At 37.4% G+C, this 71,433-nt stretch overlaps 1 pseudogene; it reads right to left on the minus strand.

Annotated features, from left to right (window-relative positions):
• Positions 1-28,282: 28,282 nt before the first annotated feature.
• On the minus strand, positions 28,283-50,186 carry LOC141487804 (D-aspartate oxidase-like; annotated as a pseudogene).
• Between the last annotated feature and the right edge of the window lie 21,247 nt (positions 50,187-71,433).

Here is a 71,433-nt window from a genome sequence, read left to right on the forward strand (position 1 = left end):
CACAAATTAAAACTACCCTGATATTTCATTTCATCTCTTAAATTCAGTCAATCAATTAAACAACTATTATGTGTCAGGCACTGTGTTAAGTTCTAGAGATACAAATAAGAGAAAAGAAAGACAGTGTTCAGCCTCAAGGAGCTTACAATCTAATGGAAGAAGATAAAACATAAAAGAAAGCTGAAAAGTAATGGTTAGGAAAAAGGTACTCAAAATGTTGGGGAAATGGGCTTGGTGGAAAAGTAGTCAGAGAAACAGCCAAGTAGTGTAGTCGACTGACAAGTGAGGAGAGTTCTGAACTGAACATTTTCCTTAAATAGGAGTTCTCCAATGAGAGGCAGAGGGTACTGATGAGGCAGAACACCAAGGCTGATGAGAATTTATAGGACTATTAGGTTTTTCCAACAATGAGTTTCCTGGGGCAGGATAGAATAATACCAAAGGAGAATAGGCAGGTGAATAATGAGGGGGGAAAATGATAGAAAATAGAACTCATCTGTATCAGAAGGGATATGGAAAGATAGTCACACTAGTCCACTGTTGGTCACACTGGACTTAATCCAACTATTCTGAAAAAGTTTGGAATATGTGAGAAAAATCAATAAATTATTTCGTTTGACAAAAAGAAAGATCCTTTATACAAAAATATTCATAGCACCATATTTTAGTGACAAAAAAACTGAAAGCAACATAAATGACCATTAATTAGAGAATAGCTGAACCAATTATGGCATATGATTATAATGGAGTATTGTTTCCTCATGAGTAGTGTGGAATATGAGGAATTCAAATGAGCATGGGAAGACTTGGATGAACTGATAATATTCAAAAATGTAAGCACACAGCATGAGCACCTATGTGACACAGTAGAAAATGTGCCCAGACTCATCCTCTTGAATTTAAATCCAGTCTCACATGCTTGGTAGCTATGTGACCCTAGGAAAGTCACTTAACTCTGTTTATCTCAGTTCCTCAATCTGTAAAATGAGCTGAAGGCAAACCACTCCAGGCCTTTGCCAAGATAACCCCAGATGAGGTCATAAAGGGTTGGAAATGACTAAAAAATGATTGAACAACAATGAATATCAATAGACATTTAATCAATAGATTAATGCACCAAGCCCTTCTAAATACTAGGCTATAAAAAAGAGGCAAAACAAAGTCCCTGTCCTGAAGGAGCTTACAATATAATAAAGGACACAATATATGTGAATGGGGGGGTCAATATACAGAATGGATAGGAGACACTGGAACTAAGAGAGATTGGGAAAGGCTTCCTGCAGAAAATGGGATTTTTTTTTGTTGGAAATTGAAGTAGCTGAAGGAAGCCAGTAGGCAGAGACAAAGAGGGAATGTGTTCTAGACCTTGGAGACAGCACAAGAAAATGTGGAGAGGAGAAAGCTGTATTGCCTTTTTTGTGCAATAGAAGGGTTACCTGTCAGATCAAAACAAGTACATAACTGACAATAAAATATAAAAAAGACTGGATCAGTAGAAAGGGGCTAGATTATGATGGGCTTTCACTGACAAGCAGAGAATTTTGTAGTTGGTCTGAGAGGCAAAAAGGAGACACTAGAATTGATTGAGTGGGAAAGAGATAGGGGTGACATGATGGGACCTGACCTTTAGGAAAATCACTTCATTAGCTAAACAGAGAGTGTATTGGAGTAGGAAGAGACTAGAGGCTGCAACAATAAAAAAAAACATCCAAACCCGGAATAATTACAATGATCAATCTTGTTCCCAAAGAATAGAGGATGAATGTTCTTCCCTTCTCTCAGTAAGATTGCATACGTTGTCAAACATCAGTGGTTTTGCCTAGCTTTTTTCCTAATATATAAACCATTACTGTAGTAGGATGGGATTAGGGCTTTTGGAGAAATTTTTTTTAAAGAGATCATTAAACTTTTTTTAGAGAAAGAAAAAATCCAGTGAAACCAATAATAAAATGACTAGCAGTATAAAATGAATCAATATTTAACAAATGTTGTGGTTCGGTCATTTTTCATTTGCATCTGACTCTTCACGACCTTGTTTGGGGTTTTCTTGGCAAAGATACTGAAGTGGTTTGTCATTTCCTTCTTTAGCCTGAGCTAAAAAGAAAACTGAGGCAAACAGCATGAAGTGACTTACCCAGGATCACATAGTAAGAAAGACCTGATTTAAACTCAAGAAGATGAGACTTCATGTCTCCAGGCTGGGTACTCTATCGATTGTACACCTAGCTTCCATATAGAAATTCTAGTTATTATGATTAACCAGGGATAGTAATGGCAACCATATGGCCTCTACTTGTTGCATTCAACAGTGCCAGCAGGCTTGATGAATTTCCCAAAATCAGTCCTTGTGAATATTAAAGTAGATAAATATTAATTTGACTCTACATCTTATATCATGTACTATGACTAATCCCAGAAGTATTAAAAAGTTCTATGATTTTAAAAATAGATCTATTTTTAAAATTTGGAAGAAAAGTAAATAATATTTATCTCAGATGTGGAAATATATAAATTCCTGACAGAAATAGATGGTGAAGAAATATTTAAAATTAAAATTTTTGCATAAGAAAATGCAATAAAATTAACTATCTAAAGGAAAGCAACAGAATATAATGCAATGTATATGAATAATATACTTGATAAAAGTTTAATACCAAAAATATAGACCTGATATTCTATTAGGGCAAACCCAAGTTTTCAAATGAGGTGAAAAGAAGTTTACAAGTAAGGAAATATAGACAACATTACACTGTGACAAAAAAAATAGACTTTACTAACAAAGAACAGCATAGGTATTAAACTAGCAAAAAATTAAAGTATGTCAGAGGTGCTGTGGGGAAATAAACTCTCATACATTACTGATGTCACTGAAAATTAATTCACCATTCTGGTGACAATGAGTAACAAGAGATTTTAAAATGTTCATGTCCTTTAGTCTTTAATTCCTCTTTGGGAAATACCCCTGAAGGAAAAAAATCAAAAGAAAAAAAGTAATTTAGTACATAATGTTTATAATAGCACTAGTTGTAATATTGAAAAATTAGAAAGAACCCAAATGCTTCATAACAGAGCAATAGCTATGCAAATTCTGGTATAATAAAGCAATGAAATACACCAAAGCCAATAACATGCATATGGACATAATTTTAATAAAATGATTTTATATGAGAAATTTAACCAAAAAAGCAGTACTTAATATATATAAAGCTAATGTTAACATGCATTAGCCAGATAGCTAATTGTAGCTACTTATTGTATATTTTAAAAGTTAGACATGCATATTTTAAAAGTTAGATCCTCTAGTGATATTAATAGGGGAGCTAGGTGGCACAGTAGCTAAATTACCAGAATTAGAGTAAGAAAAATTCATCTTCTTGAGTTCAAATCTGGACTCAGATACTAGTTATGTGACCCTGAACAAGTCACTTAATTCTGTTTTCATATTTTTCTCTTCTGTAAAATGAGCTGGAGAGGAAATGGCAAATCACTTTAGTATCTTAGCCAAGGATCATGAGGGGATCACAAAGGTTTACATACAACCAAACAACAGTGATATTAATAGTTTAACTAGATTAAAAATTTATTTTTGTTCTAAATTTGTTCCTAAAATAAAAAAAAGTCAACAAGTATCCAGCTCTACAAGGTCAGCCTTCTGAGTAAACAGAATTGATTTTTTACAGTGCCCCAAAATTCCAACATGGTCTATTAATTCCTTTGGGTCTTGCAGATCAACTTATTTTTGACTTTTAAAAGTTCCTAATTAAAATGAAAACACCTCTGTTGGGGGGGAGGTGCATCTTAATTACTTGAATCAGCTGATTTTTTGGAGCAAGGGATTGCTTCATTAGGAAATAATAGGTCATAATTATGCAGCTCTTCTAACAACTATGTGAAGTAAATATTGCAAATATTAGATCATAAGATTGTGAATTGTAAGCTAGAATGGACTTTAGATACCATCTGGTCAATCCCTTTCATTTTACAGGTGAAGAATCTCCAGCGCATATAACAAAATGACTTAACCAGGGTCACACAGATAATTGGAATTTGAACTCAAGTCCTTTGACTTCAAATCTTGTTATCTCCAGTCTTTAATAGAGGATAATAATTTTGTTAACTTTGGTATAAAGCAGAATAAGCTAAGATGCAGAGATGAAGGTCATACAAGTAGCATGAGCACCAGGCTCTCAAAGGTAGGTCTTCTAAGACCAGTTTACCATTCTGCTTCCTTTTAAGCTCTGGCAGCTAGCTACAAGGCAGGGCAGAGATAGCACAACATTATCTGGTAGGGGACTAGCACTGGAACAGGAGTAAACCAAAGGCAAAGTTTCTCCTATTTTACAATTTTGCCAAGTCAGGCCTGTGTCTCTATCAAAATAGGTTACTTTGCTGTGATATTGCAGAGAAAAGGAATGATAATCTCTAGTTTTCAGTTCTATATGCAGAGGTTGAAGATAATGGAAAACAACTACTCATACAATTTATATTATTCCAGAGATGTTGCCTTCCAATTTCCCATTTTATTGTCTTTTTTATTGACTGAAAATTTGTGTTGTTCAGTCATTTCTGACTCTTCATGATCCCATTTGGGGTTTTCTGGCAAAAAAAAAAACATACTGGAGAGGTTTGCCATTTTCTTCTCCAGCTCGTTTTACAGATGAGTAAACTAAGGCAAACAGGGTTAAGTGACTTGTGCAGCATCAAACAATTAATATGTTTCTGAGTCTAGACTGAAACTCAGGAAGATGAGTATTTCTTTCTCTGAGTCCAACATTTTTTCTATGGCACCACCTACCTGCCCTTGCTTGAGAATAAGAAGGCTCAGGGTGACTAGATGGCACAGTGGATAGAGCACCAGCCCTGGAGTCAGGAGTACTTGAGTTCAAATCTGGCCTCAGACACTTAATAATTACCCAACTGTGTGGCCTTGGGCAAGCCACTTAACTCCATTTGCCTTGCAAGAGAGAGAGAGAGAGAGAGAGAGAGAGAGAGAGAGAGAGAGAGAGAGAGAGAGAGAGAGAGAATAAACAGGATCAAGACTGTGAGTCCATGTTTTTTCCTTGTCCATTTCCAGTCACTGAAAAATCACTCCTTCTTAGGGGGAAAAAAAGCCCATTCCACCATTAGACAATTGCAAGTATGAGAAAGTCCTTGCTTAAACTGAGTCCCAAGTGGTTTTCTGTAACTTTCTTTCATTAGTCCTTTCATTAGTCCAATATCATAAGTTTTCCATATGGCAACCACTGAAATATTTGAAGACAAGCTACCATTATCCCCTTAGCCAGAAATATATACAGTTCCTGCAACTCATAAGCAAATACCTGGTTTCAGTCTCTTTCACCATCCTATTTATGTTTATAAGGATGATATCCACTTGTCAATGTTTTTCTTAATGTATAACATTTAGAACTGGAAGCCAATATTCCAGATATATTTTCACCAGGACAGATTATCACTTTTCTTCCTCTGAATACTGTTATTTGTGCAGCCTAAGCTTTGTTTCTTTCTTTCTTTTTTTTTTGAAGTTCATATAGAGCTTCCTTTTTTTTTAACTTGATACAGGGAACACTTTGTGAGGAGATTGCTTGGGTCAATACTGATCAGCAATTTTTGTATTACATAAATATTAGAAAATTTTATTATTATGAATACACAAACTTAAAAAATAAAATGACAGATGAAGAGAGACACTAATTGCATATAAACTGATAAATAGAAGTTTGTACAGAATAATTTTACTTATAGTTTATGTGTGTGTGTATCTGATATACCTATTTCTATCTGATGATAGCTATCTTAGGGGTGGGGGGAAAGAAGAAAAAGCAGAAAAAACAAATTAACATAATAACTTCGTTGGATATTAGGAGGAAATAATATACATGGTAGATTTGCAGTTTCATGTGCAATCATCTTTCTTGTGTTATCCTGTGTTAAGGAAATGCTTGTTTTGCTCTAAGAGTTGAAAAGAAAAGAAAAGAAAATTGCCTGGAACACCAAAAAAACAAAGGACATGCCCAGGGTCACACAAGCCATTATAAGTCAAAGGAAGGATTGTAACCCAGCTCATACTGCCTCCAAGATCAGCTTTCTATCTTTGTCCACGGTCCAATTTCCTCTTCAGGACTGAGCTTCTACAAGTTTCTTTCATATAAACTGTTTGCTATTAGCCAAAATTCCCCTAAACCTTATTTTCGAGTTAGAAATTGGATTTTTTTTCAAAGACACATTTAACATCTCATTACTAAATAGTCATACTTCAGATAATCATTCCATCAGAGTAAAGCAAACCTGGTTCCTTTCTGACTCCAATATGTACTAATTCACAGAATACCAAGGACATGAAATTTAACCTTTCCTTGACTTTTCAGGGAATTCAATTATCACCAGATTATAATTGGTGATTTTTGGCTATTGGTACATGCATATGTATGGTACATAAAAATGAATTGCTGTGTGCTGAAGGAGAGCATGTTTTCCCATCATTGTGTCTCTTTTCATGTGAGTGGGAAAAGAAAAATGCAAGTGCTAAAAGGTAACACCACTTTCTTCCCCTGGGAAATTTGTGTGCTTTAAGCTATTTTATTCTGTCAATGTTTTATTTTTTGAAATGTAGAATGAGGTAAGGGGGGAAAGAAGAAAAACTGAGAGAATTTCTGTTAAATGGAAGGGAAATTAAGCCTTAAGAAAATTGGAGGGGAAAATGGTAAAAAACATCTGCTCTCAAACTTTTATTGCTGTTCACTCAAGAAATGCATTAAAAACAAGGGAAAGCTATTTATCTCCTCAGAGAAAATGATTTAAGTCACTATAAGAGTTTCCTAGTCTCAGTGGCACTTGAAGAAAAAAAAGTGTTTGACTTTGACAGCTGGAATGTAAATTTCAGTCTTGGCCATGCCAACTGAATCCTAGAGGGGCTTAAGCAAATCCTTTAAAGTCATTGTCCTTCTATTTGCTCATTTGTAAAATGTAGATGCAAGTCTTCTTCACAAGAGAATGAGGTTCTTAATGTGGGTTTCACCATGAAGACTATCAGTGGAATGGAAAATGGGGTGTCATCTTCATGCCAACTTTCAGAAACTTACCTTCTATCTGTGTCAGAGGGGTCATGAGTAGCAAGCAAGTGGTTTAAATTGGACAAAGTCAAGTCAAAACCATTTATTAAGTATCTACTATGTGCTTATAAAGGCTTGAATATGTAGCCTGTATAGTCAGACTTGAGCAAGCTGTAGCAAAGTCTAGAGGGTCATATATAGTCATCAAGGAAGGGATCAGACTGTCTAGAGTCAATGCTGTATAGTTAAGCCTAAGTCTGCATAAGTAGCAAGGTCTGGCTAAATCATGTGTTAAGGTAGAACTGATAGCCACCACCACCACCACCACCCCCACCACACGCAAAAAATAAACAAGCAAGCATGGTATCCAAGAAATGGCCAAGATAACAGAATAAGACAAAAAGTCAAGAACCAAGAAGATACCAAGAGTTACAAGAATTCAAGTAAGAGCTTATCCCTGTGTCTCTTCCCTGCCCCTGGGACACAGCTGTTTCTTATCAAGAGTATAAATTCTATGAAGACAGGGACCCTCTTCTTTCTAAGTTCCATAGCATCCCCTCTAATACTCAGTTCTTAGAACAGTACTCTAACAGTAGGTGCCTGATAATTGTTCATTAAGTGAATTGAATTTTCTGAATAAATGCTTCATAGAAAAGATGAATAAAATTTTTCTACAGTAATACCATTATTAATATCTTCAAAAACAATTACTTTTGATCATCTTCAATGTATCTCTTGACCCTCTATTGCTGACCAGAATAAGATCAGTCTTTCTGGATCAATGACTATACCAGAAATAACTGTATATTATGAATTGAAGAGCTGCAAACTGTGCTTGTAGAACTTTCTTTAATTTTGTTTTATTTTCATATCCAAATTCTCTTCCTCCCTCCAACCCCTTCTCTGCCCACTGAGAAGGCCAAAAATGTAATGCCCATTCATATATGTACATACATACATATCTGTAAGCATGCAAGATATATTTCTTCACTGTTGTTTAATTGTTTTCAGCCATGTTCGACTCTTTGTGACCCCATTTGGGGTTTTCTTGGTAAAAAATACTGGAGTGCTTTGCCATTTCCTTCTCCAACTTATTATATAATTCTACATTAGTCAGGAACATTTAGTGAGGGGGTGGCAGGTGAGGCAGAACTGAGCCTCACCACTGATTGCAAAGAATACACTAAGTGGGCATCAGAATATTTGTGCTCAACCTTTAGCAATCAGAGATGAGGCTCAGCTTTCCTTCACCTGCCACTCCCTCACCATCTATCCCTGCCACTAACTATATTCCAAAGGAAAGAAAAAGGTAAGAAAAACAAAAAAGAAAAAATTCTTCAGTCTGCCCTCTGAATCCATTAGTTCTTTATTTGGAAATAGATAGTGTTTTTCATCTAAGTCCTTTTGGATTAGGGTGGATCGGATCAATGATCAGAATTACTAAATCCCTCACAATAGATTATTTTCACAATATCCCTGTTATTGTGTAAATGTCCTCCTGCTCACTTCACTTTGCATCAATTCATAAAAGTCTTCTCAACTTTTTCTGAAATCAACATAATCATAATTTCTTAAAGCACAATATTGTGTTCCATCACATCCATATACTTGTTTGGCCATTTTCCTTTTGATGGAAATTCTTTCAGTTTTCTATTATTTCTCACCACAAAAAAGACTCCTCAAAACTTTAAAGGCTAGGTCACATTAGGTATAATCTTTGCCACAAAAGTCAAACCCTAATAAAACAGAAAAGGGAAGTGACAAATGTGGGAGGGGATAAGGGAAAAATGAAACACTAATATCCTGGCGAGGCTGTGAACTGATTCAACCATCTATAAAGCAATTTGCTACTATACCCAAAGGGTTATAAAACCATGCATTCCCTTTAAGGGGATGCCCATCATTGCGGGAATTACTGAACAAATTGTCATGATTATGGAAAGTTATTATGATGGAATACTATTATGCTATAAGAAATGGTGAGCAGGATACTATCAGGAAAGCCTGTACTTGGAAGTCTTGCAAAATGAAATGTATTGTATATAAAATAACAGCAACATTTTAAGATGATTGGCTTTGAATGACTTACCTATTTCCAGAGATATAATGATCTAAGACAACTCTTAAGTAATTAGGATAAAAATACTATCTATACCCAGAGAAAGAATTGATGGTATCTGAATACATACTGAAGCAAACTTTTTTACTTTATTTTTCTTCAGGGTTTTTGGAGGTCTATATGTTTTCCCTGTTTTCCATATGTTTTGGGTCTATGTTTTCCATGATTGCACATGTATAACCTTTATTGAATTGTTTGTCTTCTCAATGAAGAGGGGAGAAAAGAGAGGAAGGAAAAGAATCTGGAACTCAAAGTTTTAAAAATGAATGTTAAAAAAATTGGTTTTACATGTAACTGAGAGAAAAATACTAAATAAACTTTTTTTTAAGAGTCAGAACTTTAGGGGCGGCTAGGTGACACAGTGGATAGAGCATTGGCACTGGAGTCAGGAGTACCTGAGTTCAAATTTGGCCTCAGACACTTAACAATTACTTAGCTGTGTGGCCTTGGATAAGTCACTTAACCCAATTGCCTTGCAAAAACCTAAAATACAAAAAGTCAGAACTTTAGAAGTAGAATTTTTCAGAGGGAGAAAAATGGTTGTTCTCCATTCTCAGAGTTTGTCTAAATCATAGGATTCAGAACTGGAAGGGACCTTAGAGAAGTCTATTCTAAGCTATTTATATCATGGATAAACAGTCTAAGACTCAGAAAAGAAATATTTCACAATGGGACTTATATGGAAATTAAAGTGGAAATATCTCTGCAGAAGATGGGCATCCATCCCATTGGAGCAACTGTCATCTGGAAAGCCTGCATCAATGATTATCAAAAGTCTTATTCATCTATTTTTGGCTAGTGATAGCCCATAGATAAGCAAGAACACAAACATCCCTAAGAAATGTGGCTTCCGGAATGATTTTTCTCTTCTTGGCTAGAATATTATTCTAGAACAAGGACTGACCTTGGAGTCTAAAGACCTGGAATAAACTCCTGATTCTGTCATTTACTACTCACAGAATCATGATCAAGCCACTAAATGTCCCTAAGTGTCAGTTTCCTCATTTATAAATTAAGCAGTAAGGTGGCAGTGGATTCTGAACTAAGAAGATCTGAGTTAAAATACAGTCTAAGATTTTTTTATTTTTTTTAGTTTTTGGAAGGCAATGGGGTTAAGTGGCCAAGGCCTCACAGCTAGGTAATTATTAAGTGTCTGAGGCCGGATTTGAACTCAGGTACTCCTGACTCCATGGCTGATGCTCTATTCACTATGCCACCTAGCTACCCCAAATTATTTGACTTCTATAAATGCAGACATGGCCATATCATTCCCCTACTCCATAGATTCCAGTGATTGATTCCCTGTTACTCTGGGACAAAATACCAACTTTGGTTTGACTTTAAAAGTCCTTCACAACTTGGCTCCAACCCCGGAATACATTTTTCTTATATTAATCTCCTTTTCACATTCCACACTTCAGCCAAACTGGTCTCTCCTTTATTCTTAATAAATAAATGTCTATCTTCCCTGTACCTTTGCACCAATCATTTCCAAGGCCTGAGATACACTCCCTCTTCATCTCACCTTACTTAAGCAAAATTTAGGCTTTTTTGCAGGCAGGATTTGTTTCATTTTTGTTTTTCTATCCCTATTACCTCATACTGAGTCTATAGTAGGAGTTTAATAAATGTTGATTTATGAATGAAATTTTATTTATATGCAGTAAATTTTTCAATAAATAGTTCTTGATGATTAAAAAAGGGCATATAACTTAAGCCCTTCTTCCCAATACCATTCCTGATTTCCCTAACTGCTAGTGCCCTCCCTCACTAATCACTTTCTCTCTAACAACTTTATATTTATTTTCTATTTATCCTCAGAAGGACAGTCTAGAGACTGGAAGATCTGGGTTCAAGTCCTGCTTGGACAAGACAATGCCCCTCTTAGTTCTCCAGGCACCTATCTAAGACTATAAGTTGTAGAAAAAGGAATAGGGACAATTAAGTACTCCAGTAATCAGAGCACAGGGCCTAAAGGTATGAGAATCTGAGTTCAAATTCAACTTCAGACATTTGATGTTTACTAACTTGGGCAAGTTACTTAGACCTGTTCGAAAGAAAGAAGGAAAGAAAGAAAGAAAGACAGACAGACAGACAGACAGGAAGGAAGGAAGGAAGGAAGGAAGGAAGGAAGGAAGGAAGGAAGGAAGGAAGGAAGGAAGGGAGGGAGGGAGGAACGAAGGAAGGAAGGAAGGAAGGAAGAAGGAAGGAAGGAAAGAAGAAAGAGACTGCTTCTCTAATAGTTCCCTATGTGAATATAATCACAAATCCATCCCTTACCTCTTTTCATGCTGAATATATTTACTCTGTATATCTCCATATTTTGCCTCCTTTGATATAGTTTAAGGACCTTGGAAAATGGAATTTCTAGCAGGGTATATAAATACTTCATAAATGAATGTCAATTGATTGTACAGAAACAGTAAAAAAGGAGAGACTATTGTCTAGATTAGGTAATAGCAATGATAATATTATTTACCAAAAGCACTAACTTTCAATTTAGTCCAAGGGTACTTCAGTGGAGAAGAAGGCAAGACATGAAGATCTCCTAACACCTAAATAAAAATAATAATGAAAAGACAGACTATACATATAGCAATGTCAATGAAAATAAAATAAAAGTATACAACCTAGTTTCTAGGAAGGTCTGATCATTTGTAATTTATAAAAGGGTAGCTGTCCAGATCAGGAGAATCTCTGACCTTTCCTTAACAATCAGAGCTGGAAAAAAAACAATCAGAGCTGGGATCTCATAACCATTATCTCTAGAAAGTTGAGAACTTTGTCTTCAATTGTCTTAGAGATGAATTTATAGGAGGTAGGGAGAAGAGTCCTAGAAGAAAAAAGGAGGAGGAATTGGAAAGGAAGGATGACAAAAAAGAAACAAGAAATTTGATTGGAAAGAAGTGAACCTGGGTCAAGAAAAATCAAAACAAGAGGTGAAGATCAGCTAAGTCAACAAGACAAGTCTCTAAAATGTGCTAGGTGGTATGGTAAGTGCTAGGGATATAAAGAAAGGCAAAAACAGTCCCTGCTTTCAAGGAACTTACAGTCTAGTGGGGAAGACAATAGGCAAACAACTAAGAGCAATCGAGATATACACATGATAAATTGAAGCTAATTTCAGAGAAAAGACTCTAGAATTAAGGAAAGGTTTCCTGAATAAAGTATGATTTTATCTGAGACTTGAAGGAATCCAGGGAAAACAGGAAATAGAAAAGAGGAGAGCTAGCTTTCCAGGCTTGGGAGACAGTGATAATGTGGGGTCAGGAGATGGAGCATCTTAAGCAAGGAATAGCAAGGAAGCCATTGTCACTAGTTAGAAGAGGTGCATGGAGAGAAGTCTGGAAACATTAGGAGACTCGAAAGGTAAAGAGATGGAAGGGAAGGGAAAGGGAAAAACCATTTAAGCACCTTGGGCATGCCAGATACTGCTAGATCTTTACAAATATTCTCTTATTTGATCTTCAAAACAACCTTGTGTTTTTATTTCCCCATTTTACAATAAAGGAAACCAAGATGGACAGAGGTTAAGTGATTTGCCAGGATCACACAGCTAGTAAATGTCTGAGATCTATTTGAAATCATCTCCCTGATTTCAGGCATAGGATGAGGGCAAGTATTGAAGGGCTTTGAAAGGCAGAGGAACATTAAATTTGATCCTAGAAGTGATAGGAAGCAACAGACGTTTATTGAATATGGAAGAAATATGTCAGACCTAGGACAACTAGGTGACACAGTAGATGGAGTGTTGGTTCTAGAATCAGGAAGATCCATCTTTATAAGTTTAACTCCAGTCACTTAAGAACTGCATGACCCTGGGAAAGTTGCATAACCCTGTTTGCCTCAGTTTCATCACCTGAAAATGAGCTGGAGAAGGAAATGGCAAACTACTCCAGTATCTTTACCATGAAAACCATAAATGGGGTCACAAAGAGTCAGACATGATTGGACAACAAAAATGGTCAGACCTGTGCTTTAGGACGATCAGTTTTTACACTGAATGGGGGAATGGATAAGAGAGTAAGGAAAGAATTGAGGCAGAAAGACTAGGCAATAATGCAGGTGTGAGGTGATAAGACTCTTATCAGGGTGGTGGCAGTGTCAGAGGTAAAAAGGGGATACATATACAAGTTCTTATGAAGGCAGAATCCACAAAACATGATAAAATATTAGATATGGAGAGTGAAGGACAGTGAGGAGTTGAAAATTTCTCTTTGGGGACAGGGAAGATGGTGGTATCTTTTGACACTGTCAGGGAAACTTGGAAGAGGAAAGTGTTTGCTTAAAGTCCCTTCTGGTCCCTACCCCTTTTCTTTCCAGACAGGGCTGCCCTTTCACTAAGGTGAGCAGGACTGAGGAAAAATTCATTTGCAAGAAGGTTGAGAAGAGGAGAAGAGAAAGAATCAGATAAATTTATATCAAGATAAATGTGCTATCAAGAGTCAAACTGGGTGCATTTCAGTAAAATGGGTATGTTCGGGCCTTTTTTTCATAATAAAGGAAAAAGAAATCCATTCTTTGCTGAAGAACTTTTTGGAAATGTGATGGCCATTGGTCCCAGAAGTATGCTAGAATAAGTTTGAACTGGAAATTCCAGGATGAGAGGTTGTTTATTTTTCAGTGTAAACATTTCCACATCAGAAATTTGCAAACATTACAAATCAGGACTTGATTTATTTGTTTTGTTGATTATCCAGCTTTAAGAAAGTAACAAAGTAAATGTTCATCATACATATTAAACTGGAAATTATGTCCAGCATACTTTTCTTTTTTTTCAGTGAGCCTATTGTTAAATATTTACCAGCACAACACTGATTGAGCTCCTATTTATATTTTACTTTGGCTTTTCACAGGATTACAGTGTGGCCTCAAGATTATCCAGTTAATGACCAAATAAATTGCAGCTTGTTATGAGTATTTTTAAAAGTCTTAGTGAAAAACCATAGATTGTAATAGAAAGATATATTCTAAGAAGACAAGTAGATAAAAGTATCATGACAATTCCACAGCAGGCAGTGGGAAGTCCTTGTCAACCTGACAAGGTCCTGAAAATGATGCCAAGATGAAAGCTGTTTGTTCTATCTGCCCATCTGGTGGGGGACTGGGGCCTTGGCTGAAGGTCTGAGTAGCTTACCATTCTGAAATCTGTGATGAAGGAGAGACCTCGAATAGAAGGAGGGTCATATGATACTAGAAAATGTCCTTGATGAATAGACAAGCAATTTTGGTGGGAGGTTCTCCAGGTCAAGGCAGAGATTGAAACCTCTGGGACAGTAATGGGACCAGGACCAAATTAACATTACATCCTCCACCATAGATAGAGTCCTTAGTCTGAGTTTATATTCCATATGCAAACCTGAATGGACATGCTTACTAATATATCATAATCATAGCCATCAAAAGTCACAGGTGACCTTATATAACAGGCCTCCTCAGAGCATATAAGCCATCTGAAACCAGAACCATTCCAACTCAATGGGAAGACAATTGGATATGAGTATTAGTGTTCCAGCCTGTTATTCATGGATTAATTCTTACAGCTCTGAATTTTAGTAGCAGCCAAGAACACAATTTATGGTAGAATCAGTCAAGGTGATTGGCCCACCTGGCATACAAATTATATTTTTTCAACAATACACCTGCCCACCAATGACAACATCTAAGAATGTAAATGAAAATGAAGTCAACCTAATGAAAAACAATGTCCAGATAATCTGTCATCTACCGGGCTGCTGGCAATCCACAGGCACTCTGGTTTCTCATGTCCAAATATATGATGCTGAACCACCCTCCCTCAAAATGATATTTCCATGACTCAGTGCAGCTGGGACTAAGCAGCTCCACATTCCAAGCTGCAATAGTCTTCTCTACATTGATCAGTTTTTAAGTAAAGTATGTCCAAATGTGTTAGACCTAGAAGTCAGTCATCAAAGATGCATTGAATGTGTTGGTTTCCTTTGGAATTATTTTTGTGGATGTGAAAATTTCAAAATAGGGGCTGAGATGAAGTAATTCTTCAAATCATTAGCTATACCTTCTCCCGTCAACATTACTGGGAAGCTGGAGGGGGATTCAACAGATCAGTGAGAGGTTCTGTCAAAGCTGAGAACATAGAAATGAAGCTCTGTAAAGTTGGGGGAATGCCCCTGCAGTTCTTATGAACTCATACCCTAGTAGCAGCTTGCCTTCATTCCCATGTGGTTTCATATTTCCTATTGTCAGATTATATGATCTAAGATGCAAATCTTCCTCAAATTTGGCATTAACCCAATTTAGTAAATAGCAGATATCGGCATATTGGATGAACATTCAGATAGTTTAGCAAGATCCAAGCAGTAGATAAGAATAGCATAGGGACCCTATAGCAAGATAAGGTCAAAATGGGTTCAGGATTTAGCCATAAAAAGTGATACCATAAGCCAGATAGGAGAACTAGAAATAGTTTATCTGTCAGATCTATGGAAAGGGGAAGAGTTGATGACCAAACAAGAGATACAGAATATTATGAGATGTTAAATGGATAATTTTGATTATATTAAATTAAAAGGGGTTTTGGCTCAAATAAATCAATGCAACCAAGATTACAAGGAATGTAGTAAATTAGGAAATAATTTTTACAGCTAGGGTTTCTGATAAAGGATTCATTTATGATAACCAAGTAAACTATATAAGAATACAAGTCATTCCTGTATTGATCAATGGTTTAAGAATATAAATAGGCAGCTTTTAGATGAAGAAATTAAAGCTATCTGTAGTCATGAAAACATGCTTTAAATCATTTTTGATTAGAGAAATGCAAATTAAAACAGCTCTGAGGTATCACCTCACACTTATAAGATTGGCCAATTTAAAGAAAAAAGAAAATAATCAATTTTGGAAGGAATGTGGCAAAGCTGGTCATTGTTGGTGGAGTTATGGGCTGATCAACCATTATGGAAAGGAATTTGAAATTATTCCTAAAGGGCAATAAAATTATGCATACCTTTTGATCCAGCGCCACCACTACTAGATCTGTATCCCAAAGAAATCCCAAGAAAGGGAAAAAAGCCCAAATGTACAAGAATATTTATAGCAGCTCTTTCTGTAGTTGCAGAGAATTAGAAATTGAGGGAATGCCCATCAACTGGCAAATGGTAGAATAAATTGTGAAATATGAAAGTGATGAAGTACTATTGTTCTGTAAGAAATCATGGGCAGGTGGATTTTAGAAAAGCCTTAAAAGACTTGCATGAGTTGATGCTGAGCGAAGTGAGTAGAACCAGAAGAACACTGTACATATTAACAGCAACATTGTGTGGTGATCAACTAGGATGAATTGCTCTTCTCAGCAGTATAATGATCCTACACAATTCTAAAAGACTGTAATAGAAAATATCATACACATTCAGGGGAGCAACTATGGAGTCTGAATATAGACCAAAACATACTATTTTTGATTTTTAAAATTTGTTTTATGCTTTATGTTTTCCCCCCTCTCATGGTTTTTTTTGCCCTTTTGTTCAGATTCTTCTTTCACAACATGACTAATATGGAAATACATTTAACATGGTTATATATGTATAATCCATATTAGATTACTTGCTGACAAAGCAAGGGGAGAAGGAGGGAGAAAAAATGTGGAACTCAAAATCTCACAAAAATATTGAAAAGTTGGAATAATAAATAATTTCTAAGAAAGTATACCATTAAGAATCTGTTCTCATTCTAATAAATCCATAGACTGAGGCTATGATACCCTGAAAAAAAAAACTGTGGAAATGATGTAAAACCCTAATGGCATCAGCATTTATGAAACGCTTGCTGTATTCAGGTATTGTACTTGGTGCTAGAGATACAAAAATAAAGAATACAACAATCCTTGTTCTTAAGGTGGTTCTATTCTAACAGAACAATTAACCCAATATTCATATGGGCTGTGGCAACTGGGAGACCTTCTCCCATTCCTCTCCTCTTCCTATATAAACAGGGACTGTAGCTTCCACAACCTCCCACAACCTCAGGTCCAATGTGATGAATAACAGCAAACCCACGAATGAACCCAAGTAGTCTGTGCTCCAGAGGCGCTGGCTCCTTGTTGGAACCTGCACCTCTACAGATTATGCATTTTCACAGATTGTTCCTCTGACTGGAATTCCCACTCCTCAGTTCTGCTTCCTGGCTTCCTTCAGGCCAAACTAAAAAAAAAAATCCCACTTTCTAACAAGAAAAATTCCAGCTCAACATAATGAAGCCTTTTCCAATCCCCCTTAATGCTAGTGTCTTAGTTCTGAGATTATTATCAAATTTAGCCAGATATGTCTTGTTTATACAAAATTTGCTTGTATGATTTCTACCCTCATTAGATTTCATGATCCTTAAAGACAAGTACTTTTGTATTATTTCTTTTTGTTTATTGTTGTTGTTTTGCCTTTCTTTGTATCCCCAGTATTTAGTGTAGTTTCTGGTACACAGTAGGTACTTAATATATGCTTATTGACTTTGGTCCATTAGATGGGTATCAAAGGGGAGTACTGACCTCAGGTGTGGTCTATCATAGTGCCTTGGCTGAGCTGAAAGCAATGAATCTGCTGCTCATCTCTACTCTAAATGGAGGGAAGGGAAAAAATGTCAAATATCTTATATTTCTGAAGAAACCTCTCTATTGCCCAATGGGGCACTATTTTCAGTGAGAACACGGGTGACTCAGGGACAGCCTGCCTTCTTAGATGAAACATTGCAATAATCATGGAGAATCCCCAGAAATGTAGGTTTTAGGCAAGAATCCTGATTTTTTTTCTTTTGAGTATTTTGAGATTTATTTCCCCTGCTTAAATGCCATTTTTACAGAGAATACAGATTCCCAGGGGCTGCTGAGGTTTCTTGTTTTTTTTTCCCTCAGCACAACCCAAATGCATAAAAACATTGTAAAAGTGAATTCATTTGTATTTGGGGCATATATACTTCCAAACCTCAAAATGGTTTTAATTTTCTATTCACTTACACAGAAATAAACACCTGCCATACACCTTTCATTTTCTATGAACAATTTCTAAATTTCAAAATCCATTCAAGAACATTTTGATACAATCACTCCCTCTAGTGGAATTTCATAGAAAATAGGAACATATATATTACAGTGCATATATGTAATGAATGTAATAAATAATTCAGTCCAATTCTCTCATTTTTACAAGTGAGGAAACTAAGGCGCAGAGAAGTCAAATTTTGGAAATTGGACAGCCGTCTTCAAGTATTGAGAAATGCCATGTGAAGAATTACAGCTCAACTTAATGAAAAACTAGCTAGAGCTGCCCCCAAATAGATTTAGTTGTGACTGTCATCAGTCATTGCAGTCACGTATAGCCCAAGTGACCCCTTATCAGGGTTATTATGGATGTACAGGTAAGGATCTATGAACACAGGTCCCCAGAATTCTGAATATTCCAATGTTGTTGTTCCTGTTTTCACTGCATGATAGTAATGTAGACTGTTGGAGCTTTAAGAAGCTAAAAGAATGGCCATATGGAACTACTAACTATTAAACGATCTTTTCTTACCTTTTTTCTGCCAGCAGACATTTTCAGACACTATTCTCCAAGAGCTGAAAAAAATTCCTTCCACAACCATTACCACAGTCAAGGAAACGACTAAATTGTAGTGTGGTAAGCAACAGCTGCTGCCAATAACCTTGCCAAGGAAACACACACACACACACACACACACACACACACACACACACACACACACACACACACACACACACACACACACTTTCTTCTATTCCATTCCTCTCCTTCTTTCTTTCCCTCTCCCTTTCCCTTCATCTTTTTTCATACTCTTTTCTCCCTCTTTCAATCTCCCTCTCCCTCTCTCAGTCTTCCTCTTCCACCCCATCTCCTTCTCACCTCTCACTATCTCCATCTTTACTCCCTTTACCTCTCTCCTTCTCCTCTTCCTTTCCTCTTCCTTTCTCCTCCAATTTCTAGTCTGTATGGAGACAGCAAGTGAAAATATAGAGAATCTAAACTCCTGGACTGTATTTTTTTATCTGGCCCATTATACAGTGATTGCAGAGTTTATTAACCTTGAGAGAGTAGAAAGAGGACATGAGGCAGAAGAAACTTTTACATAGGAAATCAACAGTGCTCTTAGGGAGATGACGTTGTTGCTAGATGGCTTTGTCTAGGAATCTCTGTGTTCCTGAATGTTGTTCATAGTCCTTAGTATGTCTTCTGTTGGACCCTTGCTACAAATTCTAGGAGTTATTAGGCAGAGACTACATCAAAGACTTGAGATGATTTATGTCATAAGATCAACTCCAGTTACATTCTTGACAATGGCTTCTGACCCCCATACCTGTGTCATATTTTTATTCATTCTTGCTTCTGATACTCATTACTTGTGTGATTTGGGGTAAGTCACATTATCTCCCTCACCTGTGAAATAAGAAGGTTCTTCCAGATCTAAATCCTATATTTTTATGTACGTCTCAACCTAATGAAATATTTCCCTTCACATATGATGAAAAATAATATCCACCTCCAGAAAAAGAATTGTTGGAATCTGAATGCAATTTAGAATTGTTATGGTTTAGGTCTTCATTTTCTTTTGCAACATGGATCATATAAAAATGTCATATATGACTGAACATGTACCATGCGTGAACAAAATACTTCCTTTCTCAAAAAGGAGGTAGAGAGTGTGGAAATTTGAAACTCAAATTTTTTTTCTTTCTTTCTTTTTATTTTTAGGGGTTTTTTGCAAGGCAATGGGGTTAAGTGACTTGCCCAAGGCCACACAGCTAGGTAATTATTAAGTGTCTGAGGTCAGATTTGAACTCAGATCCTCCTGACTCCAAGGCTCTATCCACTGTGCCACCTAGCTGCCCCTCAAAATTTTTTTTAAAAGAATGTCTAAAAAATAAGTTTTCATGTAATTGAGAAAAAGAAAAATTAAATGTAAAAGAGAAAAATGAGGGGCAGCTAGGTGGCACAGTGGATAGAGCCTTGGCCCTGATGTCGGGAGGACCTGACTTCAAATCTGAATTCAGGCACTTAAGAATCGCCTAGCTGTTTGACCTTGGGCAAGTCACTTAACTCCATTGCCTTGCAAAAGGAAAGAAAAACAAAAAAGAAGTATTTCCCTTTTTCCAAGACCCAGTTGACATGCCTCTTTCCTTATGAAACCATGACTAATTCCCCTAACACCTCCCAAATATCTCATGTTATCTTACTTGATATCCCCTAAGCATTGATTTCATCCTAATTTGTATTACTATATAAATATGTATATAGTTTAAGTTCTAATCATTTTCATTATTATGTTTTTTTATTCATTTTGTATTTCATTTTTTGTATTCCAACATGTAGATCAATGCCTTATACAAAGTAGGCATTTAGAAATATTTATTAAAGAAATGAAGCTACTTAGTCTAGCTCACTCATTCTATAGGTGAGATACCCAGAAAAATAAAATCAGTTGGCCAAGATCTTGCAAGGGGCTATTAGTAAAATCCCCAAATTTCTAATTTAGTGTTTTCTTATATCACTACATAGTATTATAGCTTAACGGGTAAAGATTTAAAGATAATTTCCAAAAGGCATACCTTAAGCATGGGGCATAGAACAAAGTTACTAAAACAAAATTAGTAAAACAATACAATGACAATAATCTACTTAGCTCCCACCCCTATTTCCCATTAACTTTTGCAGTTATAAATCTCTTTATGCTACATGACAGAAATGGCCTCATATTTCCTAATTGACTGCCATTGGCTCTGGGACAACTTCCCCTCTGGGATAAATGTTGAGACAGATTCACAGAGGGATTAACATAGTGCCTGGCATATCATTAGTGGTTAATAAATGCTTGTTGACTTGGATTAGAGAGGTTTTTGGAATTATTATATAGCTCTTTCTTTCTGACCCAGTTCCAGGTATTATTTGGATTCATTCACTTGCTTGATCATGTTCAAAATTTATGTTCATTCTTTGACTCTTTTCTCCCTATCACCTCTCAAAATTATTTACCAAACCTTGCTAACTCTCTCTCTGTAATACCTCTTGCATATACCCCCCCTCTTCTTTATTCCCACTGATGTCATCCTAATATGGAACTCATTTCTATCCATCTTGAATAGCCTCCTAAAAGATTTTCTTAGCTCTAATATCTCTTCCTCTAGTCCATTCTCCATACTACCATATTAAAATATTCTCATATGTAGATCTGGTTATGTCCATTTTTGGATCAAAAGATCTCCAGGACTTCCCCATTGCCTATCACATAGCATTTAAAGACCTTAGTTTGGCAGTCATTTTATAATCAAAATATGGCAGTTTGCAGCTGGAAATACTCCCAACCCTTTCCTGAATGATGTGTTTCTTAGAAGTAGTTAGAAACACCCCAAGCATGATATGTGCTTAGTAACATCCCATCCCTTCTTTATCTGGAGATAACAGTCTAATCAATCCCCATAGACTTTGTGGTCAAGAGATTTTCCCCTAGTCAATGCAAGTGCAATTGCTATCAAGTCTGACCAACAGTAACCTGGGTGATGTTATAAGTCTTATCAATATGTCATTAATATATAAATTCCTAACTTTTCTTCTTGCAGTTATCAACACATCCAAGAACTAGAACTGGACATCCATACAACTCCTTCTCTGGGCAAAACTTCCATCCCTAACTCTTCCCAACCCATCCCTTGGGGAGGAATTTTCACTTCTCTTCCTCTCTCAAGTCCATAAAAGACCACCACTCCTAAGCTCAACCTACCATCTAGTCCCTAATACTACTTGGTTCCAATTTTTTTTTATTAATAAAAGCTTCACTCACTGAGAAACAGACTTGGAATCTCTGGTAGTTCTACCCACTGCAAAGGATATTTTTCTTTTCTGTCCTTAGATATACACTATGCTCCAGTCAAACTGGGGTTTTCTAAGATATACTCTGTGCTTTCCTACTTTTGAGCATTTGTTCATGCTGTTTTTGCCTGTGCCTTTCTCATTGTTGAATTCTAGTCCTTCCTTTAAATTTCAATTTTAAATTTCAACATTATCTCCTCCATTAGATACATTAATCCCTTTTATTGGCAACAACCTTGAATAGCTCTTTTTGTTGTACTTCTCTTAAGTACTTGTCATATATCATTGGATAATTAGTTACTGGTACCTATGACTGGTCTTCTTACTAATTTGTTAGCTAATTCCTAAGGACAAAAGACTCTGTCTTGGCCAAACTCAGCATCTCTCCCATTGTAGTGATTTACACTCAGTAAGTAATTGGTAAATATCAACTTAACTGTATTGAAAGTTTTAGGAGACTTGGGAAGGACCATCAAACTTTGATAACTCAGGGAGCATAGTTAGGGTGACTTGCATTTGAGAGAAAACAGACATGGGCTTCACGACTCCTTGGAAGTCGGAAGAAGGACAAAGACAGAGGCAGACTTGAATAGATGTGAGCACCTGGTTAATTGAGTCTATGGTTTTAAACGAGCACCCCACATTACACTGAGGATCCTTGAGACTTGCTTCAGCCTAACATTGAGCAATCAGTCAACAAGTTCTTATTAAGTGCCTCCTCTAATACTGAACTAAGTGGGATACAAAGAAAAGCAAAAACACTCTCTACCCATAATGAGTTTACAATCTAATGGGAGAACAATATGAAAAAAAATACATTCAATATATACACTGTGAATAAATGGTAATCTCAAAAGGGAGTCATTATCAATGGAGGAAGGAAGAGAGAACCATTGACCAAGCAAATTACTCCTTTTTTTCTCTTTTGCACTGCCTCCCTGGTGTTTGTCCTTCAGTTTCCAAAAAGGTCATGATTATCAGGGAGATGATGCCATGATGTATACATAAATTGGATTTGAATGAGGGGGTGCTGTGCTGAGTCACCACCTCACTTTCTCCTCTGGTGCCATCTTGATCCAGTAGCCAGAGAGGAATCAAGAGGACTGGAGATAACCCTGGATGCAAGGACTTGCCCAAGGTCACTCAACTAATAAATGTCTGAGGCAGATTTGAACTTAGGTTCTCTTGACTTCAGGCTCTACCCTAAGTGACATTCTACACAGCTGGGGCAATTAGTTGGCACAGTGGATAGAGCACTGGCTTGGGAGTCAGAAGGACAGGAGTTTAAAATTCAGCCTCATACACTTCACACATCCTAGTTGTGTGACCTTGGGCAAGTCATTTAACCCTGATTGCCTTCCATCCAGGGCCATCTCCAGTTGTCCTGATTCATATCTAATCACTGGACCCAGATGAATCTGGAGAAGAAAGTATGCCTGGTGACTTAGCATAGCACCCACTCACTAAAATCCAAATCATGTGATTGTCTCATGGATTCATTTCCCTGATGTAGTGCCCTTCTTCATAAAAGGACAAATGTCTCTTTCTCAAGACATGGTTCATTGAGAAATTTGCACTTTAGCAAAACAAGTCAACAATCATTTATTAAACGCCTACTGTAGTGATTAAAATAATTCCTAGATACATAGTTTCAAGGTAATTTAATCATCTTAACAATAAAGTCAGAATTAATAATTAATAAAAGGATGGTCATTTGGCCATCTCTCTTAGATGGAAGAAAATCATGGCTCTTGGGTTGCTCACAGTTTAAATATCCTTTCAATGAGTAGGTGTTTCTGAGGAGTGGGCAATCATCTCTGATTAATCAACCCAATAGGAAATGGGCTACATTAAAATGAGGGGCTAGGAGGGACATTGTCACCTTTAGAAAGACTACCTCTAGTCAGACTACCCTAAGGCTTAGGCATTCTTTTCAAATAATTTATTTCCTACCCAAACCTGAGTAGAACACAATAGCTACCCTCTTAGCATGGGGACTTAGATCAGAGTCATTATCAGCAATGTCCTTCAAAAGATAGAAATTTTTTATAAAATCAGATTTTAGAAGAAGGTGTAATTCAGTATCTCCCCAAATTATTGGTTTTTAATAATCATTTCTCTCCCTCCTTGGGTCCAGGGCCTATACTAAATGCTGAGAATACAAAGAAAGGCAAATGCATCTAGTAAACAACTATATATAAAGAGACCATATTGGAAAAAACCAGAAGTATAAGAATAGCGTGAGGATTGCCAGAGAAAAGCTTCTTGCAAAAGGTGCGAGTCAGTAGCACCACTGACAAAAAGAGAGATATCAAAGGACGTTTAGGTTTAGGGAGAAGATAAAGCTGACATGTTGAGCACAACAGACCATTGGGACATCTGGGCACAGATATCGTACAGACAGTTGGAGGTGAGACCTTTGGATTTGCTTATTAGGAAACTCTGATAACCTTGGAGAGAGCAATTTTAGCAGCTGGAAAAGGCAGTCAGATTATAAAGTGTGAGGAGGTAGTGATTAGTAAGGAAATGAGGGCATTGGTAACTTTTTCCACAAGTTTGCAGTAAGGAGAGGTTGAAAAAGTGAAAAATCTTGAAAATAGTTTTGAAAATAAAAATTAAGGGTTAGGGAGATTTGAACATCCAGGTTAAGGAGAAGTAGGCAATAGAAGAGATAGGTGAAGACTCAGTAGCCTTCTGATGATGCTGCCTGCCCTTGTCAATAGTCTGACCCATAGAATCTTCCCTTGCAGGAGCAATAAAGCCTCCTTTGCCAGGGTCCTTGCAAATCTCTCTTCAATATCTCCTTGTTATTTACTGCCCCAAATAGAGCATGAATGTACCATTTCACCCAGGTTAACAATCACCTATAACAATTTAACTGCTCAAGAAACCTACAGCAGAAATATTGCTCCTTGACCCATTAAGAAGAAACATTCAAATAAAGTCTGACATTATGCTTAATAAGGAACATTTCCCATAGCAGGTGGACTGTAAGGAGTCCTAAGCCAGCAGTTCATTACTGCAACATGAGGTCAGACTTGCAGCTGGTCCCAACTTAACCTTGTGCTTTGAATCCAAGGACTAGATCCTTGCCATCTTGTGATCACATTCTTGAACCTTCCAGCTTTGTTCCTTTGAATCCAATTCCCTGCCTAGTGTGTCAGAGTCTATAGGACTGAACTCTTGTCAGTGTTTCCTAGACCTTCTGGAGGCCAGATCCTTGCCCCTGTACCCTATTTCTGGCTTGATTCATTTTATTACTATTAGATGATGCTGAATGCCTACCTAATTAATCCCTGCATTGCAAACTTTAAGATGCTTTCTAAATCCTGGGATGTTACCAGGAATAGTAATGAGAGACACTTGGTATCATTTCCTTTCAACTCTATTTCATTGTAAACAGATTTCCACTAACATAATATAAGTGACTATACTACAAAGTTAAATGTTTAGATAGATCGTAGATTTTTCTTAAGTTAAGAATTTAGTCATTTCACCGGAAATAAAAATGAGAGAATAGTGTAAAGACAGAGTAATTGAATCAATCAGCTCACTCCACCATTACATCCTCTGCCCTGTTAAATAATATATTTAGTTTTAGCCCACCCCACCCCACTCCTTCAATGTTAATGAGTTGTCAATTTGTTTTCAATTAACACGTATGTATTCAACACCTACTATGTGCTATGTCACCTGGAGACACAATATAATGAAGGCAACAACTACAGAAAAGAAAAAGTTGTCATCATCATTAAAAAAGTTACACTTTCCATCTAGAAGTCATTCCATCTTTATTGCAAAATTTTATTATAATTTTTATTATTTTATGACAAAATTAACATTTTGACTATATAATTATAGTAGAATTTAGAAAAAGGCTTAAATTAATTCATCAGTACTTGTCCATCAGATAAACACAATCCAGGCAAATTTCAATTACTTTTTTAACAGAGAACACTGAGACACAAAACAGTTATTAAATTAATAGCAATCCCTAATACCTGGGCAGTAACTACCACTATCATCAGTCCTAGGCTAGGAAAAGTAAAGCTACTCCTATTATTAAGATAAACAATACTTTTATTCAGTTCATTTCAACAATGATTTGAGTGTCTCCTCTGTGATTTCATCTAAGAAAAATCATGGTAAATGGCTTGCCTATTGAAAATAATTGAGGATATAAATATGCTGTGAACACACAAAGTTTTCTCCATTACTTTCTACACTGGAATTGAGATATAAACAATGGAGATACAAACACAGACAAAAAAAACAGTCCTTGAACCCCATGAAAATACCTATATCCTTGGCTATAGAGACTGAAATAAATTTTGCTTTTGACAAAATAATTAAAAATTGAAGTTATGTTCTAAAATTTCATAGATGTTTACTTCACATATCTACTAATGTTTGTTGCTCTGAGGTATATTAATACCAATTTTCAAAATGTAGGAAAGGTAACTTAAAGTCTTCTTTACTAGCAAATGTTTTAGACATATCAAGACTTTAAAAAGGCTTAGGTTTAGCATCAAAAGTCTTAGTTTAAGTTAGAGGATCATGGGCAAGGCATTTTAGAGAGAACAGGTTCCAGAGTGTCATAGGCATAAGCACTGGAAGGGATCTGGCCAGGAAAAGGGAATGTGTTTAGTCTAATCACTTCATTAAATGAGACTTAGGGATTTGTCCACATTTACTCAGGAAGTAAGGAGGAGAAATAAAAAGAGAGAGAGGAAAGGGAAACAGGTTTCTTACCACAATAACATGAAATTTCTTTGAACTTCATTCTCCTCATCTGTAAAACAATGCTTTGTACTCATACTGTTACTATGAAAAAAACATTTTATAAATTGTAAAGAACTACTTAACAGTAATTTTTAAAAAATAACAGCTAGCAATTATATAGCCTTTTAAAGATTGCAAAACACTTCATATTTATCTCATTTGATCTTCACAACTCTGAGGTAGGAGTTATTATTATCCCTATTTCACAAAAGAAACCGAGGCTCAAAAGTTTCAGTGACCTGTCCAGAGTCACACAATTAGTAAGTGTCCAAGGCAGGATTTGATAAATTTAGGGACACTGATACAGAACTTTGTTATAGTATAAGATTTATTACTTTATTGCAAAATTAACCTCTGCCATGTCTACTTGTGTGAACTTGGGTAACTCATTTCACTTCTCTGAGCCTCATTTCCCCTCTCTGTAAAATGAAGAGTTGGGATAGGTGGTCTCTAATATTCTTTCTGACTTTAGATCTATAATATTTCAATGGATCTTTGAAGTCCTCAATGAGTATGCACCCTCAGCAGAAACCAGTCATAAACTCTTTTTCATCATGTGCAGGTCTTATTTTCTCCCTATAAAACTTGCAGAGGATCTACCCAAAATGGTAAATGCCTTACTTTGGTTGTTGAACTTTCCATGGGCATGTGACACTTGGTTCATCCATCTGTTTTCCTTTTTTCTTGCTACAGAACCAAGTCACTTCCTTTTCTAACCATATATTTCCATGAGGGTATCTTTTATACCTCCTCCATGCAAATTATTGTTGGTTATACATTGCAACCAAGTTAAACTTCCCTTTCATGCATGTCTACTGTCTTTTGGGTCACTTGTAAATTTGATTTTTCAGAGATTGAAGAATTTCCCAGCAAAGAGAATATTCTTGCTAGAAAGATAATTTTTGTGTGCATCACAAAGCAGCTTGAAATCATTAACAAAATTACCATTTCCTAAATGCAATTCAGACCATTATCTCATTCAATTATGGGTCCAGCTTATTATTCATTTTGCAGTATCAGGTCTAAATGAATGTATTGATTAATCCAATGGGCCTCATGATGAAGACATTAGCTGTTCATTCACTTGGTTTTTCCTATGTAGATTATGAAGCCTAAGTTCTTTTAATTGACTATGGATTGCACTGAGGAGGTTCTGTCATTCTTTGAGGCTTGATATATATTGCTCTGATATCATTTACAAGCAAGAACAACTGGAAGACTTCACTGTTTACAAGAATTTCTCTTCAATTTGTATCCTGCCTACTCCATCCATCATGATAATACTGAAAACATTTAGTGAAATTATACCTCCCATTTTATTTTTTATTATTATTATTTTTATTATTATAACTAAAATTTATAAGGTAGCTTAAGTTGTGTAAAGCAATTCGTATGTGTTATACCACTAAATCCTCACTAGTTAGAGGTATTGTTATCCTTATTTTACAGATAACACATAGTGATGACTGTCTAGCATCACATGGCCATGTAAATATCTAAGACAAAACTCAAACTCAGGGTTTTTGGATTTCAATTTTCACACTCTATGCCATTCTAAGGTTTGATTGAAGCTTACTGATGATAACCAATTACACTACCTCATATCATCTACAGCTTTGCCTTGGAAGTGGAGATTTTCAAGGTGGTGATTAATTCCTTGACCAACTGAACAGCTTGGAGAACAGTGTCCCAGTGTACACAGAAGCCACCAGAGCCATGGCCATAACTGTGAACCACAGGTAGTCTATGTCCATCCTATACTAATATCTCCTTCTGAAGTCTCACTCCTGGCCACGATGGTCTTAAACCCACCTTGTCTTTGATATTCCAGGTTCCTTGAAGAGATGGCTCAAGAGTCTGACACCTGGCAAGAATCTCTCTATTATTTTGTGGATCAGGGGACAGGTTCCAGTCATCTTTTTGTCTTGTGCCTCCTAGTGTTACATCAAAGGTTCCTGGATAAATATAGTTCAATCCTTCTTCATCTCAGATAAAATGCTTTACCCAGGGAGCCTGAACTTTAAGTACTTGACCTCTCACAGGAAAAAGCTGCAAGTCACCTAGTAACTCTCTGCTTCCAAGGCCTGAGCAATTGATAACAATATCATATGATCCATAAAACTCCCACAGATCTTCTACTTTTCTGATGTGGACCTGGCCTCCACTTCCTCTTAGCCTAGGAAGAAGGATGATGACAAGAAAAGGAATGGTAGTCATTAATTCTCCCATAGATCACAGAGTAAAAAACATGAACATCCTTGAGAGCAGGGAATTCTTTATTCTGTCTTTGGATGTCCAGCACCTGGGACAGTGTTTGCCTCTTAATAAATGTGCTACTTGCTTGATGAATAAACAAATAAGGCAATAAGTTAAAGGGGAAGCATATGTCATGAGGTGTTTCATAGAACCATAGCACCAAGAATTTGAGAGTTTGAAGAAACATCAGGAGCTCTTCTAGAATCAAGTAATGCAGAGAAAAAAATCATCACTATAATATATGCAAAAAGAGATTGTCCAACTGCTGTTTGAAGATCTCAAAGGAGTGGGAACCCATCACCTCTTGAAAGACACACTAGCAGAATATATTTAAATGCAAAATTCTGACAAACATCCTAATGCTGAGCAGAAAAGGCCGTTCATAAGGAAACTGAGTGTGATGAGTCTTTTTATACTTTATTCAGTTTCTAAGCTATTCTAGATGCTAAATAAATACCAAACTAATTTGACACCCTGAATATCATACTTGTATTATATCACTTATTAATAATAGCTAATTATATTTTGCTTTATGACTTTTGTATGGTTCTCTTATACTTTTTCCAATATTTCTTTGGTAAACGCTTTATTTCTCCAATTCAATTGTAACTTTCCTTAAGTCATGAGGAGTATATTTTTTATTTTTTAAATTTTATTCATTTATTTATTAAGAAATAAAACAAGCATTTCCATAACATAGTAGAATATAAAAAGATGATTGCACATGAAACTGCAAATCTATTATGCACAACTTGCTATTCCCTTTAAATATACAATGTTTATCTTGTAACTTTCTTTTTTCTTTTTTCCCACCCCCCCTAGAGATAGCTACCATTAGACATAAAAAATGTGCATTATATATCTATATCTATTGATATAGATATATACACATATTTATATAATAAATATAGGTATAGATATAGATATATAAATCATTCTACATATATACTTCTATTTTTCAGTTCTTTTTGGGATACAGATAGCATTTTCCTTCAGAGTTCTTTGTAGTTAATTTGGGCATTTATAATAGTAAAAATAGCTTAGTCATTCAAAATTATAAGTTTGTACCTCCCAAGTCTTTTAGAGTACAAACCTACTTATTGTATTACAAGCTCAATGTGATTGTGTCTTATTTTTCTCTATAGTTACCACATTACATAGTGCTCTTCTGTACATAACAAACTATATATTTGCTGAATACCAAATTCCAGATTGCTAATGATTTTGGGAGAAAACAATTTATCAAGACAGAAGGCAAATGGTGGCTTATTTGGACAATTGAATTTCCCAAATCTTAGACTTTCAGATTAATTGGCAAGACAAATTGGTCTTACTGGAGCTAGGACAACCTAGTTCTTATAGAAAGATATTAGAGTCCTTTCAGATCCAAATAAATAGTATCCAAATTCTGTTACTTGTTCAAATGTGTGTCCTAGATCCTTCAGGAAAGAAACCTATTTACTCTATCACAAACCTAATAATCCACCATAGATCTGACCTTAAGAAATAAGGAAAGATTAATATGGAATTATATTTGGCATTGTTATACATGTATAACTCAAATCAGATTGTTTGCTGTTGGGGGGAGGAGGGAGGGAAGAGAGTGAGGTAGAAATAAAACTATGGAACTTGGGGCAACTAGATGGTGCAGTGGATAGAACAGCAACCCTGGAGTCAGGAGGACATGAGTTCAACTCTGGCCTCAGACACTTAAGAATTATTTAGCTGTGTGACCTTGGGCAAGCCACTCAAACCCACTGTCTTAAATAAATAAGAATTTTTTTAAGAATTAGGAAAAATATGGAACTCAAAATCTCACAAAAAAATGAATGTTGAAAATTATCTTTGCATGAAGTTGGAATAATAAGTAAATAAATGATTTTTAAAAAAAAATAAGAAAAGAATAAGCTTAAGGAAGCAAACAGAGTCTGGGGAACCAAGATGAATGCAGGAATACCCAGAAACTCATACCTCAAAAAATTCCAAAAGCCATCAAATTATAACTCTGGCCAAAATTTAGAGGGGTAGAACCCACAGAAAGACTGAGTGTTACAATTATCCAGTCTGAGACAACTTGAAAGTTCTGCAGGAAAGGTCTGTTTCACTGGGACTAGGGGATGGAAAAAGCCACAGCACAGCCAGGCTGGGTACCTAGATCCCTGGAGGCACCTGGGTCCGAGGCAGAGGGGGCAGTTTCCAGACCTCCCCGCCCAGGGATCACTGAGAACAGCTTGAAAGGGTGGTGAGAGAACTCTGCTGCACCAGAGTGAAGGAGCTAGCACTGGTCTTAGAGCAGCCCTTCAGTAAGAACCTACAACAGGAATCAGTGAAACCAGCCTGAACTTCCAGAATGTAGCCCACATATGGTAAGGGGGTTGGGGAGACTGTAGAGGTCTCTCTGCTCTACCTGGGCCAGGACTCTGCTATTTTTTGACACTCAGATCCAGGTCACAATATGGTCTCCCATATCACCATAGCTGAGAAAGGACTCTCCTTACAGCTCCAGGGCAGAGGAGAGGGCCTGTGGTCATTTACATACCAGAGCACAGAAAAGAGAATAGTCAGAGCCTCTCATATGACCTTGGAGGAATTACAATCCCTGTGGGTGGTCCCAAAATATACCCCAAAGCCTAGGAAGTGTGGTAAATCACTCGTAGGCTGAGGAAATGAGCAAATAAAAGAAAAATAAGAATCTTCCCTTAGAAAATTACTTTGGTCCTATGGAAGATTCAGAAGATGACAAAATCAAAGCTTCTGTACCCAAAACCTCCAAGAGAACTAGAAAATGGGTTCAGGCTATGGATGAGTTCAAAAAAGACTCTGGGGGCGGCTAGGTGGTGCAGTAGATAGAGCACCAGTCTTGGAGTTAGTACTACCTGAGTTCAAATCTGACCTCAGACACTTGATAATTACCTAGACATGTGGCCTTGGGCAAGCCACTTAACCCCTTTGCCTTGAAAAATCTAAAAAAAAAAGACTTTGAAAAGCAATTATGAGAGGTAGAGGAAAAATTGGAAGGAGAAATGACAGTGATGCAGATAAATCATGAAAACCAAGTCAACAGCTTGTTGAAAGAAATACCAAAAAATACTGAAGAAAATAATATGTTAAAAATCAGTTTAGGTCAAATGCAAAAAGAAATTAAAAAAAGCAAATGAGGAAAAGAATCTTAAAAATCAGAATTGGCCAGCTAGAAAAGGAGATAAAAAAGCTCTGTGAAGAAAGTAACTCCTTCAAGTGCCAAATGGAACTAAACAAAGCTGATGTCTTTGCAAGAAATCAGGAAGAAATAAAACTATTCTGAAAAAAACCTGAAAATTAGAAGAAAATATGAAATATCTCATTGGAAAAACAACCAACCTCAAAAACAGATCCAGGAGAGATAATTTTAAAACTACTGGACTATCTGAAAGTCATAACTAGGAAAAGAGCCTAGACTCCATTTTTTAAAGAAATAATACAACAAAATTTCCCTGAGATCCTAGAAACAGAGGGTAAAATAGAAACTGAGGGAATTCACTGATCACCTTGTGAAAGAGATCCCAAAAGAAAAACTTCCAGGAATATTATGGCCAAATTCTGAAACTCAAAGAGAAAAATACTAATTCAACTACTGTAGCTCTCTAGTCAGGATTACACAGGATCTGACAGCATCTACATTAAGGAGTTGTAGGGCTTGGAATATGATATTCTGGAAGGCAAAAGATCTTGGTTTACAACCAAGAATCAACTACCCAGCAAAACTGAACATCCTCTTTCAGGGGAAAAGATGGACTTTCAATGAAACAAGGGACTTTTCAAACTTTCCTATTGAAACAACCAGAACTGAATAGAAAGTTTGATCTACAAGACAGGACTCAGGGGAAACATAGAGGGAGTGAACAAGAAGGTCTAACTATGAGGAGCTTAATAATGTTGAACTGTTTTTATTCCTGCAAGGGAAGATGATACTGATAACTCATATGAACTTTCTCATTTATAAAAGCAGTTAAAAAAAGCATATATAGACAAGGAACAGGAAAGAGCTGAATATAAAGGTATAATATAGTAAAAAGATGGAGTCAATGGGTGATAAAGGAAAGTATGGGAGGAAGAGAAAGGAGAAGAGGAACAAGAGGAAGAAGGGGCTAAGATATTTCAATTAAGAGTCAAGAAAAACTTTTTACAATGGAGTGGAATGGAGGAAGGCAAGGGGGAATGAATGAGCCTTCATTCTCATCAGAAATGGCTCAGAGAGGAAATAACATAAACAATTAATAGGGAATAAAAATCTATCTTACCCTAGAGAAAAATGAGAATAAAGGTATGGGATAAGGGGAAATTGAGGGAGGGAAGGGGGGAATAGGTGATAGAAGAAAGGGAAGATCGTGGGAGAGGGTACTCAGAGACAGCATACTTCTGAACAGGGACAGGGTGAAAGGAGAGAGAGAATGGAATAAATGAGAATGGTAAGGAATAGAGTGGAGGGAAACACAGATAGTGATAGCAACTGTGGGAAAAATAATGAAGCAACTTTTTTGGTGGACTTGTGATAAATAAGGGAACTCATCCTAGAGACAGAGCCATTGGAATCTGAACACAGACTGAAGTACATTTTGTCCTCTCTCACTATTGTTAAGGTTTCTCATCTTTTTGGGGGTGGGGAGAGGTTATACTTACACTCACAACAAGAGTGTTATAACAATATAAAATAAACAAAAAATGATAAAAATATCAAGGAAAAAAGAAAATTGTAATTATATAACTCAAAGAGTGCACATAACCAGTTTAGTCAGTGTAGGCCAACATCTTAAAATATTTGTTCAATATGTAGAAAACCATTTTCTAATTGCTATTTCTTTATTTTTTTCATGCCATGTATTCTGATAGATAATAAATCCTTGTTAGTATGCCACAACAAGCAAGGAAGGAGAGAGGTATCGTGTTTTGTAACTCTTTGCAGCCTTAACACAATGCCCTATAGTTAACAAGATCTCACTTTAGTGTTGTTGCTTATGATGTTTATGTCGGCAGCTAGATGGCACAGTGGCTAAAGTGCTACACCTAGAGTTGGGAAGATCTGGTTTCAGATTTGACCTCAGACAAATGCTGGTTGTGTGAATTTGGGAAGTCACTTCTCCCTCATTTGCTTCAGTCTCCTTAACTCTAAAAGTGGGATGATGAAGGTATCTTTCCTAATGGAGATCTTCAATGTTCTCTGATCATATGCAATCCCTGTTCACAGTCTGAGTCCTCCCCCCTACTACTACAACAGAGCAGGGACCCTCCTCACAGCTCTCAAATGAGAAAATATTTATAAAACACTTAGCACAGTACCCAATCAATACATAGTGATGCTATAAGTACTTTAATAATAATGAGCATATAAAGCTTATGTATAAAATATAATTAATAATATGACAATGAAGATGACAATGATGGGGGAAATGGGACAGGGCTGGAAATCTCCTTGAGAAAATAGATCATCACATCTATTAAGTGTCCCAAACTGTATCTCTCCACAACATTCCACACCCCACCCCACTAGTATTTGGTAAAGTGGAAAATGGGTTTTGACCTTCTGTGTCACTTCTGTGATGCACCCAAGTTTGTCACTTCTGTGACCTTGGATGGGTCATGACATCTTTCTAGATAATATCTTCCTCATCTAGAAAACTGAGAGGATTAGATTAGAAGAAATAAGGAAATAAGGTTCTAAATATCTATGATCCTATCATGTTACATCTCCTGACAAAGCACTCAGAGTGCAGAATGAGACATATTGCATTTGAATTTGCTCAAGGCAGAAGTATGATTTGCTTGACTATTCATATTTCTTATAAGAATTTCATGTTTCTTCTCCCTGCCCTTCCCCAGTGGAGATGAGTAGGAGAAAGAAAAACAAATTTTTGTTAATTTTTTAAAAACGAAAATTTAATTTAAAAGAATCTTTGCATAAAGATAAAGAAACAGTGTGCAGAAAAGGAGGATTGGATAGAAAATGAAGAAACTGAGCCAAAGGCAAAATCAAGATGATAGCATGAGGTCAGGATTTCCCAGAAGCTCTCTTAAAATTATGACTCTAAATTTAAGAGAGGCAGAACCTACAGAAAGACCCAGTGAAACAATTCTCTAGCCCAAGGTAACTTGAAGATCTATGGAAAGGTTCTGTTCCACCAAGGTCAGAAGGTGCAGCAGTGTAGCAAGATCACACCATACCAGAGTGAACCCAGGCACCTGGGTCCCTGGGGGCACCAGCTTGTGGCAGTGGAAGTGGAATCCAGATTTTCCAATGCAGGAATCACCAAGCACAACTTGGAAGATCAGTGAGGAAACCTCTGCCAGAGTGAGTGTGGAATCCAGACAAGCATGGCCCTCAGCAAACTCACATTCCTCAGGGCAATGTGACCTGGAAACTGGAAATGTAAGCAGGCCCAAGGAGCCACCCAAAAGGGAGCTGCCTGGCAGCTGCTTCCAAAGAACTCAGCCCAAGGAAGGTAGGGGAGTTGAGGGAGACTGTTGTGGTCTCGCCTCTGTTCTTGGGATAGGACTCTTGTTCTCTGATCATATGCAACCCCTGTTCACAGTCTGAGTCCTCCCCTCTACTGCTACAATAGAGCAAGGACACTCCTCACAGATCCAGGGAGAGGGGAGCCCTTGTGCTCATCCACAGACCAGAGCAAAGGTCAGGAGAGCAGTCAGAGCCTCTCCAGGATATTGAAGGAACACACAAATGTAACCTTAAAGCCAGGACACAGGCTGAGGAACTGAATAAAAGAACCTGACCACAACATGTTAAAAACCACTTTAGGTCAAATGGAAAAAGCAGTCCAAAAAGTTAATAAGGAGAAGAATACCTTAAAAAGCAGAATGGACAGGTGGAAAAGGAGATAAGAAAGTTCTCTGAAGAAAAGAACTTCAAATGTAGAATGGAGCTAAAGAAAACTGATGACTTTGTGAGAAATCAAGAAACAATAAAAGAATACCAAAAGAATGAAAAACTAGAAAAAAACACGAATTATCTCACTGGAAAAGCAACTGCTCTGGAAAATAGATCCAAGAGAGACAGTATAAAAATTATTGGGCTACTTGAAAATTATGATAATGAAAAGAGACTTCATTTTTAAAGAATTTATATAAGAAAATTACCCTGATACCCTAGAAGCAGAGGGCAAAATAGAAATTGAGGGAATCCACTAATCTCCTCCTGAAAGAGATTCAAAAATTAACTTTCAGGAATATTATAGCGAAATTCCAGAGAAAATATTACAAGCAAGAAGAAAAAAACAATTCAAATCTCATACCACTGCAGTCAGGATTACACTGGATTTAGCAGTGTCTAAAGGTTTGGAATATGATATTGTGGAAGGCAAAAGAGTTTGGAACACAACTGAGAATTAATTAGCCAGCAAAACTGAAATCTTCTTCCAGGGAAAGATAGACATTCAATGAAATAGGGAAATTTCAAACTTTCCTGCTGAAATGACCAGAGTTGAACAGAAAATTTGATCTTCAAGTACTTGCCTCAAGAGAAGCAGAGAAGGTGTACAGGAAGGGCAAATTATAAGGGATTTAATGATATTGAAAGTTTTGTGTTCCTGCATGGGAAGATAATACTGATAACTCATATGAACCATCAAAATTAATAGAATAGTTAGGAGGAGAATATTTAGACAAGGCACAGGAGAGAGCTGAATATGAAGGTATAATATACTATGAAGATGGAGTCAATGGGTCAAAAAGGAATGTACTAGGAGAAAGGGCTAATATAGTTCACATAAAAGAGACACGAAAAAGCTTTTGCAATAGAGTAGAAGGGGGGGAGGTGAAGGGGAATGAGTGAGCCTTCATTCTCATCAGAAATAGCTCAGAGAGGAAAAAACATACACACTTAATAGGAAATAGAAATCGTACACTAGAGGAAAAAGGAGAGGAAGGGGATGAGAGAATGGGGACGGGGAGATAGGTGATAAAAGAGAGGGTAGATTGTGGGAGAGGGTAGTCAGATACAATACCCTTTTTTACTTTTTTGCAAGGTGGTGGGATTGGGTAGCCGGCAGGACCACACAGCTAGGTGGTTGATGGATGTCCAGAGTAAGATTTGGGCTTGGGTCCTCCTGGTCCCAGGGTCTGTGCTCTGTCCCTTGCACCACTCAGCTGCCCCATAACACACTTTGAGGAGGGGCAAAGTGAAAAGAGAGAGAGAGAAAAATGGAAGTGGGGAGGAATGAATGAAGGGAAATGTAAACAGCAATAGCAACTGTGGGAAAAATGTGGAAGCAGCGTCTCTGATAGACTTAGGATAAAGAATATGATTTACCCTAGAGACAGAGCTAATGGTATCTGAACTCAGACTCAAGTACAATTTTTTTCTTTCTTACCCTTTATTTTTTGTGAGGTTTTTCTATTTTTGTGGGGGAAGGAAAGTATTATCTTTACTCTTACAACAACACTTTTAGTAATGTGTAAATAAATCTTTAAAAATGTAATAAAATATTTTTAAAAAGGAAACAGAGCCTTCCTTTCTATAGAACTCTCAGAAACTCTGAGGCCAACAATACATGTGAACAGTGCATTAGGAAAGGGGCCAGTGGTGAACCTAATCTGATAAAGAACTGTTTCAAACTGAGTGGCCAAAAGAAATCTAAAACAGTTCAGATTTTCCCTAACCCAGTTCTTCTGGATCAAAAGTTAAACCCACATTTAAATGAAGAGGAGGAAAATGATACTAATCATTGATCATCTCCTAAAAGTCCCTCCACAAGGTGGGGAGGCTAAAAGTTTACCAGATATAGGAAGGAAGCATGTGAGGAGGCAGAGTGGGAGCTAGTGTTTCAAGAGACAGCATAGTGGTTAGAGTTCTACACTTGAATTCAGGTAGACCTAAGTTCAGATTTCACATCAAATCTGTGGATAAATCACTTATCCTCTTGATTTCATCAATTATAAAATGAAAAGAGGGGAAAAGTGGACCATGTCTAAGGTCCCTTAAATACATAATCCTCTGACCTATTATCGTAAATTCTAGACTGTAATGTTGATAGAATTTTTTTTTAGATTTTTTTCAAGGCAATGGTGTTAAGTGGCTTGCCCAAGGCCACACAACTTGGTAATTACTAAGTGTCTGAGGTCGGATTTGAACCCAGGTACTCCTGACTTCAAGGCCAGTGCTCTATCCACTGTGCCACCTAGCCGCCCCTTGATAGAATTTCAAAGGAAAATCTCTAGGTTGGTAGAACAGATAAAATTACAAACCCATGGTGATCATGGGATACTGATAGACAGAAGTCTTCTATCATATAGGTAGCTAAAGCAGGGGTTAGTTAAAATTAAGCATACATTGGTGTGGCCATGAGCTAAGAATGTTTTTTACATTTTAAATATAGTAAAATTTCATTTTAAAATGTAAAAATCATTATTGGCTTTCTGACACCTGAAGAAGATCATAAAAGTTTCTTTGTTTCATGAATAATTGAAGACTTTGTAATAATGATATGGTCTGTAGCATTCCTCATTCTTAGAAAAAGTCCCTACCAATTTAGTTTTCTACTTTCTCAAATCTCACCACTGTGAGAATTGTCTTCTTGGGAAAAGGGAAATAAGAGAAATACAATATTAACCTAAAATAGATTTATCAACATGTATCTTTATGCTAATCTCAATAATAGCATCCTTATAGGTGAAATAAATCTGTCCTTTTATAACCCTTGTTCATATCAATCAATCATTTGTATTATCCAATAAATAATAATGATGTTTGTCCTTCATTTTCAAAGAAGACTACATCATGAGCCCTGACAAGCATGTGAACTGGATCTGAGTGAGGGGGTGCTTTTCTAAGTTACCAACCTCACTTTCTCTTCCGGTACCATTGGATTCCTGTGGCCAAATATGAATCAGGACAACTGGAGATGACCCTGGATGTGAGGCAATCAGGGATAAGTGACTTGCCAGCTAGTTAGAGTCAAGTGTCCGAGGTCAGATTCAAAATCCTATTCTCCTGACTTCAAGGCCAGTGCTCTATCCATTGCACCACCTAGCTGCCCTATTATCTAATACCTGAGCTTAGAACACCTTCTTCCTTTGCCTTTTAATAGAATTCATTTCCTCATTTATAATGTATAGATGATTTCTAATCCCTTCCCAGTTCTAAAATACAACGATCCAATATTTATCTATTCTTGGTAATAAATAGTAACTATTACTTTAGCCAGCAATGAATATCATCAATAGTAATTTTGTTCTAAGCAACAACAAATTTATTCCGTGATAAGATTTCAATGTGAAATCACATTAGAAAGCCAACATGATATACCCAATTATAGGAAATCAAAGAAAGAATTAGGAAGATACCATCAACTTTGCATCCTTATAGGATGAAGAACATGCTAAGCTCTTTTAAATTGGAATGTTAGTAACTATCAAAATTTAGAGAAATGATATTTTTAGAGGAAAAGACTATATTATAGGTCTATATTACTTAACTCTGAGATATAGTTTGAAGTTTGGAGAATAAACTGGTACCTTTTGCAAAATTCGCTCCAAAAGAAAAAACAGAAGTGGGTGTTTGCAAAGGTAAGTGAGCTTTGTAAAGTAATTTTTTTTATATAGATTTAAAGTAAAAAAAAAAATAAGAACGTTGGCTTAAAGGCTGTTATGACTTCATTTTCATTAAATGAATTTAAAGGTTAAAAAAGCAAGCTTTTTTAAAGGGATTATTTTCAAACAATGTTTTTAAATCAATACTTGTAATACATAGGTGTGCACAAGCACACACATAAACACACACATCACTCATACGAAATGAAGTTTGGAAAAATAACTTTCAGAATGATATTTGTATTTATATTTGTTTTGGGTGGGATCTATGATCTTATTGGTGTGGGAGTCTTTTAGTGAGGAAATTCCTCTACCTATAGTCATCGAGATGAATCAACAAGCATTTATTATTTACTTTATTAAGTAGAGGCACATCACCATGATAAATATTGGGAATACAAAGAAAAGCAAAAACTGCTCTCAAGGAGTTCATATTCTGATGGAAAAAACGAGCCCAATAAAATTCATCTAGAAGGTATGCTTAGTATATGTGAAGGTAGTTTCAGAGGAAAGGCATTAGACTGGAAACAAGAGCCACAGTAATGCAGCTGATAAGAAAAGGTAATAGAACAAAACATAGCTGGAGCCAACCCAGATGAAAGTGGGTCATAAGAGATATTACCAATCTAGATAGTGGGAACTACAGGCTGTATGAACTTGGGCAAGTCATTTACATTTTCTTGTCCTCAGTTTGTACCTCTTATGCAAGGTTCTTTGTTGTGAAGATTCAATGAGACAGCATATATAAACATTCATCTTGATGACTATTATCTATCTATTATCTCTGGACAATGGCAACTAGGTGGTGCAGTGGATAGACCACCAACCCTGGAGTTAAGAGGACCTGAGTTCAACCCAGCCTTAGACAATTGATACTAGCTATGTGACCCTGGGCAAATCACTTGATCATGATTACCTGACATCCAGGGCTATCTTCAGTCATCCTGATTCATATGTGGCTGATGGATCCTGATGACTCCAGAAGAGAAAGTGAGACTGATGACTTAGCTTAGTACCCCCTCACTCAAATACAGTTCATTTGCTTGCCATGGCATCACCTCTCTGATGTCATGATCTTCTTTGAAAATGAAGAATAAGGGGCAGCTAGGTGGCGTAGTGGATAAAGCACCAGCCTTGGAGTCAGGAGTACCTGGGTTCAAATCCAGTCTCAGACATTTAATAATTACCTAGCTGTATGGCCTTGGGCAAACTACTTAACCCCATTTGCCTTGCGAAAACCCCCCAAAAAACCTATAGAATAAACATCATCATCCTATACCAGAGTATCATTCTTGGCCCTTTCCTCTTCTGCTTGCTGGATCTCTCTCCCTGGATATAGGCATCTCAAGCCCAGCAAGGCCCAAAGGAAAGTATTAGCTTTTTCTTTAAATAATTTCCTTCTTTCTGACTGCCTTATTTTATCAAGGGCAATACTATATTTAAAATCACCTGAGTTCAAAACCACAGAATCATCCTTGACTACTAACTGGCCCAGGGAACTATAACCAGATTAACAGTACATATACTTTAGAAAGGGTGAGTCAATCAGCTTCCCTATGGTACAACTCATCATCACTTTTCCCTTTCCAGACCAACCCATCCCCTTCTCAGACACCAGCCTCCCCACCCCTCTATAATTGTTGTTTCTCTCTAGCCAAACATGAGCCCCTTGAGGGCAGAGACTGTCTAGTTTTTGTATTTGTAGCCTGGGGTCTCAGGTCCTTTAATTCTCCCTTAAGAGGACTTAGTGGGGAACTCTATTATAGGTGATAGGAAATAATACTGTATCCCTTCTCATTTAAGTCTGGCTCTCCATAACTTCTCTCATCAGCAACTAGCATTCTCAGCCTTATTACTAATTATAGAGAATTTAGAAAGCAGCTCCCACTGGGAAAATGGTTAGAAAATACTGGGCTTGGCAATTACTTGTTGGCATCTAAGCAAAAATCAGCAATAGATGGTCCAGTAGATAAAGTACTAGACTTGGAGTCAGTAAGAACCAAGTTCAAATTCTACCTCAGAAATATACTTGCTGTATGAACTTGGGCAAGTCATTTAACTTTTCTTGTCCTCAGTTTGGACCTGCTATTCAGGGTTGTTTGTTGTGAAGATCCAAAGAGACAGCATATATAAAATGCTTTGTAATTTATGTTTTGTATGTTAGCTATTGTAATTATCTCACGTGCATACCACAAGGTAACTTTCTGTCATTTACTGTTTTGGATGGGGTCTGTGATCCTGAAGTTAGATGTCCAATGAAAAAAAAGATTCACTGTACATCTAACTTTAGGGTCACAGACCCCAGGCAAAACAGTAAATGGCAGCAAGAATAGTATCTTAAGAAGAATCACCACTACTAACTAAAAACCTCATAATTCTAAAATGAAAATGAAATTTCTTTTCTGCCAAGTACATTTCTACACTAGCCTATGTATGTTAAATAATAATTTCCAGAAAAAAATCACATTTCTTTCCCAAGAAAGTTGATATTGCATAAGACCAAGATATGGCACAGCACAATGATAATAATAACTCATTTCTATAGAGCTCTATGATTTATAAAGCCCTCTATTCACAACAACCCTGGGGAGGGGTTATCTATTCTTGGTAATACATAGTAACTATTACTTTAGCCAACAATGAATATCATTTTTTATCATTTTTATCATCATCATCATCATCATCATCATCATCATCATCATCATTATCTCAGCTTTACTGATAGGGAAACTAGAGGTATATATACATATATATATATGTACATATATACATATAATCTATATATATATATATATATATATACATGTACATGTGCATGTGCATGTGCATATAACTATACCTATACCCGTACCTATACATATATATACATATGCATATGCATATACACATACATATACATATACATACACATACACATACACATGCATATACATATACACATACACATACACATACATATACATATACATATACATATACATATACATATACATATACATATACATATACATATACATATACATATGCATGTACATGTACATATACATATACATGAAACAACCTGGAACTTGAATAAGGAAACTAGCAAGAGGAAGTATACAGACTGGCTTGATGCTGTCATTCTTTACTCAGTTTCTGAACCACCAAAGATTGAAAGTTAATAGTTTCATTGGAATAAAAAGTATGTGCTATTGTAGTGGTGATTTTGCTGGAAGAACTTGTTTGCTTACTAAGCAACCAACCAGCATTTATTAAGTACCTACTAAATTTTAGTCACTGGAGATAACGTACAAAGAATGAAACCATAACTACTACTCACAAAAAAACTTACATTCTTTCTAAATATTAGAAAGATTAGCAACATGGAGGTGCTGGGACTAGTGGTGTTCAATCATGACTGATTCTTTGTGACCCCATTTGAGGTTTTCCAGGCAGATATACTGAAATGATTTGCCATTTCTTTCTCCAGTTTATTCTACAGATGAGGAAACTGAGGAAAAGAGGATGAAGTGACTTCGCCAGGGTCACTTAGCTAGTAAGTAAATGAGACCAGATTTGAACTCAGGTCTTCCTGAATCTAGGCTCAAGGCTCTATCTGTTGCACATCTAGCTGCCCTTCCTGAGACAAAATGGAATGTTCATTGATTAGCAAGACAAACTATGAGATATATCATGCTGATATACAGGGAAAAAAAAGAAATGGGTTGATAGTTTGGGACTGCCTCTGTGACCCAGTGTAAAATGGGGGAGTTGGAGTAAAGGATCTCTGAGCTCTCTAGATCTGGGTCCTATGGGCAGCTCCATAAGTTTTTTTAAATAGAGAAGAAATGCCCATTTATCCAGGTTGATTAAGGTATTCTGATAAAGAAAAGGGAAGGGTTCAGGTAATCTTCAAAGCTGCCTTCACTTCATGATTCTGCAGGGAACTTCCTATGAAGGGCAAGGAGAGGGCATGAGGAAATACCATCTCATCATGATCCTCAGAATATTATATCTTCTCCTTAGGAAAAATTAATTTCCTGAGCTCTTTGTTGAACTCTAAAAATCTTGACTTGGGGTAGAAAATATATTTTCTCAAGTTGACATTACTTTTAAGGGGGTGATGCTTATATTGCAACTATTGTCTGGTAGCCTGTTGTGAAGTTAACATTTTTTGACTTAGGGTACTATACACTGAAAGCTAACATTGTATGAAAAAAGGGTAAGAGGAAACCAGCTACTTACTAAGGCTATGGAACAACCCACAATTGTGGAGCCAATCATCTGGGCCAGCTCTTTGCACAGGCAGAGTGAGTGGCTGCCTACATCTTGAGGGATACCTCTAGTCCCCTTCTAACTATGTGTATCTCTCTTGGCAACTTGTCATGGCACATCTCTCCCTCTTACCTAGCATGAACTCCTTTGAATTAGCTAAAAAGATAAGGGTATTTACCTCCCTTAAGTTGACCTGTGTTCTACCCTAGGAAAGAAGGGAGAGGACCCTTTTCCATTATTGCAGTAGCAAAGTTTGTTTCTCAGATAACCAGCTGGCATCTGAAAGATGCCTTAAGGATCCCAAAAGAATGGAAAATAAATGTTTCCTCAAGGGGAGGTTGAGAAAGTTCTGAACCAGGTAAAGGGAGGAGCTCTACTCAGAAATGGTGAGCTTTCAGAGGACCTATATTTTTGGGAGGAGGGAAGAGTTTCCAGGCTAAAGAGAAGTTGAGGGCCCTCAACACCTGAAATTATAGATGATAAGGATCATAATAATACTCTAAAATTCGCATGATTTGCAAAGTACTTTTACCACAAATTATGTCATTTGATCCTATAACAACACTGCTTGCAAAATGTGTCCATTTTGAAGATGAGGGAATTGAGGCCTGGAAAAGTCAAGACACTTACCTAAGATTACACACCTAATTAGTGATTAATAGAATCAGGAATAGATGGGTTGAAGTTTGGGTCTGCCTCTTCATATGTGTTACCCAGGGTAAGTGTCCAAAATTCTGTAGTCCCAGGTCTTCTCACCAGTAAAATGAAGGACAAGATTTGAAATTGGGTCTTTCTGATTCTAAATCAAACAACGCATCATATCTCCTAGCTGCAAAGTGCAGGCCTTTAAAAACGTGGATAAGTTTTGCAAAAGCAACAGTTACAACAACAATAATAAAAAGGACATAGGAGAAAGAGAACTAGCTTTGGAACTGCACCACCTAGCCACCCCATGGACGTTGGTCCTTTAACAAATCCCTTTAACAAAATCTAACCTCTGACTGTTACTGGTGTGACCTAGGGAAAATCATCTAAACTCCCTGGGTTTGAGTTTCCTTGACTATTAAAAAAGGGGATTGGGAATAGATGACTTCTAAGGTCCCTTCTAGTCCTTAAGATCCTATGATCTCTGATGGTGATCAAGAAATTCTTAAATTCTTTAACAGGAATCACTGCAAATTCTTTTGCAGAAAAGATATTGGGAAAGCAGCTGTGGGGGAACCCACGTTTTTTCTAGCCATGGCAGATAGGAGATACCTTCACATTTCACAGTAGTAAAGACTTGGCAAAATACATGCTGCAGAAATTTCTTCAGTTCTGGTTCAGTCATCTTCTGAAATCCCAGCACAGTGTCAGCCCAAAAGGGCCTCTCTTGGTGGGGAATGCTTCTATATATCTGCCAGCTAAAAACCATAGGATCAAGTGAGCTCTTCACATTTTATGAAACACTTATAGCAGTAACAATAACAATAAAGGCTTGAGTTTAAGTTTGGTTGGCAAAGTGCTTTGTATACAATATCTCTCTGGCTCTCATTTGTAAACGTCCTTGCTGTTCTTGCACATTGCTGCCTTGTATAAACATACAAAAAATATTTGTTGAGAGAGCAAACCAATAAAGTGTGACTATAAAGCCAAGAGAGAGGATTTTTCACATGGAGTTTGTTAACTGTCCCTGAAGGTAATTGCAAATGCAGAGTTCCAGAAAAACATTTTGATCAGTGCAGCAGGTCAGAATCAAGATAGTCTTCTACTTTCTTTTTTTCCCCTGGATTTTATGGGGCTATAGGGTTAAGTAACTTGCCCAAAGTCACACAAATAGTAAGTATCAAGTGTCTGAGGCTGGATTTGAACTCAGGTCCTCCTGACTCCAGGGTCAGGGCTGTATTGACAGGACCACCTAACTGCCCCTTGGATAATCTTTCAAAGTGACTTTTAACAGTCAATTATAATTGACCTATAAATATTTACAAAACTCTATTAGATTATTTGTCAGGCACTGTGGATTAGTCCTGAGAATACACTAGCAAAAATGAAATAATTCCTGCCTTAGGGAGTTTGCTTTAGAAAGAATTTAAATTCTGATTTCTCAAAAGGGTCTCTTGACTGTATTTTTATCTGAATATAATCCCTTTAACAAAACACCCTTGGACAACCCCCATAAACCACACATACCAGGGCAAGCTGAAAGAAACAAGCTGACATTTTGGTGAAGGTAAGGACAGCATCGAACCAAGTCCCATGGAAGAGAGACAGAATTCCAGATATTGTTGGAAGCTATGGTAAAGGATGGAGGTGGGACTGGGGAGCAGTGAACACCAGTCCATAAGCTCATTTCTTTTGATGAATTATTTCTGATAATTGCTGTTAAATTTTGCTGTTTATACCTGCAGAACCCCTCTAGAAGCTGTCAGTATACTCTAACTTTGGCAGCAAGAGTGTTTCAGCTTAATTATGTTTCTGCCCCTCAATCATTTTGCCCATTTCAGGGTCTTCAAGAATAATCACAAGTAAATGAAATAAAAAAACATTTTTATTATACATTTTACCTGTGTTCGATGGCTTCATTTCTTAAAACTTCTCAAGGAAAATGATTGTCCACTCTTCCTTTTTAATTCATTCCATGATATAATAACCTTTCGGTGTCAGAAATTTTGCCTCTGTGCTATAATTTGTCCCCATTTGTTCTTATTCTAGGTTATGTACAGACTAAAAACACAAAATCAATGCTCAATTATAGATCTAGAGATGGAAGAGCTCTTAAGGATCACCTAATTCATTTTACAGATGGGGAAACTCAGGCTGTCAGTAGTTAAATGATTTAATAAAGATCACACTGGTCATAAATGGCAGAATCAAAATTCAAATGCAGTTCCTTGACTATAAGGTTAGCATTCTTTCCACAGTATCACAAATCTAGTCATCTAGTCCAACCCTCGTTTTTTACAACTGGAGAGACTGAGTCCTAGGAGATTTAACCAAATTGATGCAGCTGGCAAGATTTGGCCATCAGTTTCTATATAACTCATAACAGTAAACATAAATAAAATTCATAGTCTTTTGTGGTTTATAGATTATTTGGCTTATATTATTTAATTTAATGCTCATAGCATTCTTGTGTGGTAGTTAGTGCATAACTAATACCCCTATTTCAGATTTGAAAATAGGCACTAGGAGGTTGTTAATTGCCCAAAGTCATATAATTAGGAAATGGTAGAGCCAACAAGGACTCCAAATCAGTTTTTTAAAAAGCCAAACAGTCCTTCTAGCTATTTCTCATAAAATATCATTAATATTCCATCTTGAGGCTGGCTCCTTCCATGACAGACACTCTCTTTACCAGTCCTCTTAAAATTTCAAGGTCAACTGCAATATCACTTCCTACCTGAGACTTCTCTTCCTTTTAGCTGCTTGTGCGTCTCCCCTTTCCTCCAAAAAGATACTTCGTTTCTATTTTGTTTATATTTCACGTGTATTTTTATGTATAGATGGGCACTATCTAGTTTAGGTCCTCAGTACCTCCTAATATAGTGTCTGGCAATAAATGATAGCTGATTTGGTGAAGAAAATGTTCAACTATACTCAGCATCTTCTGCTCAAGGATCCAGGAAAGTGTAAGAAGGATTTAAAAAAAAAAAGATGTCCATTCCAGTTACCAAGTAAAGGAAAACATTGTGAGATTTCTTAACTCTGATTAATGCAGTGACCTATTAAGACTTCAGAAAACAGAAAAGTATGATTCCATTCCTTAGTAAACAAGTGGCAGACTATGAGACATACATTTTCAGACATGGGCAGTATGTTGCTATGTTTTTCCTCAATATTCCTAAGATAGCAAAGTGGGCAGGACACTGAACTTAGAGTTAGGAAAACTGGCTCAGACACTTGTGACCCCAGTCTAGTCTCTTAACTTCAATCTGCCTCAGTTTCCTCATCAATAAAATGGGAATAATAGCACCTAACCCCCAAGGTTGTAGTGTGGATGAAATAAGTTCATATATAATTATACAATTGCTAGCTAGTTATATGTTTCAAAGAAGAACTATTTTTTCAGGCAGGGATTGTTATTGAGAAATGATATAATTATATGCTAAAAAGATTATCAGTTAAACATCAAAGACATATGCTAGCATCTAACTTGTGAATTTAACCAAAAATGCTTTACCAAAAATACCTTACTTGTAATAACTAAACATTCTCTGGGGGGCAGTCGGGTGATGCAGTAGATACAGCACTGGCCCTGGAGTCAGGAGGACCTGAGTTCAAATTTGATCTCAGATACTTAATAATTACCTTACTGTCTGACCTTAACCCCATTGCCTTGTGCAAAAAAAAGAAAAGAAAAGAAAAGAAAAGAAAAGAAAAGAAAAGAAAAGAAAAGAAAAGAAAAGAAAAGAAAAGAAAAGAAAAGAAAAGAAAAGAAAAGAAAAGAAAAGGAAGGAAGAAAAGAAGCATTCTCTGGGGAGTCATTAGGAAATGACACTTTAAAAAGTTCAAGAAAACATTTTAGAATGTCTATGTACATGGATAAATATTTAAAAGGAGAAAATAATTATCTGAAAAACTCACTTTTATGTATTACCTCTCTCCGCCCACTGATGCCAGATAAATACAGTCTTGCCATACATAAGGATATCATTTCTATTTATAAATTTCAGTATCATGTAATGAAAACAATTAGTCTCCACAAACAGAAAACCATGTTGGACTCTTCCCCTCACTACCACCATTTCATCCACTATATTACTACTAACTAATCATTCCCCCCCAAAAATTTTTAAAACAGTTAAGTATTATCTTTCTATCTCTTACATTTCAAGAAAGAAATCACTTTTTCAAATATGGTTTCTAAACTCCCTTGGATTCTCAGATAGCATTTGGCACAGAGTGAGCATAGCTTATGATAAAATGTATGTTTGTTCACAGATGTTTAACATTTTTTAAAGACCCTCCTGACATTTGCTCTCTTACCCAGGTATCAGATGTATGCTAGCATCTATTGCTTCTGATGAATTAGCGATTGCAAACAATCTGTCAAATGTGTCTTGAAACTATTACTTCTGCAGGTGAATTGGGGTATCTATCATTTTGACATAAGAAAAAAGGAAAATAGATGAGGGAAAAACAGTTTAAAAGAAAAAGACTTCAGACCAGCTCCTCCCTGAGGATCAGAAAAATGAATTAAGAAATATTTTCTTTTGATAGTATCATTCCATTATTTAAGAAGCTTCTAGGATCAATTATAAATTCTGTTTGGCACTTAAAACTTCCCAAAACATGACATCATATTACTTACCTGTTAGGTGAATTGGGCATGCCCAGATAAAGTCTGAGTTGCACCAGTATAGACTATGGGTAGAGTGCTAAAGTCAGTAAGGAAAGAGGTGAAGATTGTATATTGTCCAGATATAGGATTCCCAACCCTAACACTATTTCAGAGAAGTCCTCCTCTCACACTTCACATAAAATGGCCCTTGAACCACTTCTTATTACCTTGTCTTTCCTCCCATCACTTATAAGAGCCACAACTGTCCAGGTCTAAAACTGCAGGATCATAACTGAGCAAGAAAACCAAGAAGAGACAAAGCTCATGAACAAAACTGTCGATTGTTGATGCCTGATGCTCTCCACTGCATTGTTTATTTGGGGTGGCTTTGTTCTTGTAAATTATTCACTCCCCACTAAACTTTGGTCTTGTTCCTAGGTTCTGTTTACAATCTCTTGCTCTGGGTTAATTGCCTCTGTGAATTTGTGACCTTGGGTTTTCCATTGTTAGATCTCTGCTTGGATGAGTCCCTTCTTTTTTCTTCCCCAATCCAGACAAAATGAATGAAAAGGAAGGAACAAATATGTGCTAAGAAGTCGAAGTGGGAGAGGGGACTCTATGAGACAGGTTGGGTGGCAAATGTACTGGATGAGGATGACTGTCAGAGGAGTGGCTTAGTTCCTCCCAAGCATGTTTTCAGATGGCCCATTTGTTAAGGGCTGCTAATGTCTGGTACCACATGCCCCTATTAGCCATCCCACAGTCACCATCACCATCCAGCCTTGGGAAGAGAGTCAAGGAAGAAAACCACCCATCTTTAGCAGCAGAATTCTAATCTAACAATGCTAACTGCAGTCTCACTCACCTGGATAAGCATGAGGAATAAGTATTCCAGCTGCTACATCACCAGTGGTGTCTGGTGTAAATTTATCTGAAATGACATCAATGGAGCATTGTGGGATGGATTCTGAAATGCAGACAGCTGTGGAGAGCCCAATCACACCTGCACCAATAACTGCAACCCTGGTTGTATCCATTGGCTCTGTGAGGGTGAAGTAAAGAAGATTTCTAGAATACTGTTTGGAAACTCTTTCCATTTTTCCAATAAGAAACTGTAGTTCTGAAAAAAGTTTTCAGCAAGCAATGAATTAAGCACAATATGGTATAATGCAACAGGATATAACAAACATATGTTAAGTGCTTACTGGAGTTGCCTCTGACTGATAGACTCCCATTTGGATCACATTCCATTTAGGATTAAAATGTTAAAACAACAACATGCTAACTGTTTGATTTTATTCAGGTGCTTTTTCAGTCCTGTCTAATCCTTTGTGACTCCATTTGGATTTTCTCGGTAAAGGCAATGAAGCAGTTTGCCATTTCCTTTTCCAGATGACTTTACAGATGAAGAAACTGAGGTCAACAGAGTGAAGTGACTTGCCCAAGGTCTTATAGCAAGGAAGTTTCTGATGTCAGACTTGAACCCATGAAGATGAATCTTCCTGATTCCAGGTTGTCACTGTGTCAACCTAACTGTAGAATAGCTTCTATTAATTGTGGACCCATTTCAGATAGCAAGGTTATAAGTAGAAAGCTGAGGCAGGAAAAAATTCAGAGCTAGAATTGCCATTAGGAAGGAGGAAAACAAGAATCTATTAAACACCTACTATTTGCCATGGACCTTATGAATATTATTTTATTTGATCTTCCCAACAACCCTGGGAGGTAGGGGCTATTACTATACCCATTTTATAGTTGAGGAAACTGAGGCAGGTGATATTAAGTGACTTATCCAAGCACACAGTTCATAAATATCTAAGACTGGATTTGAACTCAGATCTTCCTGAGTCTAGGTCCAGAACTCTATTCACTGCACCACTTAGTTGCCTAGAGATCTTGGACACCTCATGTCAAACTCATTATACCCAAACCTCTTATATATGGGATTCTAACTGGAGGTACTAAAAACCATAGGAGGGCGGGAAAACAAGAGCTCTAGCAGGGTTGGGTTGGAACATTCCCATTCTAGAAGTCTGACTGCAAGACTGAAATGAATCTGATGGTGATGACACAAATACTTGAAAATCCATATCCTTGGGACCCTTCTAAGACAGAAAATAGTTCATCAACAGGTATGTGGAGGAACATCTGGTAGGTGCTCAGGTCTATGAGATAGACTATGGAAAGTTTGCATCAGTGTCCTATTTAGACCCACTTCTGTAAATGTGTAAGCTTCATGGTTACAAAATATTCTCATAATTATTCACTGAGGTATGTAGTCAACCATCATTCCCATTTTACCATTGGTCTCAAAAACTCTTCCTTGTTTCCCCCAGCAAGTAGATAAGCTTGGGAGTCTATAATTCCCCCAAATTTCTTCCCTGTGGTAAAGCGAAAAGAGCACTGCATTTGAATCACAAACAATAGGGATTTATGACTATGCCAAGTTCTAGGGATACAAAAACATAAAATCAAACAGTCCCTAAACTCAAGGAGCTTATATTATAGAAGGGTTGAAACATATACTTTACACAGGCAAAGAGAAAATACTAGAACATGAATACAAAATGGTTTGAATTCTGACTTGGCCACTACCTATGTGATATGGGGTTATTTATTATGGAGCAAATTACTATGGGGCAATTAAGCACTTGTAGTGGATAGAGCACAGGGCTCTATCAGTTAGAAAACCTGAATTCAAATGCAGCCTCAGACATAAGCTGTGTGACCCTGGGCCAGTCACTTAACTCTGTGTGTTCAGTTTCCTTATCTGTAAAATGAGCTGGAAAAGAAAATAGCAATCCATTATATCATCCTTCCCAAGAAAACCTCAAATGGGGTCACATAAAAGTTGGTCATAACTGAACAACTTTGCTTCTCATTTATAAAATATAAAATTAATTCTATTTCAGAAGGCCATTTTAAGGAAAGCCCTTTGTAATTATTAAAGTTTACCTAACTGTGAGCTATTATTAATTACTTTATTTTACTATAAGAGTTCATTCCTTAGGGTTAAGGCTTTGCCAAGAGGGTTTTCCAAGACCATTTGCATTTAACCCTTTGAAAAGTTTTTCATCTGCAGATTATTTTGGTATGGATGGAAAAATTGACCTAAAGGGAATGGGAACACAGAATAGTAAACTTCAATGAGGGTAGGAGGAAAGAAAGACCTGGGGGTGGGGGGACAGAACTCTGACCTGAACTAGGAGACAACATGATCTAATGGGAAATAAAATTCGAGAACTTAGATTTAAAACTTGCCTAAAACATTTACTACTTGTAGACACTGAAAACTATGGAATCTTGGAGAAATCACAGAATCTCTCTGAGTGTCAGTTTCCTCGTCTTCAAAAAGAAATGCCTGGATTCTGATGTCCCTGCCCACTCTGGAGCTATGGTCCTATGAAGCATTGATAAATGCTGGGGAGGAGAGAAGAGGAGTAGGAAAAGTGCCAAGAAGTAGGAAAATAACACCTTAATCATTCTGATTCATATTGAGTCACTGGACCCAAATGACTCTAGGGGAGAAAGTGAGGGTGGTGACTCTGCACAGCAGCCCCTCACTCAAATCCAATTCCCCTGCATGTCAAGGCATCACCTTCCTGATGTAATGGTCTTCTTCAAGAATGAAGGACAAACAAAGGTAAGAGAGTAACAAAGACAAGTTTTACTCTTCATGGTCTTTCTGTCCAGGGTCAGGCCTGACCGCACAAGAGTGACCTGCATAAGGCCCCCAAAATCATTTGGTCTGACCCTGCCAAAGCAATTGCAAAAAAAGACTCAAAATTCAATAAATCTAGGAACCTTTTAGGGATGAATTAATTAAATGTGTGACCAAATATACCAGAATAATTTTTAAGCTGATAATTTTATATGTACATGCATTTATACATACCTACATATGTATTTCAATTTTTCTGGTACAGATGTGATTTCATCAGTTTGGAAACTTCTTTTGCCAACACATGTTATCTTTTAAAAAATTGTATTTTATTATTTCAAATTACATATACGGGTAGTTTCAATATAATTTTTGTATGATTTTGAGTTCTAATATTTTTCTTCCTCTTCCCTCAGCCCTCCAAGACAGCAAGCATTCTGATTCAGGTTATACATGTACAATCTTGTTAGACATATTTCCTTATTAGTCTTATTGTAAAAGAAGAATCAGAACAAAAGGGAAAGAAAAGAGAGAAAGAAAAAACAAAAAACAAATTTAAAAAAGTGAAAATAGCATGCTTTGATCAGACTCCACAGTTCTTTCTCTGGATGTGGCTGGAATTTTCCATCACTTGTCTTTTGGAATTGTCTTAGATCATTATATTTTGAGAACAAACAATGCTGTTGTTACTATGTACAATGTTCTCCTACTTTTGCTCATCTCACTCATCATAAGTCCATGTAAGTCTTTTCAGGTTTTTCTGAAATCTGCCTACTTATTTCTTATAGCACAATAGTATTCCATGATAGTTATATACCACAACTTGTTCAGTCATTTCCCAATTGATGGGCATCTCTTTGATTTCAATTCTTAACCACCACAAAAAGTGCTGCTATGAATATTTTTGTAAAGTAGGTTCTTCCCCTTTTTAAATCTCTTCGAGGGATAGACTCTAAAAGTGGTATTGCTGGATCAAAGGGCATAACCAGTTTGATTGATTGCCCTTTGGTTACAGCTCCAAATTGTTCTCCGCAATGGTAGGATCACAACTCCACCAATAGTACATTAGTATTCCAGTTTTTCTGCATCCTCTCCAGTTTCTATCATTTTCTTTTTTTGTCATATGGGTTGTTTTAATTAGCATTAGAATTGTTTTGATTAGTATTTCTCTGATCAATAGTAATTTAGAACATTTTTATATGATTATTAATAACTTTAACTTATTCATCTGAAAACTATCTTTTCATATCTTTTGATCTTCTGAGAAATGACTTGTATTTTTTATAAATATCACTCAGTTCTCTAAATATTTGAGAAATGTGGGGAGACTATCTTTTTCAAATTGAACTAGAACCATAATTGACTCAACAACAGCCTTGATCATTTGTTTCCGGAACTTGAATGAGATGGATTCCACTAAATCCTGAAGCAGTTCTTTCATTTTGGGACACATCTAATTATTAGAGAATTTTTCCTTATATCAAGTTTTTATTTCACAGTGTGCTTTAGATTGATCATTCTATGTTCTTTCCTCTGTTGGCAAGCAGAAATTTAGTCTCTCATCCACTCCAACTGCTTCAAGATAGCTAGGGTGTCACCTTTTGGTCAAAACCTACCTTCAGCTTCTTCAACCAGGATTAAGAAGACATATTCTCCAGGATTTTAACAGTTTTTGACCTTCTTCTCTAGTTTATCTTGTCCTTCCTATAATATAGCTTCCAGAACTTTGTGAGGTTTTTTAGGAGTAAAATAGAAAATGTTCCTCTGAAATTAAGAATAAGGAACATAAACATATGTAAAACCTCTATCTGATTGCTTATTGAATTGGGTAGGGGAGAGTGAAGGAAGGGAGGAATAAAAATTTGGAAAATCTTATGAAATGAATGCTGAAAACTCTGGTTGCCTGTAATTGGAAAAAATAAAATACTATTAAGTGAAAAAAATAAACTCTAATTAAACAAAAAGATGAAGGAACATAAACTATTCATTAGCTATAGAAACTCATTCTAAAAGGGCAATCAGTTAAGGAATATGGAATAGAAATGATATGAGACATAAAACAACAGAAAAAGAAATGGCAAGAGATAGAAGAAGCTGAAAACACTGACAAAAATCTGTAATAGGACATTAAAAGAAGAAAGGCTAAATGTACAAGGAGATCTTTACTTAAGGAGCAACATCATCTTTTGGGATATTGTTCCTAAGGGATTCTTAAGGGTTATTTTCTATTCCTACAGATATAAGATAAATAATATCAACTCTTATTAATTGCCCTTCGGCATGTGCAAAGTCAAATTGAAACAAAATCCAAAAGTGTTTAACCTTATGGATTTTGAAGGTAAACCCACAATAACTTGATCTTGGTCAATTTAAGATAAAAAATTTGAGTTTAGTAGGGACTTTAAAGGTCATCTATCTAGGCCAACATCATTTTAGAGTTCAGAAAACTGAGATCTAATTATTATGATTTGTCCAATGCCATTCAGATACTAAATATCAGATACTAAACTCAATAACCAAAGTTCTCTCATTCCCCAACCAATAATCTCTCAAATGTATTCTGCATTTATTTCCTTATTACTTTCTTATTATTAACTTTTTCATAAATGTATTTGTTTTTTAACCTTTCTCTTTAAAGTTTTCATTGGCAAACTCAAAATTAACTTTGGCATGTTCTTCTTATGGAGTAATTGAATTCTTCTGATCAGTGTGATAGTTAACTGTAAGATTTAGTCAATGGATGCTATTTGAAGAGTCAATTATGAACAGAGATTTAAATTGACTGATTTTTGGCATTTGAAAAGGCCTTTAATCTAATTTATTTGCTGATCCAAGTAATAGCAGATCTGTGCAGGGAAGGGTGAAATTAATTATTATGATTCTAGCTGGGTGTGATGGAAAGAGTAGCAGGGCCTGAGAATCAGGAGATCTGGGTTGTCAGACAGTCTCCCTCCTCTGAGACTATTGGTTTGACCAATAGGCATTTCAAAACTAGTGATTATATCCCTAGATAGTTTACTTGCAAAATTATTTCAAAATATCTGCAATATTCTAATAATAGTCTCCTTGCATCTAGGATGTGAGAAATTTCAATTTTTTGGTTTTTAATTTTTGCAAACTTATTTAAATAAAAACAGCTTCTGCAAGGTAATTTCATTTGCTATCCTTTTGAAGTTATTTACCTCTGTAGCTGAGAACATTATGTTTTTAGCTATTACGTTCTTGATTACATATTCCTAAAAGCATGTCTTAAATGTAAGATCATAGATCTTGAGCAGGAAGTGGTCTTAGAAGCCATCTGGTCTGACTTCATTTAGTTGAGTAAACCAAGGTCCCAGAAATCAAGTGACTTGGGGTTTTCTTGTTTTCCTCCCTATTTCACTGTCTCTTTTCTGACTCCTTCCTAGCCCTCAATTAGAAGCTAGAACTAGAGACCTGAGAAGTTTATTTTGTTCTTTCCGACAATATTAGTAAATGAGAATTTGCCTTCCTGATTCATAGATTCAATACGTTTGTTTTGATTTTTCACTGCTCCTTGACTCCTGCTACAAACTTCAAATATCCCCTTAAGACCTTTGTACTTGTACTGTGTCCTTTTTTCTTATTAGAGGAATTATTATTCAATTGTTTCAATGCCTCTCCAATCCTCCATTTGGGATTTTCTTGGCAAAAATACTGATGTGTTTTGCCATTTCCCTCTCTACTTCATTTTACAGATGAGGAACTCAGGCAAATTGGGATAAGTGACTTGCCCAAGGGCACATGAATAGATTTGAATCAGGTCTTACTGAATCTGGGGTTGGCACTCTATCCACTCTATCTAAATGAAACTTTTCACTGACTTTAATCAAAAGAATTTGAAAGATATCCAAAGAGTAATGAAGTAATAAGTAAATGAAAATAATGCTAAAAGAGATTAAGAATAATGAACAATGATGAAAAACATTAGGTCTAACAATAATAATAACTCATTTGTATAAAGTAACTTAGATATTTTCCCCATTTTACAGGTAAGGAAACTGAGGATTTGAGAAGTTAAATGGCTTGCCAAGGTTCTCAGTTAATAAGGGTCTGAAGTAGGATTTTATCCCTGATATCCTGACTCCAAGTTTGTCTCCTGTGTTATATATTAATACCATACTCCCCTCTAAAAGCCTGGACTTTCTACGATGCTAAAGTCTATTTTGATTTAATGATACAATCCCCAAGTCACATATCAACAACACTTTCAAGCAAGAAAAAATACACCCACACAAGTTAACTTCATAAATATACACAGAGGCCAGTTCTCACCTTGAGAATTGTATTGTCCCTCCCTCCTCTCATTCCCTCATCCAATTTAGGTAGGAAAAGGAACTTTGTCTTTCCCTCCCTCTCTGAATCCCCTAAAACAGGAGTAGATAATCTTTTTAATATGCCAATTAATTCACCCCTAAAAAGCTCTTATATTTATTGAATTTCAAGTCTTGTCTGCAGTTGCCCTGGCAATGCCTAAACAAAACTGCCAGGTTGGAAGTTCCAGGCCCCTGCCTTTGAAGGAAGCTGGGGAGAATAATTTTGGAGCTTCCTACCAGTTAACATCATTAATACTTCTCATCTGTAAATAAGCAGTAAAACCTTATCAGATTTTACCAGACAACTTTTGCCATGGAGAATTTACTAGAATAATAAAATTTAAAACTAGAAGAGGACTTTGGGAGACCCATTTAATTCAGGATGGTGAAATTAAGGCCTAGAGAGGTTGTCACTTAGTCAAAGTCACCTGGTTTTATGTGCATGTGAGTCAGGATTTGCACTCAAATCCTTTGACTCAAAATATAAAACACTTTCTCCCGTTCCATTTTGATTCTCCATCGGAGTTATTTACTCAGATGTCAATAAATTTTTTTATTGAGAACTTTTGTTTTTAAATCATAATCATAGATAACGGAATGAGGATGGAACCCTCTAGAAGCGTTCCCAAATTTTCCTCGAAACAACTAGAAAACTGCCTCAGAGAGACAGAGAGAATTAGAGAAAGAGACAGAGAGAGGAGAGAGAGAGAGAGGAGAGAGAGAGAGAGAGAGAGAAAGAGAGAGAATGAGTGAGAGAGAGAGAGAGCAACAAAGCAGCAATGCACTCTTGGAGTAGGCCAACAGCTAAAAACCCCACAACCAGGGGAGGTCAATAGGGAGCCCTTGCCCATTCTCAATATAAACCGGAAGAAAAGCCTACCCTATAGAGAAAGCAAACAGCTAAACCCTAAATTCCAGTGAAAGCCAGCAATTAGATACAGAGTCCTACCACAAAAAAACTTGAATTAATGAGGAGCAGAGTCCATCTCTCTTACAAAACACTAAGGCACAAAAAAAGGCAGGAAAAATGAGTAAAAAGCAGAAAAAAGAGAAGAACTTGACTATTGAAAATTATAGGTGATAGAGATGATAAAGGTATAGTGTCAAAATGGATATATGTGAAGCCTAAATGAAAAATGTAATTTGGTCTTAGTCCCAGAAATAATTCATGAAAGAACTTAAAAAGGATTTGAAGGAGCGGCTAGTTGGAGCAGTGGATAAAGCACCGGCACTGGAGTCAGGAGTACCTGGGTTCAAATCCGGTCTTAGACACTTAATGATTACCTAGCTGTGTGGCCTTGGGCAAGCCACTTAACCCCATTTGCCTTGCAAAAAAAAATCCTAAAAAAAAGGACTTGAAAAGCCAAATTAGCGAAGTAAAAGAAAAAAATGGAAAAAAGAAATGAGAATAATACAAGAGAATCATGAAAATGAATCAACTGCATAGGAATAGATATACAAAAATTTACTGAGGAAAGTAAATCCCTACAAAATAGAAATGACCAAATGGAAAGGAAGTACAAAAGTATAAGTAGAAGCTCTACCAGACATCAAGATGTGATAAAAACAAAATTAAAAAAAAAAAGAAAAAATTTGAAACCCCTCATTGTAAAAACAACTGACTAGAAAATAGGCTCAGGAGAGAGAATAGAATTATTGTGCTACTTGAAAGCTATGGCTAAAAAAAAAAAAAACTTGGACAACATTTTTCAACAAATTATCAAAGCGGAGCAGCAAGGTGGTATGGTGGATACAGCATCAGCGAGTCAGGAGGACCTGAGTTCAAATCTGGTCTCAGACACATAATAATTACCTTTGCTCTGTGACTATGGGCAAGTCACTTAACCCCACTGCCTTGCCAAAAAACAACCTAAATAAATTATCAAAGGAAACTGTCCTGTGATATTAGAACCAGAGGGCAAATATATATTGAGATCATTGTCTTAAAGAGATCCCAAAATGAAGACTCCCAGGAACATCACAGCTGGAGATTACAGATCAAGGGGAAAGTATTGCAGGCAGTCAAAAAGAAGCAAACAATTCAAATACCATGGAGCTACAGTCAGTATTACGTGGAATTTGGCAGCATCCACATTAAAGAACTGAAGGGCTTGAAATATGAAGTACTGGAAGGCAAAGGAGTTAGAATTAGAGCCAAAAATCATCTCCCACCCAAAACTGAATATAATCTTCCAGGGCAGGAAATGGATGTATAATGAAATAGAAGACTTTCAAGCATTTCTAATTAAAAGATTAGAACTGAATAAAAAATTTGACTTCCAGATCCAATAAGTCAAGAAAAATATAAAAAGGTAAAAAAAGAAATAGGAAAGTGAAATAAAAAAAAATCCCATAAGGTTAAACTTTATATTTCTATATGGCCAGATAACATTGAAACTTTTTAATACTATATAAACAATTAGAAGAAGTAAATGTAGACAGAAGGTGTGGATATAATGTGATTTAGATGGGGTGACACCCCCCCCAAAATAAAGGGCTAAGGAAGAAAAATATATGGGAAGGAGGGAGAGATTGAATAGAATAAATTATTACACATAAAAGAAGCAAGAAAGAACTATTATATTGGAAGGGAAGATTGGGGGTGGTGGAGGTGGTCAACACTTAAACCTTACTCTCATCAAATTGACTCAAAGAGGGAATAATATACACACTTAATTGTAAATAGAAATCTATCTTAACCTATAAGGAAACAAAAAGGGGATGGGGCTAATAGAGGGAGAAGTGGGTATTGAGAAAAGGAAGAATGAATTGAGGAAGACTATGATTAGAAATAAAACACTTCTGAGGAGAGAAAGGGAGGACTATGAGAGGAGGGGATAAAGAAATAAAAAACTGTATGTAGAGAAATAATTATAATAATTATAAATGTGAACAATTTGAGTTTATCAGTTACTAATTTCTATCATTTCTTCCCTTCCATTATTATCTCTATTCATCTTTTTTCTTTCCACACAGCTACTTTTATCCTTAATCATCTCAGGTTTTGAGGTTCCCAAATGACCTCTCTGTTTTAGTCTTTCTTCTTTTTTTTTTTGCCAATTAACCAAGAACTCTGCTACACAAAACACATTTTAACTTCCTGCTCAACCCTTTACACATGAACTTCAACTGATTTTTTCACATTTCATTTTTATTATTCCTTAAAGCTCTCCTCTCCTCCCTCCTAACCAGTTTCATTGTTCCCCAAATATTGCTTGTTTGGGAAACTACTTGTCTATGCCCCTTAGTTCAAATGATCCAATTTCCCATATCCATTTTTTAAAAAATCAATTCAACAAATAGTAAGCTTATAAAATGGGCATGGCATTTGGTGTTGGGAATATTTAGTTGAAAATGGGGGCGGAGCCAAGATGGCCACTAGAAGGGATCCAGTCTTAGGAGCTCTCTGATAAAATTCATCAACTAAGGACTCAAACTTTTGAGAGACAGAACCCACAAAGGGACCCAGTGAGGCAGTTCTCCTACTCAAGGTAACCTGGAAAAGAGCAGAAAGGCTCTGCTCCCTGGGTAGGAGGGGCGGCACGCCAGAGGGGTGGCCCGCCAGAGCCAAAGAACTTCAGCCTCCTGGAGGCAGCCCCAGGGTGCTGGGAGTCTCAGCTCGCAGCAGCAGGAGAGTCTCCAGAACTGCACCCCGAGGAGCACCGGGCACAAAGTGGGGGAACAGCAGGGGACCGCTGCCAGAGCAAGCGCGCGGGGCCCAGCCCTTAGGGCACGCAGCAAGCAGCCCTGATCCAGGAAACAGAAGCAGGCGGAGCCTGTAAGCAGGAGCCCCCAGGGCATGAGCCCATTGAGCTGAGGGAGGGGAGTGAAGAGAGACTGCAGAGCTCTGTCCTCTGCCCCTGGAACAAGACTCTGGGGCTCTGACCACATTCAGATCCTGATCATAGTCTAGGCCCCCCCATAGAACAGCAAGTTGTCCCCACCTCAGCCCCATGGCAGAGGGAGGTGCTTATGGTCATTCACAGACCAAGAAGGAGGACAGACCCTCACACACTGAGACCCTTGTGGGAGTGTCCCAAAAGCTCAGGAAGCACCCCAAACCAGGCCCATGCTGGGAAAATGAGCAAGCAAAGAAACAAAAGGAAGATTATTGAGAAATATTTTGCAAATGAGCCCAAGAAGGATCAAAATACTCAGTCTGAAGATGAGGAAGCACAAGCTCCTGCATCTAAAGACTCCAAGAAAAACAGAAAGTGGGCTCAGGCTATGACAGATCTCAAAAAAAGACTTTGAAAATCAAATGAGGGAGTTAGAAGAAAAACTGGGAAAAGAAATGAGAGAGATGCAGGAAAAACATGAAAATGAAGTCAGCAGCTTAGTCAAGGAAATCCAAAAAAATGCTGAAGAAAATAGCATGCTAAAAACCAGCTTAGGTCAAATGGATAAAACAGTTCAAAAAGTTATTGAGGAGAAGAAGGTTTTAAAAAGCAAAATTGGCCAGATGGAAAAATAGATAAGAAAACTCTCTGAGGAGAACAAATCCTTCAGACAAAGAATAGAATTCAGGGAGATTGATGAATTTAATAGAAATCAGGAATCAATACTTCAAAACCAAAAAAAATGAAAAATTAGAAGAAAATGTGAAATATCGCATTGAAAAAACAACTGATATGGAAAACAGACTTAGGAAAGATAATTTAAAAATTATTGGAATACCTGAAAGTCATGATCAGGAAGAGCCTTGACATCATTTTCAAAGAATTAGTACAGGAAAATTGCCCTGATATTCTAGAAGCAGAGGGCAAAATAGAAATGGAGAGAATCCACCGATCCCCCAGAGAAAGAGATCCCAAAATAACAAGCCCTAGGAATATTATAGCCAAATTCCAGAAATCCCAAGTCAAAGAGATATTACAAGCAGCCAGAAGGATACAGTTCAAATATCGTGGAGCTGCAGTCAGGATCACACAGGACTTAGCAGCAGCTACATTGGAAGCTCATAGGGCTTGGAATACAATATACCAGAAGCCAAAAGAGCTTAGAATGCAGCCAAGAATGAACTACCCAGCAAGGCTGAATGTCCTCTTCCAGGGAAAAAAATGGACTTTCAATGAACCAGGGGAATTTCAAATGTTCCTTTTGGAATGGCCAGAGCTGAACAGAAGGTTTGATCTTCAGATACAGGACTCAGATGAAGCATGGAGATTGGAGGAGAGGAGGGAAATATGAGGGACTTAATGAGGATGAACTGCATGTATTCCTGCATAGAAAAATGACACTGATAATACTCATATGAACCTTCTCAGTTAATAGAGCAGGTAGAGAGAGCTTTTATAGTTGAAGCACAGGAGAAAGCTGAATTCAAAGATAAAATATGGTGTAAAAATGGAGTCAATAGAAAAAAAGGGATGTGGGTACACAGGCTATTCTAACAGCCATGACACAAATCATCTCCAAGTAAACCACCACCTGGACAGTCTCAGGAGCTGGCTTGCCACCCTGAGAGATAAGGTGAGCTGGAGTCCTTGGGAGCCAGAGTCCTTGGGAGCTGGACATTCCGCCCCACTGTCCAAGGGCACTAGACACAGCCGTACCTTATCATCTCCTCCCTAATGTACCCTCCTACCCTGTAATGCATGAAGCTGTACTTACACATCACTTGCACCCCCCTAACCATTACCTCATTATTCTTTGTTCTACCCCTGAAGACCTAACAGTATATATGTAATAGCTAAGCAATAATAAAATTGAGCTGGAGGCATAAGGCAGTAGTAGCTTGACTCCTTATTCTCAGCTCCCCTCCTGGAGGGAGGTCGCTGCTGTGTGCCCCAAGGAAGCAAGCTACAACAAATGGAAATGGAATGGGAGAAAGAAAAAGGAGGGGGGGGAATAGTCCAAGATAATTCACATAAGATTTTTTTTTATTACAATGAGCTATTGCAATGATATGGAAGTGGGGAGGCAAGGGGGAATGAGAGGACCTTTGCTCTCATCAGAGATGGCTAGGAGAGGAAACAGCATATATACTCAATGGGGTATAGACATCTGGAGTAAGAAGGAGCGGGGAGCAGGGGGAAGGGGTGGGGATGTGAACAAAGAAGGAGAGGATGGACCATGGTGGGAGAGTGGCCAGATATAACACATTTTCTTTCTTACTTCTTGCAAGGGGCTGGTATTGGAAGGCCTGCCCAGGACCACAGGGCCAGGTGGATTCTGGGCCTAAGGGGTGGTATGGGGGCTCAGGGCCTCTTGGCCCCAGGACCAGGGATCTGTCTGGTGCGCCACTCAGCTACCCTACAGCAGAGTCAGAGTGAAAGGAGAGAGAAAATAGAGTACACGGTAGTGGAGAAATAAGAAAGGAGGGAGTTGCGATCAGCAATGGCAACAGTGGAAAAATATGGAAATAACTTTTGTGATGAACTTATCATAAAGAATGAGATCCACCCATGACAGAGCTGTTGGTGTTGGAACAAAGACTCAAGCACATTTTTTGTTATTATTATTATTTGGGGGAGGGTGCAGGGCAAGTGGGGCTGGATGGGCAGCGGGGTGATCTTTGGGTGCCTGGGGCCAGATTTGGACCCAGGTGCTCCTGGCTCAAGGGCCAATGCTCTGTCTGCCACCCAACCACCCCTACTATTATTACTACTTTATTTTATTTTGGGTCTTTTTTTTTCTTTATTTTTTTTTTTTTTTTGGTTTTTGCAGGGCAGTGGGGATCGGGTGGCTTGCATGTCACATGTCTGGGTGATTGTTGGGTTTAGGAGGCTGGATATGGACTTGATTGCTCGTGGCTCCAGAGCTGGTGCTTCATCCATTGTGCCACCTGGCCATACATACAATTATTACTGTTATTTTTTTCTATTGTAATTTTTTCTCTCCCCTTTACATTTTTTGCCCAAGCAAGTCTATCTATATTCATGGGGGAGGAGGGGTATTTTGTTTACTTGTAAACATGAATATTTTATTAATGTAAAAAAAAATTTGTACAAAATTAGAATAAAAAATAAATTACAAAAAAAAAGAAAATGGCATCATAGGGGTGGAGCCAAGAGGGCCACAAGAAAGGATCTGTCTTAGGCACTCTCTCGTAAAACTTATAAACTAAGGACTCTAACTAAATTTTTGAGAGACAGAACCCACAGAGGGATCAGTGAGGCAGTTCTCCTACTCAAGGTAACCTGGAAAATAGCAGAAAGGCTCTGCTCCCCGGGGTCAGAGGGGTGGCCTGCCAGAGTGAAAGAACTTCAGCCTCCCAGAGGCAGCCTAGGCTCTGGGAGCCATGGCTCACAGCAGCGGGGAAGTTTCCTGACCTACGCCTGGGAGAGCACCGGGCACAAAGTTGGGGAACAGCTGGGGACCTCTGCCAGAGCGAGCACATGGAGCCCATCCCTCAGGGCACACAGGGAGCAGCATGGCCAGCACAACCCAGATCCAGGAACAGAAGCAGGTGGAGCCCCCAGGGCATGAGCCCATTGAGCTGAGGGAGGGGAGTGAAGAGAGAGACTGCAGAGCTCTGTCCTCTACCCCTGGAAGAGGACTCTGGGGCTCTGAACACACTCAGACCCTGATCGCAGTCTAGGCCCCCCCATAGAGCAGCAGGCCCCACCCACCTCAGCCCAGTGGCAGAGGGTGCAACTTCCAGTCATTCACATACCAGGAGGGAGGACAGACCCTCACACACTGAGACCCTTGTGGAAGTGTCCCAAAAGCTCAGGAAGCACCCAAAAACAGGCTTAGGCTAGGAAAATGAGCAAGCAGAGAAATAAGAGGAACACCATTGAGAAATATTTCGCATATGAGCCCAAGAAGGACCAAAATACTCAGTCTGAAGATGAGGAAGAACAAGCTCCTGCATCTAAAGACTCCAAGAAAAACAGAAAGTGGGCTCAGGCTATGACAGAGCTCAAAAAAGACTTTGAAAATCAAATGAGGGAGTTAGAAGAAAAACTGGGAAAAGAAATGAGAGACATGCAGGAAAAACATGGAAATGAAGTCAGCAGCTTACTCAAAGAAATCCAAAAAAATGCTGAAGAAAATAGCATGCTAAAAACCAGCTTAGGTCAAATGGATAAAACAGTTCAAAACGTTATTGAGGAGAAGAATGCTTTAAAAAGCAAAATTGGCCAGATGGAAAAAGAGATAAGAGAACTCTCTGAGGAGAACAAATCCTTCAGACAAAGAATAGAATTCAGAGAGACTGATGAATTTACCAGAAATCAGGAATCAATACTTCAAAACCAAAAAAAAATGAAAAATTAGAAGGAAATGTGAAATATCTCATTGAAAAAACAACTGATATGGAAAACAGACTTAGGAAAGATAATTTAAAAATTATTGGAATACCTGAAAGTCATGATCAGGAAAAGAGCCTTGTTATCATTTTCAAAGAATTACTACAGGAAAATTGCCCTAATATTCTAGAAGTAGAGGGCAAAATAGAAATGGAGAGAATCCATCTATCCCCCAGAGAAAGAGATCCCAAAAAAACAAGCCCTAGGAATATTATCGCCAAATTCCAGAACAACCAAGTCAAAGAGAAAATATTACAAGCAGCCAGAAGGACACAATTCAAATATTGTGGAGCTGCAGTCAGGATCACACAGGACTTAGCAGCAACTACAATGGAATCTCGTAGGGCTTAGAATATAATATACCGGAAGGCAAAAGAGCTTAGAATGCAACTGAGAATCAACTACCCAGCAAGGCTGAATGTCCTCTTCCAGGGAAAAAGATGGACTTTCAATGAACCAGGGTAATTTCAAATGTTCCTGTTGGAATGGCCAGAGCTGAACAGAAGGTTTGATCTTCAGATACAGGACTCGGGTGAAGCATAGACATTGGAGGAAAAGGGGAAAATATGAGGGACTTAATGAGGATGAACTGCATGTATTCCTGCATAGAAAACTGACACTGATAATACTCATATGAACCTTCTCAGTTAGTAGAGCAGGTGGAGGGAGCTTATAAAGTTGAAGCACAGGAGAAAGCAGAATTCGAAGATAAAATATGGAGTAAAAATGGAGTCAATAGAAAAAAGGGAAATGTAATAGGAGAAAGAAAAAGGAGAGGGGGAATAGGCCAAGATATTTCATGTAAAAAGATTTTTCTTTATTACAATGAGCTACTGCAATGATATGGAAGGGGCGAGGCAAGGGGAAATGAGGAAATCTTAGCTCTCATCAGAGGTGGCTAGGAGAGGAAACCGCATATATATACTCAATGGGGTATAGACATCTGGAGTAAGAAGGGGAGGAAGCAGGGGGAAGGGGTGGGGATGTGAATAAAGGAGGAGAGGATGGACCATGGGAGGAGAGTGGTCAGATATAACACATTTTCTTTTTTACTTCTTGCAAGGGACTGGGATTGGATGGCCTGTCCGGGACCATAAAGCCAGGTGGATGCTGGGCCTAAGGGGTGGTAAGGGGGCTCAGGGCCTCTTGGCCCCAGGGCCAGGGATCTGTCTGCTGTGCCACTCAGCTACCCTACAGCAGAGTCAGAGTGAAAGGAGAGAGAAAATATAGTACATGGTACTGGAGAAATACGAAAGGAGGGAGTTGCAATCAGCAATGGCAACAGTGGAAAAATGTGGAAGTAACTTTTGCCATGGACTTGTCATAAAGAATGAGATCCATCCATGACAGAGTTGTTGGTGTTGGAACAAAGACTCAAGCACATTTTTTATGATTATTATTTTGGGGGGTGATGCAGAGCAAATGGGGCTGGGTGGCCCTCCTGGAGCCGCATAGCAGGGTTATTGTTGGGTGTCTTGAGACCGGATTTGGACACAGGTGCTCCTGGCTCAAGGGCCAATGCTCTGTCCGCCACCTAGCAACCCCTACTATTATTATTATTTTATTTTATTTTGGATCTTTTTTCTTTTTTTTTTTTTTTTTGCAGGGCAGTGGGAATCGGTTGGCTTGCATGTCACATGGCTGGGTAATTGTTGGGCCTATGGGGCCGGATGTGGTCTTGGGTGCCCATGGCTCCAGGGCTGGTGCTCCGTCCACTGTGCCATCTTGCCATGCCTACAATTATTACTATTATTTTTTAATTTTAATTTTTTTCTCTCCCCTTTACATTATCACTCAAGTGAGTATATATTTTTTGGAGGGATGGGGTATTTTGTTTACTCTTAAACAAGAATATTTTATTAATGTATAAAAAACTTGTACAAAATGAGAATAAATAAATAAATATTAAATATTTTTTAAAATTACATCATCTCAAAAGCTTATATCCTTTTGGACCTGGTGAATACAACAAATATAAAAGGATAAATACAAAGCAAATTAAAAAGTCAATCCAAGTCTACCGAACAGAGTATTATATATGGATTCAAGATTTGGGTTTGTATCCTACCTCAAATTTACTAGCTGTTTGACCTTCAACAGATCACTTAAACTTTTTGACTAAGCTTTCTTATCTGTAAAATGGTGATAATAATAACACCTACTTCCTAGTATTGTTATGAACAGCTAATGAGATCATGGACAGCAAGTTGGCACAATGGAAAGAGCATTGGCCTTGGAGACAGAAGGTTGGAAGTTTGAATCCAGTCTCAGAAACTTATCACTTACTAGTTCTGTGTTCTTGGACAAGTCCCTTAGCTCTGATTGCCTCACATCTCCAATCATCCTAATACATATCTGGCCATTGGACCCAGATGAACATCTTGAGATGGAATTTTGCATTTTTGCCCTTTTTTCTATTCCCAGTCCTTGTCTAAAAACAATGGTTTAATAAATGTTTTATTGACTAGCTACTTTTCTATTGAAGTAACCTATTAAAAGCTTATATTTACATGTAACTTTAATGTTTAAAGGAAGGTTTTATATGCATGATCTCATTATTTGATTTGATGTTTGTCATTCATTCTTGAAGACCATGACATCAGGGAAGTGATGCCAGGACAAGAACATGAATTGGATTTGAATGAGAGGGTGCTATGTAAAGTCACCCAACCTCATTTTCTCCTCTAGGTCCACTGGATCTAACGACTGGAGATGGCCCTGGATATGAGGCAATCAGAGTTAAGTGACTTGCTCAAGGTCACACAGCTAGTAAATGTTTGAGACTGGATTAGAACTCCTGTCCTGACTCCAAGGTCAGTCTGCCCTGGAAAACTAGGTATCATGTAACTGACCACAAGGTGAGATGTTGTTCTCCCATACTAAGCTAGCAGTGCTTGAAGTGACCCTTTTTGACTGAGATTTCCTTTGTTAAGGAGTTGCCCATAGCCAGTAAATGGGGTTTCCAGTGCTGCTGATACCCTCCAATCTCTGGTAATCTACTTAAAATAATTAACATATACCAAGTTTCCTGTTCACTTGGGAAGGGGTCCACAGGCACAAAAAGCACGGCCCACATCTCTGGCCTGGGAGTCCTCTCCTCCAGTTGGACTTGGAGACTCACCAGAAAGCAGCCTTGGATGGTGGGCAGGTGACTCTCAAGGAAGGGTCAAAGGAAAGTAATAATGGAGAATTGGCTTCCAGTCCAGGCTCCCTGGCCAAAGAGGAGTTGATACTTCTAGGAGACAGACTCTGGGTTTAAAAATGAAACCTGGGAGGCGGTGGAGAAAAAGCAGGGGAGCCGGCAAAACTGCTTCTGTAAATCTGGCAGCTTTGCCAACGTTATTGTAGAAGCTTCCTGGGGAACCCGAGTCCCTAGGGCAGGGGAGGCACCAGGAGGTTAGTGCCCGAAAAGACTCCCTGACCAATGGGGAGTGAAGGAAGCAGGGGCGATGTCCAAATGCCTCCAATGGGGAGCGGCTTTCCTTTTGTCTCTAGTCCTGCTCTGCTCTTTCTCCTGTCCCTCTGGATAAACAAGTGTTTTGCTTGCAAGTGCTCAGTGGTTCCTAGGCTGCGGCCCCAGATCTGTGCAGTCCAGGTACTCTTCTCCTTCACTGTACTAACCAGGCAGAATTGTTTAAATGTGAAGATTCTGCAGAATCCTGAGTACCTCCAAGGTGACCTGGGAGCTGGTGAGCTGCGAATCTTGAGTGAATACTGTTAGAATTTGTGACTGTAGTTCCTTCCACCCCTAATCCTCCCTTTTTTTAACCTTTTGCTTTAAGTAGTATTATGGAATATGGAATATGCCATCAACGTTCACCTGTTTCTTAAGGCAGGATCGAAGAGGGAAAGTTTCTTAGAGAACATCTCTAGGGGCCTTAACCTGGTGTTCATAAATTTGTTTCCTTAAAATATTTTAATAACTATATTTCAATACATTTTCCTTTTTTTCTAATCCTATATATTTTATTTTCTGCATGTAAAAACATTATTCTGAGGAGGACTTAACATTTCTAGGCTGCCAGATTCCCTAAAGGATTAAAAATTCCTGATCTACTCCAATTTCTTGATTTTTTCATATGCAGAAATTGAGGCCTAGGGAGGTTAAGTGAATTGATCAAGGAAAAGCTGCAATTTGAATTCAGATTCTTGGACTCTGAATTCAAATCTCTCCTTGACACAGTGCTGCTACTATGCTTATCTGTCCCACCATCAACAAGATCCATCTAGCCATTTCCAGATCCCTTAGAAGAGTGTGGAGCCTATTCAGGGATAGGGAACTTTTTACATTCTTATTTTGCATTAATGGCAGGAGAAACTTACTTCTTTTCTTTTTTAATGAAGCAATGCTTTAAAGTGACTTGCCCAAGGTTGGACAAGTATCAAATGTTTTAGGTTGTATTTGAACTCAGATCCTCTTGACTGCAGAGCCCATGTACCACCTAACTGCCACCAAGGAACTATTTTTTTAAAGTTTAAAGGAAATGGATAATTTAGCATTTACCTGGGAAAACCTATCATTATTTAATAACAATACTGATCTTGGTATCAGAATACCCGGTCTTGAACCTAGTAACAATGCTTGCAGTCATAAATCATTTAATCTACCTAAATTGCAATTCTTCCATCCATAAAAATGGAGTTAATACTAATATGGAAATGTTTAAGATATTGTACATATATAACCTATATCAGATAATTTGCTCTCTTGGGAAGGGGAAGGATGGAAATTTGGAACTGAAAATTTCACAAAAATGAATGTTGAAAACTATATTTACATATAATTGGGGAAAATGATATTGTGATAAAAATTTTAAATGAAGATGATAATATATTTGTATTATCTAACTTACAGGGGAAAGCAGTACTTAAAAATGAAAGCTCTACTTGTGTTTTGTTTAATGTGTGAACAAGTTAGTTCTGATGAAGATTTTAAAAGTCAACAATTTTTTCCTTGTAGCCTGAACACCTAAATTTCCCAGACAGCAGAATGAGTTACTGTACTTTTCATTTCTCTATTTCAATTAGGCTGTATTTAATAGCTTTTTCTCTCTTTGAATCAACTTGAGTTTTGAGCTAAAAGAATCAGTTCCTAATGATCAAGGAAACCACTAACAACTACAAATATATACACTTAGGAGAAAATGTACACCTCAATTCTAGCAAAAAAGGATTAGAATGCAATGATAATTATGGAGTGAAAGGGCTAGGATGGTAAAGAAAGTTTTAAAATACAGCCAGAATTGAGGAAAGAAAAAGATCAAAACAAATGTCATGGCAAAGGAATGACATCTTCACCCAAATTACTAAGAACAAAAGCCCTTAGAAATATTCAAATTGACATTAGATCAGTCAGCATGCTTGACCTCAAATTCTGATTTTGCAGTGAAAACTTGAAGAGATCTTTGAAGTACTGAATTGTTACCAACTTCAAAAGGAACCTGGCATGTAAAGTAGACTCATGGGGGAAACCTGGCTTGAAGATAAAGGGAGAATTGGCAGGTTCATGGTCATTAATTATATGAGAATAATCTCAGGGTAGGGTTTTCAAATTCAAAAATATCAAACAATTCAGAGGACTATAAGCACGGTGAGATCAAGATGCCCTGACTGGACATAAAACAAGGGGACCTGTCATATTTAATTCTCTTTGGGAATAAAACAGGTCAACAAATTTGGTCCACTCCCAATTTTTTGTTCAGATAGGTGGCATAGAGGAGTCAGGAAGACTGAGCTGTGTGACCCTGTTGGTGGTGTTCTGCATTTGCATTTATTCCTTAGGAGAGAATTGTTTTTATTTCACTCATATCTGACTCTCTGGTGACAACATTTAGGGTTTTCTTGGCAAAGAAAATGGCTTGCCATTTTTTTAGCTTAGTAAACTGAGTTAAACAGAATCAAGTGACTTGCCTAGGGTCACATCGCTAAGTGTCTGAGGCCAGATTTGAACTTATGAAGGTGAGTTTTCCTAACTTCAGGCCAGACATTTCTGTTCACTTTGACACCTAGCTGCTTGTGTGACCCTGGGCAAGTT

The sequence above is a fragment of the Macrotis lagotis genome, chromosome 5, assembly GCF_037893015.1.
Source record: "Macrotis lagotis isolate mMagLag1 chromosome 5, bilby.v1.9.chrom.fasta, whole genome shotgun sequence".
NCBI classification, from domain to species: Eukaryota; Metazoa; Chordata; class Mammalia; order Peramelemorphia; family Peramelidae; genus Macrotis; species Macrotis lagotis.